Raw genomic sequence first — 72,089 nt, 5'->3', positions numbered from 1 at the left:
ACCGACCCCCTTTCAAAATCGGAGTTTTATCACCTCATTATCTCCATATACAATGTATTTATTAAATATGATTGAAAACTTTGCTGGGAAAGAGAGAGAAAGATGGAGAGAGAAGCTAATTTCTTATAGGGAAAAAAATTAAGTCGCCCCCCCCCCCCAAATTATTTTCTGGTTATGGCATAATGTGTCTCAGCTCCCCCTACTTCCACTAAGTTCCTACGCCTCTGATCAGAATTGAACACACGCAACAATGTTATTGTGTGATCATGATTTTGATTTAAATGCTTAAAATCCTCGTAATTTAAATTAAACTATTAAATTTAGATCGTTGATATTGAAAACAATTTAAAAAAAATAAATAATTTTTTTTTTAAATGAAAATATAAAAACATGTTGGTTATGTTAGTTTTAAAAACTACACAACTGAAACAAATACGAAAATACTTTATTTCTATACATAACACAATACACTTTTGTTTTTGACATTTTGAAGACAAAAAGAAATAAGGACAATTTTTTCACAAAAAATAGAGCAGAAAATATATCACAGCGACTAAAACATCTAAGTAAATTTATTTCCCGAAAAAATAAAACTCTCAAGGGTATAGTATAGCAGCAAAACTGTGCGATATGAAATAAATTAATAATTTTGCAGTGCAATATTATGATGATGCAATATCCATTGATTAACACACCCACAGCATTCAAATTCATAATGGTGGAAAAAGAGTAAAGGGGCGATTCTCGAAAAAATGTCCCGAGCGTAACAATAAGTTTTTAATTTTTTCCAGCTAATCAAAGCCTTCAAAAAAGAACGCTGTTGGGGAATAATACATGCTTTCAAAGCATAACAGTTAATCCAATCTTTAATTAATAGTTACTTGAATAAAACAAAAAACTTAGCGTTACGCAAGGGACATTTTTTCGATAACCGCCCAAGGACATGCATAAACAGTTATAATGACCGAAACAAATGCAGATATATTATCTAATTTAGAATGTTGAAAGGATTTCATTTCTAAAGGGCTTGTGCTTCCTAAAATTCACTCTTCAACTACATCTTATTTAACCTCAGTATCAAACCTCTCCCCCTTTGCAATCTCATCACTACTTCCACTCTAAGTTTGTCTTTTCAAGCATCCACACAAATGTCAAAGCATATTTCGGACAGTACAATAAATCACTTAAGGAGAAAACATATCCACTATTCTGCATCTATTAATCTGAAATGTACACTAAATTTTAATGATGGAATTAATATAAACTGACCTGAAAATACATAAAACTTATTGACCCCGAAAATAATTAGTAAGTTCATGGGCATCAATGGCTACAGGTTCGGCTGGTGCTAGAAAAAGGTTTTAAATATTTACTAATACAGTCGACGCTCGATATAACGACCATCTCCGTCCCAGAGAAAAAGGTCTTTATAACGAGTGGTCCTTATAAGAGGTATAAATTGAAAAAATGTACACCGTCATCATGCATGCCCAAGTAAATGCGCAAATGTTTTTTATCATAGGAATTTTTAGAAAAGTAGTGTGCAAAATATTATGATATAATATTAAACAAGTTTTAAAGTAGAAAATATAGGGAGGAAAATGTTACACACTTTCAAATCTGCTACTACTACTACTTCCACCACAATTTCTGAAGATAAAACCAGAAACAGAGGTCTGCCTTTTTAGCAGACGTGATTTTTGCAAAACATTATTTTCTGTTTCAGATATAGGTGATAAATTGTGTTTCTCTTGCTTTTCAAAGAAACATTTAAAAGTCCCTCGAGAACCCCAAATCTTTAAAAAATACTAGATTCAAACACCAAACTACCAATACATCTGTCAACTCCCTTTTCTTAGGAATCTGGAATTTTCTCGATTTTTCCTCCCATTATTTTTTTTTGTGCTAGCTGTGGTGAATGGTAATTCCCCCCCCCCCCTCTTAAAGTTGGATTTGACACTGAAAACTTCAGACAGGTGTCCGTAAACAATAATCAATGTCATTTTAAGCTACAAATTTGTTTTATTGGAAAGAACACAAGAAATAGCGTCCACTGATTCGGTCGCTGTATTGGATTAGACGATACAGAAGGGTCGTTATAACGAAAGCAAATAAACAGAGTTTATAGGAATAAAGTTGGGACTTCTACCACTGGTCGTTATAATGGGACGGTCTTTATAATGTGTGGTCGTTATAATGAGCGTCGACTGTAATAGAGCTGAAAGTCCGTATGTCTGGATCTCTGTTACACGCATAGCGCCTAGACCGTTCGGCCGATTTTCGTGAAATTTGGCACAAAATTAGTTCGTAGCATAGGGGTGAGCATTTTTCGAAAATTTGATTTTGTTCTTTTTCTATTCCAATTTTAACCCCATTTTACCGAGCGAATTACCATAACATGGACGAGCAAATTAACATAACATATTGGCGAGAACTGCATCATCCATTATTTATAAATATACAGGCGAACTAAATGACCTTTTAATTTTCTACTAGGGGCAAAGCCGTGCGGATACTTCTAGTATGCAATACATAAAAAACCATATTGCGAGAAATATTGTCAAACAATGAGTAGAATATTGCTATTGATGTTTAAAGGGTTTTTGTTGTGCTGAGTAAAATAAATAATAAACAGTCGATTAAAAAAATATTTATTACATTACAAGAATGGTATTAAAGTTCAATTAAAATCTGTGTATAGAGGAGCCGCATGTGAGCTCAGCCCAGACTCTTGAAAAGTTAGGTCACAGGGATACAAACATTTTCCTGAGGCAAAGTCAACAAATTTTAGAATATTTATTCAATAACAGTTGCTAAGGAATAAAAACATTTTTTTTAGCAAATTAAATGCAAAATGCATACTAACCTAGTTTTTTTATAAGGTATGGGAAAAATCCCTGTAGCTCAGCTAAAAATCCAGTCTTAACAGATTGGTTTGGCAGATGTACATTGCTGTGGCAAGTTGCTTACATTAGCTGAATTCATATATTCTCCGATATATGTACAATTTTAATTTAATGCACGAAGAGCAATAGAGCAATAAAACATTCCCCGAGTCATGTTGATAGTTGTTAAAGGCAAAATGTCCTCAGAGACTTTATTTTTCTGGAGACCCACGATAAGCCATTTTATGGAAAAATGAAAACTGAACCTTCTGGGAGCAAATAAGAAAATAAAAAGGATTTTGAGGGGCGGGGGGTGTGAGAGCAACTGTTAATAAGATTACTTTAAAAAAAAATATGTTTAAGGAGACTGAGATTTTAGAGTTACAAATACAAAATTAGGAGAAAGCGATTCATCAGAATGATGATACAAATTTAGCTGCATAACTGTTAAGCACAGTTAGTGTACCAGTGAAGAGTTAAATTTCAAATTATGAAAAAAAATTACATTACAGATATAAATGTGATTTGACTGAAAAAAAGAGAAGATGTCAGCACAGAACAGAGTTCAAAGACTTCTTAAAAAATACTTCCAAATAAGATCTGAAGCAGTTGAAAGAAATTTTAATTTTTTGAAATGATATAAAATGACAAAGGTATTGCGTAGCTGGAGAAAACCATAAAGAATCTATTTTGATTTATTGCGATATGGTGATTACTGAGCATACTAATTTTGGTGTGGATAGTTGCTTTAATTTCTATTTATTGCCTTAAAAACAAAATTAAAAAAAAAGACTAATCATTTTTATTCAGATACTAGCAGTACCCACACAGCGATGCCCATGCTAAGAAGTTAAACAAAGTCCGTTGAGCAAAAGAAATACATGCCCCCCCCCTTTCTGATATGAAATGATCATTTTTCTTCAACTAAAATACATACACTCCTTTTCAAATGACCTATTAAAGGCTCTCCTGGAATTCAAAACTATACGCCAAAATACATAAAAATATTAACAGTAGCTTTAAAACTCAAAGTAATCCTTCAACTACATAGTTCATCGCTTAATGCGCCAAGCAACCATGCTACCGTAACCCTGCTCTTTGGCGAGTGAAGCGTTTTTTTCCTCCTGCAAATTAAAGTGTTTCTCCAAATAAACAATGCTGTAATATAACTGTTGTAGCAAACAATCACAATTGAATAATAGGACAAATCAAATTATTTGCTTAGATAAGTAACTATCTTCAACTATAAGAACAGAAAGAAATGTTGAAGAAATAAAGAAAACAAAACCCAATAGAAAAATCCTACAAAATCAAATTATGTACCTGAACATCGCAAAAAAACACATTCAAAAACATATTCGCTGATCACAACAGCATAGCATGGGCATGGTTCCTCGCAGCTATCGACACTGTCGGCCAGTGTCCTGTCGAAGAGGTCACTTACCCTGCCATCTATTAGGAATTCATAGAACTTAACTTACCCCATCTCTATTAGGAATTCCTAGAACTAAACAATTAATTAAACATTTAATTTGCAATTAGAAATATTTCGGTCAATCTGATTTTAAAAAAAATAGCCTATGGTCTTCCTCAGTAAATGGACTATTCAACACAAAAAGAAATTTTCAATTTGAACATGCAGTTCCTGAGATTAGCATGTTCAAACAAACACTGTTCAGCTTCATAATATTAGTATAGATATAAATTTTGCTGTTTTTAAACATTTTTTATTGCTGCTGCACTCAGATTAGTCATAGCGTGATGTTATATAGCCTATAGCCTTTGCCAATGAATGGGCTATTCAACACAAGAAGAATTTTTCAATTCGAACCAGTTATTTCTGAGATTAGCACATTCAAACAAACTCTTCATCTTTATGTTATTAGTTAATTATATTATTAGTTAATTAATAAGAAAAATAAAACAATGATACGTGTGTGTATATATATATCTTTACTAATATTATAAAGAGAGAGGGCGGATTTTTGTGTGTTTATATGTTCGAGGTAATCTCCGGAACCACTGCACCTATTTGAAAAATTCTTTCACTATATGAAAGGTGCTTTCTTACTGAGTAACATAGGCTATAATTCAAAAAAAAATCCGATGAATAGTTCTTTTTTTATTCACATTTAGGCCCAAATTTCACGTAAAATGCCTATTATTGGCTATTAAAGGGGTGAAAAATTACTTGCACATATTAATATTATACATCGTTAAAAAGAGTAGAATTTTCTGCGTTCTAAACAATTTATTTCAGTGCTTTAACTTAATTACGGCGGGAGTAATTTGCGTTTTTAGTTCGAACTTTTTTAGGTTTAGCTGAAATTTATTCACTACTTTCTTCACTAAATCTATCAATGAAAAGTGAAGGAATCGTCCCACAGTTTTCTTTTTGACACCATTGGAAAAAGCGACATTTTTTACTCCAGATCTCTCTCGACCTTTGGTCGAAAAAATTAGCTTCTATCTTCAAAGGAAACAAAGTTATAAGCGCTTTAAAATCAATTTCGAAATACGTCATTTTGATTCAGGTTTTCAACCATTTTATTTTCGTGTTTCCATAGTTAGGTTTTTTGAATCAATTTTATTTTGCATCTGATATCTAAAACTTATTTTATTTCATGTTTCCATGGTTACGCTTTTAAAATCCATCTTTCGCATTTTAATTTGGGCCGAGATTCCTTAAAAGTATTTTAATATCTGTCGTCATTGGAAGGGTAATTTTGCATGGTGTCTTTTTTTCTTTTATTTAAGTTATTCTTTAAGTTATTAAGTTATTCTTTTAATTAATTGTTGAATATATGTCACTTGACACAATTTTTGTTCTCAAGGTAGATCGGGCAAAGCCGGGCTAAGCAGCTCTTAATATGTAAAGATTTGAAAGCTACTGTTAATGTGATTTTATACCTTTTTGTTTGTTTGGCGAAACATTTATTATTGCCAAAGAAAAAACATCCGCTTCACTCGCAAAAGGACTGGGTTCCGGTAGCGTGGTCGCTTGGCAAGTTAGGCGCTGAGCAGCTCAATCTAGGATTATTGTTTTAAGGCAACCGTTAATGTAATTCATTGTTTTGGCGATTTGTTTTGAAAGAAAAGAAACTTTTGATTTGTTTTTATCCGAGTGAAAAGTACGACATTTTCTTCTTTTTTTCTGACGATGATTTTAAAATGTTCAACGGGATGTTTTTTTTTTTTTTGACGGATGGATTATGATAGGTGATTGCTGGGCAAGTTTGGCGATAAACAATAGAGCTGCGGAATTATTTTTACATTTGAAAGATATTATTTGATGTCTTTTTTTGTTTATTAGGCGAAATATTTTAAGTTGCAGTAAAAACCGCTTCACTCGCTAAATAGAGTTTTAAAGCAACTGTAAATTTAATTTATGATTTGACGAAAAGTTTTAAATTCCAAAGAAACTTAAATAGTGTTTTTTTTTTAATGTGTACTCATTTTATACAAAGAAAAATGATCATTTCACATCAGAGTGGGAGGGGGCGTCGGTTTTTTTATTCAACGAACTTCCATTAAATTTTTAGCACGGGCATCGCTGTGCGGGTACTGCTAGTATATATATATATATATATATATATATATATATATATATATATATATATATATATATTTTTTACAAATCATTTTTAGTATCGTTTAGGATTTTCTTTGAAAAGTACCGTTGAGATTTGCCTCATGGCTGACTACGCCCGCTGGATGGCGAAGCCAGAACGTTTAGGTCGAGCCCTCAAGGCTACGCATTCTTCGTTCCAAGTACTTTATATTATAACTAGGGTCCCGTCCCGAACTTGTTCGGGTTAAAAAATTGTCTATCTGAAATAAATATTATGCAGATTTTTTTTTGTTTTAAAATATCAGGTTATACAACTGTATACATGGTACCATGGCATATGTATGCTTTTTGTTTTGTTTTCATGAGGTTTTGAAAGAAATTGATTCATTTCATTTCCTAATCAAAAGAGACCAACTTTTACTTTCTCACAAACAATATAATCCTTCCATATATAACGTGGTACATTTGATCTTCAGTTTTGATGATGGTGATGGCTTAAGAAATTTTCATTGGAAATTGCAATTACTAATATTAGAAATAGAAATGAGCAAGGACCATGGGATTTTGAGAAATATTCTTGACTGACTTGCTGCTGCTCTAGTAAGAATAATACGGCAAATCATATTAATCCATATTGATTTTACTTGAGTTCCAAAAAACTATACACACATCTTCAGTCTGCTTGTTGATTTTGGTTAAATTTATTTAACTTTTTTCACTTCCACCCAGCATGCCAATGAACATTAATTTGCGTTCTGGTATCATAGGCGAATCGCTGATCGGTTAATAATTTGCTTGCGTGATTGGAAACGTAATCATTCAGTAGATTTCAATCATGTATCAATCTTGTCCGGAACATATAAACACATACAAAAACCGCTCCCTCTCTCTTTATAATATTAGTATAGATGTCACTGTGCAAGTTTGTGAATTTCATACAAAGAAAAAATTTTTTGATTAGGTGCAATGGTTCCGGAGATTACCAGGAACATATAAACATACAAAATCACCCCCCCTCTTTATGATATTAGTATAGATAAAAACCCTAAAAGGGTATCCCGAAATGCATCCCAAATTACAACTTTTAGAATAACGGATTAATGTCATCCATCTGCACTACTTGAATTCAAAAATTAATTTGCTCAAAGCTAATCCCAGTTATAATTCATTTGAATAAATTTTGATGCATTAATTAACATTCTGCAATTTTAAATGGTTCGCAATGTCAAGGCTGTTAGAGTGCTGTATACCTTATCCTCAACAGCCTCAAATACATGTACTGGTTTTGGCAATTTGTAAGCTGCCATCCTGATTTTTGTTTTACTTGTTTCTATTCTTTAGCATTCAGTTCATAGGAACCATTCAACTATTTTGCCATTGCATGTGCAGGACAATCAGCACTTGTGTTTACGTATATAAGAATAGATCAGTATGAAAAATAAAATGGTAGCAAAGACAAACTATTGGTTTAAAAAGTTAGTATTAGTACATATATGCATAATTTATAGCCTATGTCACTCAGTAAGAATGCACCTTTCATGTAGTGAAAGAATTTTTCAAATAGCTGCAATGGTTCCAGAGATTACCTTGAACATATAAACATGCAAAAATCCGCCCTCTGTCTTTATAATATTAGTATAGATATAAATTTTCCTGTTTTCATAACAATTTTTTATTGCTGCTCCACTCCTATTAGTCATAGGGTGATGCTATATAGCCTATAGCCTTCCTCGATGAATGGACTATTCAACACAAAAAGAATTTTTCATTTCGAAACAGTAGTTCTTGAGATTAGCGCGTTCAAACAAACAAACTCTTCAGCTTTATATTATTAGTATAGATGAAAGATTTTTTCTATGTAAGGAAAAAAAAAAGCTATTGGTGCATAGTTTAAAAATTTTAGTGTAACGTTTTAGGTGTCTTTAGAGCCTATTATAATGACTTCTTCCTGCATTAAAGTCGGGCTCTATTCACAAGAACTATTTCAGTTTAAAAAAGATTTTGAACCAACTAAGGAAAGAAGTTGTTCTTTTTTGATATAAAAATGATGTGAAACAATGTTTAATATAATATTCTCTTTGCATTCCTTATTTATAAAATGAGTATATGAGATTCTTAGTTATCACTTGATATTTCTCAATTCAGAGCACATTTTAGTAGTGAATTTATAGATCTATGTCCTTTACCCTTTTCCACCACTATGTAAATAAAAAATACACATAAAGGCGATTCCACAATAACAGATGTCCCAACTGTTGCGTAAAACACCCTACACAGATTCTAAATAGGTTGACTTCTTGTTTCATTTATGAAGAACATGGACTCTACTTTTGTATAATGCAATTCAATTTTGAGGATTTCCAGAAACAATATTTAAGTATTTGCTTCTGCTCAGTAACAGACGTATTTCAGAAAATATGTCCGTCAGTGTAACATTTTTGGACTCCTTCTGGGGTGTTTTGTGCAAAAAATGATAAATTTATTAAAATGGAATTGCCCATAATCAGTAACAAAAGCATGCATTTCATTCACAGGTACTTGTTTGTTTCACTAGACCAGAACCTAGAGGCTCTAGAACAGGGGTTCCCAACCTGTGGGTCGCAATCCCCAAGGGACTCACAAATTATTTCTTTTATTTCTCATGGGTTCCAACATTATCTCTATATTTCAAAATATATCATTGCATAGTTTAAAAATTAAAATACATAGGGATAAGAAGCATCATTTTAGAGTAACATCGATGCTTGAGCGCAGTGGTGAATTCAGGAAAGGGGCTATGAGGCTTCAGCACCCCCACTCACATTATAGTACCTGATCCCCCCAACGCACTCTAAAATTATCTTAAATTGTGGTTAGGGACTTCAATCTCAACAAATTTCCATTAAAGAGCTCCAAACTCCCTCTAAGATCATCTAATATTTCATTTTTGGAACTTCAATTCCAAATAATTTCTGTGAGAGATTCCCTAAACCCCAACCCTTATCTATATATGTGGGGAACACATAGGGGTTGTTTAGTTGGTGAAAGGGGGTTGGGATGTGAGAAAGGTTGGGAATCACTGCTCTAGAAGCTTTATTGCAACTAAATTTTCCCAATGGCAACATTTTAAAAGCATTTCCCCCTTAATATCAGTATTATTTTGTAAGGATGATGCATGATTTACTAGTACACAAGATTAGCTAGATATATTTACATTAACATTTAAATAATAAAATTTAAAAAGTAGCAAATTTGTAAAACAATGTTTGAAATAAATGCTATCAAAGCATGAAATTCGAATTGATGCAATGCACACATATTTTCTATTTGTTGACAAATAGCAATGTACAGATATGTTTCTAAAATATAAAATAGTTTTTGTTTTATGACCTTTTTACTAACTTCATTTTCTCATACCTGAAAAAACTTGTAGAAAAACAACAGAGAAAATAGAATGGGATTAACTATTTTCCTCAGTAATTGATAATTCCTGAGTGGCACAGGCATATATGAAAAAAGGAATCCAAAACATCAGTGGCGTAGCTAGACCCGACTTTCAAAGGGGGTTACTTCTTTTATATATATATATATATATATATATATATATATATATATATATATATATATATATATATATATATATATGTATAATCGCTTGAAATTTTTTCCTTTTCTTCTTTTTTTTTCTTTCACTTCTCTCTTCTTTTTTCTCTTTTTTTTGAGACTAACTTTTTTTTGGGGGGGGGGGGGTTTGTCCCCAAAACCCCCCCCTTAGCTACGCCCCTGCAAAACATGCCACAGAACACTACTTTTTTCATTTTCATTTTTAAAGTCTTGAATTAATTTTTAACAATCATTGATGACACCTATTATATTGTAAACATACATGCACACATACACAGAGGAAAAACCCACATTCACACAAATCAAACACAGCCTACAATCATATTTTTCATCAACTGTCATATGACTACTCACAAATCGGCACAAGTATTTCAAATAAATAGAGAAACATTGCGAGTTCTCAAAGTTTTTCTTTGTAAATTCAGCAATAATTCTTTTCAAAACAAACCAAATGATCTTATTTAACAACTAATAATGATGCAATAAATTTTTTATGAAAACACTAAGATTAAGGATTAGGATTATATTGTAACTAATCTTATTATTCACATAGATTTAACTAATACTTTCTCTTTTCTTGAAAGTATTATATTGAGTTCACAGATTAAACAATTTAACTAATTAATGTATAAAACTCCTGACAGCATGTAATGGCAAATATATACAATACACATTTATAAATTTTAAAGTATAATTTAGGAGCACCAACCTAGACTAGCAAACTACACTCTATGTAAGGGGGAAAAAAAGCAGAAAGCCCTATTTAGTTTCTCACGGTACATAAATTATCAAAACAAATTTGATTTTCAAAAAGTATTTGAGTTTAAGAAAAAAATTATGTAAGCTTCAAAACCTATCAAAAGTAAATGTTGTAAATTTGGTTTCCGTATACATTTTATTACAGTCGAGTTTATAGAGTTTCATATTGAGTACATCGTAGATGTGGTTATTGCAACCTTAAAACCAATAAAATCCACTTTATATTCCCATTATTAAACTTGAAGCAGCTAATAAGTGTTTTAGTTCCAGAACTGATATAAACTTTTTAATTTTGAAGTAACTCTTAAAATAATGTAGCTATTTGAAAATACAAAAGAGGTTATTTACCGAAATGCATTAAACATTTCTGCGAAACTGGTCAAATTTTGAAAGTTCTTTCAACAGAGTTTAAAGAATTTTTTGAAAATTATTTTTAACTCCTTAAACTTTAAATTGTTTGAGTGTTTGTTCTTTTTTTTCTGTAAGCATTTATGAAGTACCTTGAGTGTGTTTTTAAGCTTAATAAAATAATAATAAAAAATATTATAGTAAGAATTTACAAGGATGTAATTAATAGTGTTTCCCCCGAGCTTTTTTAGGAGATCACTGCCATACCCCTTTTAAGCTAACCTTAAAAGCACTTTTCTTGCTTCTTGGAAGTTAAAACAAAACTTTATCACAAAAGCAAACCTTTTTTTAAAAGGTAAATACTCACACAAGCCTGGCCTATAACATCACTAACTCGTTTCAATCACTAATCCACTAAAATCTGATTAGAATATAAATCTGAATGATTTTAGCATCATTTTTAAAACTAAACATTAAAAAGCTTTTTACTATTTAAAAAAATTGTTACTGTCGAAAAATACTTAGATTTTCAATGCCTCTAGTGCACCAAAAAGTAAAAAAAAAAACCCCTTTTTCTATTACAAAACTTCTATCATGAACTAAAGTGCCCTTTTATCTGAAAATGCACTGCCCCTTTTTTGTTCGGGGCAACAGTGAGTAATCCGAGTGGCATCTTAAAAAAGCATAGCAAGAATATCAATGAAATATTGTTGGTGTATATATAATACAATGGGGGTTAATTTGTAAATTTTCCAGTACCAGAACTCCAATGAGAAATCTGATGTGTGTGAAAAGATAATTTATTTTCCCCTAAAAGCAGTATCAGAATGGCAATCCATAATGCACTCCAAATGTTATAGATTTCACAAAAACATTTGAATTGGTTTCAGACTCAAATGTCACAAATGGTAATAAATGAAAATAAATAATTAAAAAGAAAAAAATGCACAACATTGAATGTCAGAGTTTATAAGAAAGTGGGAAAAAAGAGGGAGAGAGAGAGTCAGATACAAATAAGGAAAAACATACCTCCAGGTCCATCTAAATATCTAATCATCGTTTGAAAATCTAAGTATCGTTTCACACATTTCATGAATACAAAATATATACTCAATAAAAACTACTCCAAATAAATATTTTATAGATGCATAATAGCAATTTACAATTGCACATTTATAATAATAAACCCTTTTTGCGGAGTAAAAAATAAAATCAAAAACGTAAATAGAAAAAAAAAGTCAGGATAGTTTTAAGTAGCTATGATTAAACACTTCTAAACGAAATTCTTGCATGTATATAATATATATATATATATATATATATATATATATATATATATATATATATATATTAATAATAAAAGTGAAAAATATTGAAAAGACCACACCAAGAGCCCATAGATGCGCAACGCAGCAAAACTAAAAAGCCAAGTACATATAAAATTAAGCAATCGGAATTTCAAATATTAAACAAATTATAAATAATAAATGGTGATAAAAAGGAAAAATGCAATAAGCTATTAAGTAGGAATAGATAAAGAGTGAATCTAGAGCTCATCAGCCGTGGTCAAATAATTCATTAATTATGGTCAAAAGACCAAAATTTTAACTATGAACTAGAAGAGAATGTTTAAGCTCCAGTACATGCAATATACAGGGTGTCCCAAAAGGTCGTTTACAAACTTAACATGCTGGTCTGTCATATCATGATGAACAAGATTTACATAGGAACATGTGTTCCCAAACGCAATGCTGGCGCAATACATGCACACAAAGTCAGACACTAACAGATGCACAACATGTCACATATCTATTACAAAAAGACAGTTTTGCACAACATTTTAATTTTTAAGAAAAGCTTAAAGTAGTTGAGAAAATTTCTGTCCTGTCAGCTCTCATAATCACGTTACAACGACAACGCAGCGATCGGTGAAATCTTGTCCGAATGGATCGTTATTACAACGGTCGGTACTTTGTCGTTGCGATGCGTGTATGACAGCTAAAGGCAGCAAATTTCAACAACAGCTATAAGCCTTCCTTGAAAACTAAAATGTTGTGTAACATCGTCTTTGTGTAATAAATCGAGACCCATGTGATAACAGGCCAGACAACTCCCCCCCCCCCCCCGCTTCGTTACACCACCAGTCGTCGATCTTTGAACTTGGCGCGAAACTTTGAAAGCAGTGCGTTTTACCAGTAAACAGTAGTGCTCTGGCTGAAATAGATGAAATGGGAAATATGTAACTTCGGATATATATAAGTTTTGTAAGTGTGCTGAGTGAAAGTGAGTCAGCGATTTCCGCTTTTGAACGACCTGCATGCGAAGAAAAAAGTTGGACTCCTTATGGAATAAATTTTAAAGTTCGGAGGTAAGTATTTTTCTCAGATAAACAAATTGCGTTTGAGTTCAACAATGCTTTTGAGTTCATGCAGTTAAGGTTACTTAACTTTTCCTCTATTACACAAACAATTGTCAGTTTCCTTTCTGATATCTTTGTCTGTAATTTGTAATTTCAGCGTACTGCTTTAATATTTGAAATGGTTGACTTGCAACTTCTTATTTCTTTATTTTTTCAACCTTGTACACGCATTTATTCGAAATGGATTTTCCAAGCTGACAATATACATATGTCAAAATTTTCTGCAAATATACTTGTTGCTATCAGAAGCAACATAACTTGGTGTTGATATTCAGTTAATATGTATGTAAACAAGTTTATTGAAACAGGCTTTTAACTGAACTAATCTTATATTTTCGGTTTCGATTAAATTGTTTCATACGCTAGCATGTGTTTATTTTGATCAAAAAACATTCCTTGATATGCTTCCGTAGTTCTGAGGTAGAAGGTAGAAGATTGGCTTTGAACGCCGGAGGTCGTGGGTTCGATACTCAAACATTTCCCCCCAACTATGCCCCTGCAATGTTATTCAAACAAGCTGGTTCTGTGCGTAAATTAAAAAAAAATATATGTTTTTTTCCACTGTTGTCTTTAAGTTATATGATATTTATGCACAAATTGTGGTTGAGTTAAAGGTATTCATAATTTCTGGGCTTACAAAAGATTACTTTTGAGCAGTGGATACGCAACGTGTTTTTGCCAAATGCTCTATCCTTGTTTGTTTATGCTTAAAAAGGGAAAATGTCTTGAACTACATATTTTTTGAACTCCTTGGGTTTTCTGTTAATAAGCTTTCAGGAACTCTGAAACTGTAACATAAATTGAATTAAGGGGCTGTCCATAAAGCATGTTGCGAAATTTTGAACAAATGCCCCCCCCCCCTCCTTGTTACATGTAACGCTGTTCAACATGAGCATATTGTTATAAACAACGCGTGATGCCACACTTCTTGTTATCCCCTCCCTTCCCCCTGTCACAAAACTGTCACACTAAATTCCTAAAAGAGCATACTCAGCAAAATGTTGATCTAAATTTAACATATATGAGGTTTTAAGTATTGAAGAAAGTTGCTAAAATGGTCATTCTATGAAAAGTTTTTTGAAAAAGGTTACTTTGTCATCAATTAATGCTTTTTAAAATAATTTTTCAAAGCCTAAAATGATGAACTATTGAAGCCCCCCCCCACAAGAATCATTAGCAGCAGAAAAAGCTAAAAATGGAAAAGTAGCCAAATTCCAAAAAAAAAAAAAAAAAAAGGCTGCTTAGATATTGAATACATTTTTTTGATGTACAACATACAGTATTCATGGTGTTGCATAATTCCTTCTTTGAATAACGTTTTTCAAGTTGAATTCCTGTGTAATTTTTCGAGAGTGCCCACTAAAGGGGGGGGGGGGTCGGAATCATAGTCTCACAGTAATGGTAGCTTTTCGACGGCTATAGTTAAATAATTGTGCCCTTGAAATTTTAAGGGAGATGGGGGAGATGTTTTTGGAGTATTTTTCTTGAAGGTTTCATAATTGAAGGGGGTAGGGCAGTGTTTACTTTGGGGGGTGGCACCCATGCATTCATGTCTTTTTAAAAGCATAAATTTGCTCAGCTAAGTTAACATTAATAATCTGGTATTATGTACTTTAATTTGATGTTATGTCTTTGAAACATATTGCAGTCATGTTTCCCATTTACTTAAGTAAAAATGTTTATTTATTTTTGAAAATTTCATTTAATTCTTATTCAAATACAATGATAAAATTATTTTTTGTTTTGATGTAATTGTAAAATGAAAGTTCATTTATTTATTAGAATACTTCTTAAGAGTTAATGTTTCAATACAATATACAAGTAGTTAAAATGCGATTAGTTTAAAAAAAAATTCACATGAAAAATAAAACTGTGTTTATTTATCACTTCGTTTTAACATGATTGTAAAATAAAATCGTGTTTAGTTATTTGAATACTTTGTAAGACTTCTAAATGTTTTTATGTAAAATACTATGAATTAAGCTCAATGTATTTTTTAGTGTATGATTATCGGTTCCTTTTTATGTTTTCAAATGAAAAAGTAGAACTTTTAATGCTATTAAAATAATAGAAGACAATAATAAATAAACCAAATAGTTTAATTAAACCAAAATACTAATCGAAGTGCTCATTTCCCAATATCATTGTGGATCGACGAACGATGGCGTCATTTGCTAGTTGGATGGCCTTTCTATCTCGAAGGCCTTGCCAAGATCAGAGTTGAAGAAGATGGAATTAGAGAAATTAGCACAATTACAATCAAAGTTCAAATATTTATCAAAATTTTTTGCAACTTCTTGATAGTTTAGAATTTTTTTCGAGAAAGGAGGATTGAATTTGTAGCTGAAGACAATTTGTAGATCCTTGATGGGAAAAAAATCCAAGAGTTTACTGTGTAGTTTTGAAAAGTTTAAATAGTCGAAGGATTTTTGCAAAGAACTAAAAGTACAGTAGTAGGTTTGATGTTGTTGAGTAGAACCAACTTTGTAGATCAGAAGATCATAACAAAGAAATTCAAAGTGTGAATTTTTAAAAAGGTAGTTTGGAAGGAAATTTTGGAGTTTTTTTAGAAATTTAAGTTTTAGACTAAAAAGAAATTTCCTAACATATTCTGTGTCATAAGAATGACAAAATGAATTTTCAAGCTTATCAAGAATTTCAATGGGCGAAAAAATGCAGAAACGAGGAGGGGATTTTCCTGATCCTCTATTAAAACGAGAAGTACTTGTATTATTTCCAAATCTAAACAGTGAATAAATACAAAGATTTTTAGATGTGTTATGGTATGCTGTATATAATTTATTATCAAGGGAAGAATTTAACCCATAAGGGAAAATAGATTTGAATTGCAATTCAAATCTACTGCACTTTTAGTTTTTTGCAAAAATCCTTCAACTATTTAAACTTTTCAAGACTACACAGTAAACTCTTGGATTTTTTTTCCCATCAAGGATCTACAAATTGTCTTCAGCTACAAATTCAATCCTCCTTTCTCGAAAAAAATTCTTAACTATCAAGAAGTGGCAAAAAATTTTGATAAATATTTGAACTTTGATTGTAATTGTACTAATTTCTCTAATTCCATCTTCTTCAACTCTGATCTTGGTCATATTCTGACCGGTGATTTGAATTTTTTACAAAACAAAAAACTCATTAAACTTTTTTGTTTGGGTACTAAATATCGGCCTAATTTTCGTATTAATTTCCTAAAAGCTTTTAATAAGCTCACATTTGAACTTGAATATTTTTCAAGAAAAATCTCCTATTGTTTTAATGTTCCACTTAATGCATTTCTTGAATATAGACACCACTTTTTAATTGAACTGAAATCACGTTTACGTGATATTGTTAACACAGAATCTTCATACTTCCATCTCTCTGCTGATGAAAATAATGCCATTAATGAGTTTAAAAAAGCCTTTGTCTTTACAGTTGTTGATAAAGCCAGTTCTAATTACTCTATCTGCTGCAAAAAATTATATGCTAATATTTTGAAAAATGAACTAGAAAAAACCACCGCTTATGTTTCCTCCAAACTTAATGAATCCTCCATCATCAAAAAATTTGCTGCTGCTTACAAACTTTTTAAATTGCCACATCCTGATTCTGTTAACTTACCTTACTTATATGCAATTCCAAAATTTCATAAAACACCTGTTGGATTTCGCTTTATTTGCTCTGCCACCAACACCATCGGAAAAAATCTGAGTGTAAAGCTCGAACAGCTTCTCAAAAAAAATTCTTGAACAACTTAAACTTCAACAAATGAATTGGTTCTGGATTGTTAATAATAGTGTTGAAGTGATCAATTTACTTAATATGCTTGATATAAATTACTTAGAAACTTTTGATTTTGAAAACCTCTTCACCAATATCCCACTCATTGAACTTTTTTCCTCTGTTTCAGAACTTTTTAATTCGGTCAAGGATTCCCTTGATTTTAATGAATTGTTTTTTCTTGGTTTTTTTTAAATTTTGTATTTTCAATAATTTTTTCAAAAATGGTAATTCATGTTTTCTACAAATTAATGGCATAGCAATGGGAGCTAATTTTAGCTCTACATTAGCCAACCTTTTTCTTTTATATTATGAGAGAAAATATTTAATTGACAATCCTTCCCCTACACCTCATTGTTGCAGATACATCGATGACCTTTTGTGTATAAATTTTCCTAATTTTTCTGAACTTAGTAAAACTATTTATCATAGTTCATTAATGCTCAAAAAGACCAGTTCTAATCAAAATAGCTTTAATTTCCTGGATATCAACATACAAATTGACTCAAATTGTTCCACTACAATCTATGATAAAAGACGCGAATTCAATTTCACAGTTAACAGCTTACAAGATTTTTCCTCCTGCTTAAATAAAAAGGTTTTTATTGGCATTATTGTTTCGCAAGCTATCAGAATAAAAAGAATTTGCAATACCGTTTCTGCATTTAAGCAAGAAATTTCAGTACTCAAAAACTTACTTTTTAATAATAACTTCCCTAAAAATCTAGTTGAAAACATTTGCTTAAGTATAGCCTTCGATGAGCATTTCGCTTCTTTTGAAACTGTTTAACTGTGTAAATGTATGATACAACCGTGACAAACCATTTTTTATGAATCACCGGGGTGGATGAATTTTTTACACGTGCGAAACAGGCGACTCGGTATGACTATGGACTGATTTCTGGAAATGTTTTTATGTTTTTAATGTTTTGTTGACAACTGGAATGTATTTTTATCAGGTTGAACAATGGATTGGGTTGTGTTTACGTGGATTTCAAGGTAAGACAATTTTGTTATAGGCAGGTACTGTCCCGTGGAAGGCTAATTATCGGAACTTGTTTTCCTAATTAGTCGAGGCAAAACCCCCTGCTTTTAGTTTTAGGTTTGAGCTCTAGTTTATTGTTTTTAGCTTAGCAAGTGGTGCTTTTGCCCATTGTTACTCTATATTGCATGTACTGGAGCTTAAACCTTCTCTTCTAGTTCATAGTTAAAATTTTGGTCTTTTGACCATAATTAATGAATCCTCCACGGCTGATGAGCTCTGGATTCACTCTTTATCTATTCCTACTTAATAGCTTATTGCATTTTTCCTTTTTATCATCATTTATTATTTATAATTTGTTTAATATTTGAAATTCTGATTGCTTAATTATATATATATATATTAGGGTGGTCCTTATTTTTGAAGTTGCAGATATTTTACGCGACGCCCCCTCAATTTGTTCCATTATACAAATAAATGATCCTTGCAAAATTTTAAGTCAATCCATAAATATTAACACGTGCCCCTAGGGTCCCCTCTTTTGAATATCGAAGAAAAAATTGCAGATTTTCTCATTTTTATGTAAAAATATTCTAACGTTTTATATTTAAAGTAATTTTGAACCTCAACAGGTGCTGCTACTTCCAAACTGACCATTCTCTCACTTTCATTCTGTAAAATTTAACATGTTACAGAGGGTACATGTACACCAATGGCCACTTGGGTCAAGCGTACCGCTTTTCTGCGCTTGTTCCAACCAAGCGGCAGGGGAACGTTTCTTCCCACCAAGATAAACACATGGCCATTAATGAATGATCTTTGACAACAACAAATTGCCTCCTCGAGGCTTTGCGGGTGTTGATTTACAAAATTACCTCGATTACCCCTAACATAAAAATAAACTGTATTTTACATAGTTAAAATAGAAATTAAAAAAAAAATATCCAGATCGGAACAATGTAGAAATCTATAAATTAATTTTCTTCTATTTCAGTACATAGTTCTATATTATCATCAAATTATTGCGATTCACAAGATTTAGATACCGAAATGTGTATCTATCCTAACCTGTTGAACTTTTGTTTTCTACAGCTGGTCTACCACAATGCAAAAAAGCTTGCCAGCTATTGATATCACCTCGCCTTTCATCACTGTTAGACAAATGCCACATTAGGGATAAAGATGTTGTTCATTTATTTACAGCCTATGTAGATGCAGTAAATTTAAATCCAAATGACCTAGTGATCAATCGTAAATTCCTTAAGAGATCAAGAGAAAATCTTCGAGAGGTAAAATTAAATTTCATGAATTTAAATTTATATTTTGCAGTTATTTACAGGGATACAAAGCTACATTCAGATGTAACTGGAAAAAGAACGCCGACAGGATTACCGTGATTGCTTCAGGTCCTAATTTGAAGAGCTACTCGGAATTCCTTAGATATTTCTTCAGTTGTATATGATATCTTAGATGATAGCTCTTTATTGCTAACTACTCTAGCTGTCGTGTTTGATACAACGACTTGCAATACCAACCGTATAAATTGTGCATGCAATTTTTTGGAGCAAAAACTGAACGGTGATATATTACATTTGGACTGCCATTATCATGCACTTGAAATCGTACTGCACAGTGTGTCCTTAAAGTAGTTCTTGCCTTTCTTAGTTCTAGATCAGATATTCAATTATTTAAGCACTTCAAAACTTAGTGGAAAGATCTCCATCATTCAGAACTTATAACATTTCAATCAAGTACACATACCACTTAAATTCTAAAAGACGAAGTTGATGACATATTATTGTTCGTAAAAAGCGGAATTGAGAAAGATTACAGAGAATTCTCGTAACTTGTAATAATATTTCCTGCTGAATTTCCTCCTACAGGGATATGTTTTCGGCAACCTGGAGCTTATCCCGGGTGGCAAAAGGAATTTTTGTTTGAAAATTTTTATATTTAGGAAACAATTTTAATTGGCCTTACATGAAAAGAAAGCCCTTCAAAGCTGTTTTACAATTAAATGCTGTATGAAGATATGGTTTTTCGCAGCAACCCAATCGAAGCTCCTTTGAATAATATAATATGTCTGAAAAACTAGCAGCGTAAAAAATGATGACAAACATGCAGCAGAAGCAGTGATTGGAAAATTCATATATCACTTATGGTATTTAGGGGATAAACTAGTAGCTTTGTCGGTAATAGATGAAGGAATTAACTTTGAAGAGAGGAAATGACTAGTCTAAAAAATGCTTGTGATAAGGAAGAGGTGCCTGATGACTGTTTAACAAATTTCAGATAACAGTAGATGATTTGGAATACTTTTTTAGTAAAGATCTTCCTCTTAATAGAATCAATTACGAGTCAATAAAACTGTTTGATAAGTTACAAATACTAAAAGATTTTTTCCTATTTGATCCTGATTCACGGAAAATGAAGGAAGGTATTTAAAGGGAAGAGATATTGTTAAAATACTGAAAATTGTGAATGATGCAATTGAAAGAGGAGCACAATATTAATCGAAGAATTTCATAACTAATTTACCAAATTATGAATCACAGAAACAATTGATTTTACAGACCGTCCAAGACTATCGGAAACAAATACACACTATCCAGATACATTGAGAAAAGCGTATGATTAAGGAACGTTTCTCAAAGCATTATTTCATTCTTATTCAACGTAAAATCTTTAGATGATATAAAGTAATTAAAAAGATTAATTTTAGTGCTACCTCACTGTAAAAATATTTTGCAAACCTAGGAGAAACGATGTACTGGGTCTGAAGTAAAAACTCGAAGATTTGTGGGAGAATTATCAAAAGCGTTAAAGTTCAACGGCCTAGGGGCATGTGTTATTATTGACCGATCGAGTTCAAATTTTGCACACGTTACTTTTTATTATAGTGTCACAAAACTAGGGGGCGTCACTTGTTGAATTCCGAAATTTTTTTTTTCCCATATAAATAAGGACCACCCTAATATATATATATATATATATATATATATATATATATATATATATATATAATATAAACCCTCAACAGTCAAAACGTTATAATTGCACAGTAAAAGTAGAAAACAGGGAAAAATGCAGAATGTTAGATAAGAAAAGAGATTATACACATAATTGTCCCATTAACTACACATAAAGAAATAAATGAAATGAAAAAAAAAATGAAGGAAGAGAGAGAAAACTGTATTGATTTATTCTGTTTTGTTTCCATTCATTTGAAGTAAAAAATATGCTTGATTAAAAAATGGGATTGTGATTGGTAAAAATGGCAACATTGCTGGCCACTTGAACAATGCACATAGATTACATAAAGTTGAAACTAATCACGACAAATAATTTTTACTTTAAAATTGGTTAATAAATAATTTTTTTCCAAGATTTAAAAATTTCAGTTTACAGCTAAGCAAACCAGTTCAATTTTTAAAAATATATTAAAATTTAAAAATATAAAAAATTTATTGAAAAATATAATTTTTGCTTTTGGCTGTTCAAATTCCTCATAATACACCTTTCAGCCATAGCTTATAAAATTTTAATTTTCTGATTATAAAATGTCTAAATTTCTAATCTCAGGGTTTTTTTTTGCTAAGAAATGAAAATGTCAAATGTTTAGCTAGCAAGAGCTAGTAAAAATTCAAGCTCTCATTAACTACATTAGACATTTCATACACAAGAAATTTCAAACATTATAATTTTAAAACGATTTTGAATGAGAGTTAAATATCAACTTAATTTAACCACTTTGGTAATTTAGCATTTATAATCATGCATAAACAAAAGTATAAAATTTCATTAAAACAAATTCAGCTTTAAAAGCAATTCAGTTAGAAGATATATGGATATACAATAATTACAATCATAGTTAATTTAAAAATAAATAACTTCTAAATATTTTAGTTTTATCACATTATAGCTTTAAATATTTCTTTGGAATGTAAAGGAAATATCAAAGTACAAACATTTTGGTTTGGACTTTCACAACACATTTTAAAATGAATCAATATGTTTGGCACAACATCAATTTGACTAAGAACACCGATCATCTTCTGACTAAAGTTACATTTACACATGACACACATTGATCTAAATGCATTTTTTAATGGATGTGTTATTCTTTTTTCTTTTTGGCTCTGAAAATTGATTTCACTTTAAGAACTTAAGAAAATGTATAGAAGCATGTTGAAAAAAAAAACAAATATATATATATATAAAAAAAATAAAATAAAGTAAAGACCGTAAGAAAAAGTAAACATGTAAAGGCAAGGGTTAGTAGTATTTCGTTTGACAACAATAAAATGATGTTATTTTAATGCCACAGTAAGTTGAAAATAGTTATATAGCATGAAGTGTAAGTATCAAATTACGTACCTAAGTTAGTAATTTTACAAGCCTTCATTTGCAGTAAAAGCAAAATTGAACAACATCATTGCAAATCTACATTGAAAAATTCATAATGTACATCACTAATTTCAATACTTAAATTGAATGGTTCACAAATTACAAATCACAGTGCAGAATTGGCATAAATTCAACAAAAATATTGATTTTTATAAAAGCTTCTTAATGTGTGTCTCTTTTTAAAAACATTTGAATAACTACTGTTTCCAGCTAGTAAAGTTATAAAAAAACTTACATAAATAATTATATTTATAAATATATTAATCAATAATGAATATATTTTTCTGCTTACAGAATTGATCTTGATTTTCATACTCATGGCTAAAACATGCTTATATTCTGGAGCAGAAGGGTATGACTACTCGATCTTATGACTTTTCCGGTTGCAAAGACTATTAGATCTGGCAACTGGTGGAACACAACAAGGTAAGAAGAAAATTGCAGCTAATGCTAAAAAGTGGCCCATAAAATTCAGTTTCCTGAAAGGAAAAAAAAAAATCATTTTGGAAATATAATGGATGATTAAGGGGGGAAACCAGTTTAGACGGGTTAAACAATTCACTTTTTTTAAGTCATAAAATGTGTTGCCAAAATTTAAGTGAAAAATTCCAATTAGTTCCAATGCTATGAACATTTAAAATGACTGTAGAGATTTGAGAACGTTGACAGCATTTTTTTTTCAAATGCGTTTTTCTCAAAACAACTTTTTCAACTGGTGGGCATTCTAGCTCAAAGAGTTGTTGACCAATTGTTCTGAAAATTTGTGTGAATATTCTTTATTCAATTTTCTCTATATGAAACTAACTCTTTGACAATACAGTCGATTCCGGATAATAGGACCACATCGGGACGGGGGCATTTTTGTCCTAATAACCGGCTGGTCCGATTAAGCGAAGTTACCTCAGTGGTAAAACTAAACATGCTACACATTATATTTTAAAATTGTAATATGCATACTGGTTTAAAATAGCATTCAAACAGGTAATAACACTGTGTATAAAATTTATTCCTTGAAAAAAAAATTAAAACAAGTTAACCTAACATTCATCAGTATATGAACAATACATAATACACATGAATTATACATTTTTCAAAATCCTACCAAATGTGTCAATCAGCGGTGTAAAATTTTATCCAATGTAATTTGTCGCATTCTTATGACGCACTGCACTTGAACAAAATCAGCACAAATGCTTAACGCATTCATGGGACTGCCTTCATTTTCATCTTGCATGAAATAGTGACACAAAGTTTCAACACATCTCCTTGCATCTTGGTTTGTTACTTTCTCCAGCGTGTTAAACACATCATTGTTGCTTTCCTGGTTTTCCATTTCTGTTATGTGTTTTGATGCTATTCGATCAACAGTTACAGGGGTAGAAGTGATCAACTTTTAATACATAGGACATTTTCCACCAAAAATATAGGACAAACATAGGACACCTTTTATGAATAATACTGATATGAAAAAATAAACAATACATAGTATATATAATCTAGATATTCTTGCATAAATTATTATCATTGACTTCAATTAATCATATTGCATACAGTTAAAAAACCCAAATAAAAGTTATAACTTTTACTTAGAATGAGTATGCAGTTCTTGAATGAATAGCTTCAGAAAAAAAAGTTTATACATATATATGTATTTACGTTTAAGGCCTTTTTTCTATGCCTTGACTGCCTACATTTATCAGCCTACAAAATAATTTTTTTCCCTAAGTTTCACTAAAGTTTTTTTTTTTGGAAGGTACATGAACCTTTTCTTTTGCCTCTGATTGTTATGCATCTCTACAAGAATTTCCCATTTCTTTATGTCTTCTTTGTATTTAGTACTATGATAAATCATGATAAAACGGAACACTTACCTTGGTAATGCATGCATAATTTATTGGTTCCCAATTGCAGTACCTTAATGAACCTTAAAAAACTCTTATTATAGAGTCAAAGCTTTAAGATGATCTTTCTTATGTCAGTATCTTGTTGTTTGCGAGAAAACCTCTTTCAACTGATGCTACATCTTATGAAAGCTGTTTAAGACTTTCACTACTAAAAAACCTATTATTTACATCTAGAAAGCTGATCAATTTTTATCATTACAAAGTATTTTTCCAAAATGAATTAATTTACATCCAAGTAACATCCAATCCGCATTCCTCAAAATTTTTAACAAGATGGTGACGTATCAATGGAAGGATCCTGTAAAAATTTTATTTATTTTTTAAATTTTATGAAAAGCCTTTTTTTCAATAACCAATTCTGCTAAAAATATAGTGTTCAAATAATGTAAAATTCTGATTTTAGTAAGAAGTTCAAATTTTGAATCCAGGCAGGGTTAATTTATCTTTTTTTTTGCATAATTACCTACATTTAAATATTTCAAATAGACCTTTTTTTTTAACATTAACAGCGGCTGAATCTTCCCACATTTTGTTGTTAGTGAAAATTCATTGGCAAAGTGCTTCATCAATAGTTTGGAGAGCTTGTCATAAAATATAGATCATTGAAGCTTTCTCTTAAAACAAATTGAAATTTTGGCAAAAATACTCTACAAAATTTAAAGAAACAGGTGCTGGCAAAGATTCCCAAAAAAAATAAATAAATAAATAAATAAACAAGCATCTTGCTTTTAAGCAGTCTTGAATTGGCAAGTCGTGAAAGAAAGTGCGAATCAAGTGACTAAAAAGCTTTTCAATGGTAAATTTCTACAATTTTGTATAACAAACTAAAAGAATATAGGAAATATAGGACAATTTCAAAAATATAGGAAATATAGGATATATAGGACTACTTCTACCCATGCAATTACTGCTTCGTAATCTTCACTCTCATCGAAGCATTGAAGTTCGCTGTCGATGTTTAAAAACTCTTTGCAATTTTCGACATGTTGAAGTCCCAAATTTTCTGCAATGTTTTCACATTCAATGTCAACCCTTATCCCCAAACTCTTAAAACCACAGTGAGAAAAAGTTTTGAATGGTCTCAGGCTTCACTTTTTTTCAGGTATCAGCCACAAATGTGATAGCTTGTAGAATGTTGACCTTAGTACAGATTTCTCTGGCTGTTAACGATGAGCTCAGTAAACCGTCTTTAATAGCTACAAGGATGTGATTAACTAATTTTGCAAGATAGAAGGTCTCCAAATTTTTGATGATTCCCATGTCCATAGGCTGAAGTAAAGCTGTGGTCCTAGGAGAAAGAAATTCTGGTTCGATGTTCTTCAAGCAATCCAAATGGGAATGTGCTGAACAGTTGTCAAGAAGGAGTAATTTTTCTTGACTGATGTTGCAAATCTCCATCCCAATCTTTCAGCCATTCTTGAAAAAGGGCAGATGTCATCCATGCATTTCTGTTTACCCGATATACAACGGGCAAATTGTCATATCTGATTCCCTTAAAGCAGCGAGGGTTGGAGCTTTTCCTATAACCAACAGCTTCTTCTTGTCCGTTACTGACATGTTTGAACAGCACAAGACAGTTACGCGATCCATTGCTGTTTTAGACCCAGACAGTGCTGCATAAATGAAAAATTATGATTAAGTTGAAAAAACAACGTAAATAAAGCACAAATATTGGAGAAAAATATTGGAGTGCTACATATTTGTAAGTTAAGGAGCCATCCGGTGATGCACGATAATACAGCCCGGTTTCGTCGGGATTGTAGAGGTCATTTGCTGAAAATTTTTCAAGAAACTTGGGTAGTTTTGTAGATTTCCATTCTTCAGCTCCAACACTGTCAGCACTTTCTTTCTCACCATGTGCTCTCTTGAATTTTATGTCACGTTTAACTTTCCATCAAGATAGCCAACCGTCCGTAGCTTTGAAATCATTGTGACCCAGCTTTTTGGCGAGTTCTTCTGCTTTGCACTTTAACATTGTGCCACTTACTCACACACCGCGTCCAGTAACAACGGCAAACCATTCATTAAGGGCTTCTTTGACATCTGGATTCTTGCCTTCACACTTCCGTTTTCGAGAAGATCCTTGTTGTTCTTCACGTAGTGTCCATTCTTCTCGCAGCTCTTTCTCCTGTTTCATTAATCGTACAATTGTTGTCTTACCTAAGCCGGTGATTTTCGCCAACTGACGCTGACTACTATTTGGCGGATTTTTCTTAATCTGATCTAAGAACTCAATTTTCTCAGCTAATGTTAAATCCCTATGTGACATTTTCACTACGTAAACAAACCTTTTTCTCCCCTTTAACAACGTGTTGAGAGCGATACGGTTTCAGTTACGTAATTTTCGATTGATATCAATTCAAGTCAATAAGCAGAAGGAAATAAAAAACAAAAGTGAAAAATTCTAAACAGCACTTAACAGTTACTAAATATTCCAAAATAATAAAATTACATGTTTTATAATTATAGCATTTCATCGAAATAATTTTCTTTATTATGCGTGTTAACTAAAATGAAGAAATGAAAAATTTCACTGAACTTTAAACTTTGCTGAAATAGTGCCGCCATCTGGCTGAAATTTGATAAAACAAATCTATTTGATAAATTGCTGGACTTTATTGAAATTTACAAAAACTATTAATTTTAATGAAATATTTACTAAGTTTGCTGACCAAATTCGCTCTAAACGCACAATTTCTAGTCTTTTCTCTCATTTCTTCTCATGTTTTTTGGTCCGATTAAGCGGATTTTTGGTCCCAATAAGCGAATTATTTCAGGTTTATGTAATGGGAAATGATTTGGTTCTTTAGTATTTGGTCCGAATAAGCGGCTAGTCTTATTAACCGGTGGTCCCATAAAGCGGATTCCACTGTATTATTAATAAAAATACTTTTTTTTAATCGCAAGAAATGTAAAAAACAAATGGTAGAAAAACATAACATTGTAATCAAACACCTCAAAAACATGCAATTTTCAACTTTTTTGATCACAATCAGGTTCATATTCTTAGGAGATATATTGTTAACCAGAAAAAAAATATAATGATTACAGACAAAAATTGTAGCTTCAGTAATGCCTACGAGCAACAATCTCTGATGCTGGACCGCCTATGGACAGCAGCTTCTAACTCCACTAGTTCTGGTTGAAAGGACATTAAAATATTACAAGGTGTGCTTCTAAAAATGAATAAAATATCCTCCAAGTTTAAAGAAGTTCTGATCATTTCTTTCCAGTTAAAAAAAATCACGAAAAAAATTAAAATTTTGGTATGCGAAACTGGTTTCCTCCCTTTAAATGAACTTTGATTAAACAACTTTTTAACTAAATGCATTAAAAAAAGTTTTTGAACACTTTCAAAAATGTAGTTACACAGCTTTTTAAAATAAAAAATTTGCACATTGAGAGAAATTACTTAATTCAAAATAAAACATTTACTACTATTACAACTAATAATAATACTCACGCATAAACAGCAATTGAAGCATTGCATTCAAGAAGTATGAATGGAAAGACAATGTAAGCTAAAGCAAATCTGGTTGTGATACAGGTAAGAATATCATACAGTCTGGACATATACTTGCTTCCTTGGAAAAGTGGTCGAATACTACGACGAATCTTAAGGCAGAAAAAAATCCATGTAAGATTACAAAATATGTTTAACAAAACATGGCTTGAAATCAAGAAAGTTCGAACACATCATGCTTTCAAAAGTATATTTAAATTTAGTTTTAGCCATTTAGGAAAAGAAATGTGCAGGTGTCACATAGCAATAGTCACATACATATTTTTTTTAACAGCCTACATAAGTTGAAAAAAAATGATTGAAATTAATGTAAAAAATTAGTTGATGTATCAAACACACAATAAAAGTAAACTAGCAGGCCTGCGCAAAGCGTTTGTACTGGACAGAAAGAATTCAAAAACATTTTAAGTTTTTTTTGAATAAAAGCAAAAAAGTGAATTGTTTCATAGTTTTTTCCACTCTAAAATAAAAATAAAAATAAAGCACTTTAAAGCACCCTTTTTCTTCCCTTCTGGGGCATTTCCCAGTATCTAGCTGTTACACACTACAGGGTCTGTATAAAAAATAATGAGACTGAGCAGGGTTCTAAGAATTTATTTCAGATATTAATAGTCATCCTAAAAAAATAAGCCCCTTAGCCTTGCACACACTTATCCCAGCGAGTACTCTAAGCTTTGAAGGTTGCTTTGTAGTCTGCTTCCAGAATGTCCTTTAAAAGTCTTGCACTGTCTACCACGGATTGTATGGAAAGTCAAACATCCGTTTTACAGCCGGAAATGGACGAATCTAAGATTTTTTACCGATGTCAGCTTTTGCAGAAGCTAAGTCTCATTCAAATGAACGGAATACGCGCATCAAATTTTTACTTTTCCCCCTTATTCACATAGATTCGTCTTATCTGGATGTTTTAAAATTCCATGCAATCCGTGGTTGGACAGTACTAGTGCTATCACCGCATCCAGAGTTCCATGGTATGCCCTTTTGTGATGTTTTCATCATCAGGAATAGAAAGAAGTTTGCTGGGGCTAAATAGTGGTTGTTGGCCCGCTGGGAAGGCATAGAAATACCATTATGACCAGGGAATCTTGGAGGATGAAGCAGGTGTTTACAGCATTTCTCAAGTTTTAGTGATGATGCTGTAAACTCTCATTTTATCAAGTCCAAATTCATTTGCAATCATTCCCAAATTTAACTGGTGGTACGAATTCAGCACAACACGCATACGATTCACATTTACGTCAGTTCTGCTGGTTGACGGACACCCTATTTGACATTCATCCTCGACCCTCTCCCGGCCATCTTTGAAACACTTGTGCCACCGAAACACATGCCCCTTTAACAGACAATTATCTCCAAACACTTGCTTACACATCTCTAAAGTCTCTGAAGCCAATTTACCAAGTTCCACACACAAATTAATTGTGTAACGCTGCTCAAATGTTCTCTGCATTTTGGAGCTGGAACCCACGTTAGCAACAGAGGTACACTATAACGACAATGCTGTCTGAACAAAGACTCCTAGGCGACTGCGAACCGGAGTGAGTCCCACCAAATCCCCACCACGGACCTAAATAATTTGTGCGCCCTTGGAAGGTATAGTCGTATCAAGAAAAATGAGTCTCATTACTTTTTATACAGACCCTGTATACACTTCACAGAAATACAAAAACCTCTCATTCTCCATTATTGAAAATATTTAGGATAAACTTTACATAACTTTATAATTCATATAATTCATAATGTATATTTATGAGTGTGTGTATGTATGTTCCTTATACAAATCCACAGTTTGTGTTGGATCTCGACCAAATTTTGCAGAAAGTACTTGAGCATACGAGAAAGAACATAGAGAGGTTTTTCAAATGCCAAAATAAGTACCCAACCATTCGAATTTTAATTTGAGGACCCGAAAATGGCATTAAATGGCTTTTTCTGCTCGAAATAATTATCCCATTTTCTGGATTTAGATCTCATTCGAAAGACCGCAAAAAATACCCCTGAAATTGATTTACTTCTTTTGAATTAAAAAAAAAAAAGTTGTAAAACCACCAGGAAAAAAGTTAAAAGCATTTTTAAGCCTAATGGAACTTCATTATCAAATCTGAAATTTATCATTTGTCTACTAGCTCAATTTAAGTTAGTGTGAATAAAATCATTTTCGATCTGTTGCGATTTTTTTCTTGAATGTGAACAAATAAAATTCTTGCTTTTTGCTTTGAAGTAAAACTTTTCTTTTTGATTATTTTTTCGCCATTTATCTTTTTTTTGAACTGCCAGCAGATGATAATCAAAGGTTTTAATTGTATTAATATAGCGTTGCATTTAATTTGTTCGGGACTTTTAGATTTGAGGCAGTGAGAAGCAAAGTGATGTAAGTGGACATCTTCAAGTTTTGAGTAAAGTGCATTTAAAGATAATATCATAGGTAGGCTTTCATTGAAATTTTTTTCTAAATAATGCTGTATAAGCAGCAATTACCGACAGTGGTGGCGCTAGGAAATGCGCGACGGGGAGGCAAGCTTACCCGATGGGGGGCATAGATATATATTTTTTAAGTTTATAATCCCCCCACCCACCTTTCAGTTTTTTATGATAAATAAAAATTAATCATACTTACCATTAACAAAACGAATAAAGATTTTGCATTTGTAGCCTATTTTCATGTAAAAGTAAACAATATTTATTGAAACTACTAGATTAAATGATAAAAATGTACCTACTTAAGTTTTATTTTCTATAACAACGGTAGAGACACACAAAACAAAAATAGTAAATTATAAATGAACTTAAAAATGCAAAAATGGACTTTTGCGATAAAGGCGGTCTTTGTGAGGTCACGAAACTGCAAAACAGAGGAGTGTGTGTGTGGGGGGGGGGAGAGCTGTACTATTTTTTACAGAAAACAAGAAACAGCAGCAAAATGAACCTAATCAACGGATCTGGGGCCTCTAACTTTTAATTTTTCGAAATTGTTGTTTTGGTGGTATTAGGGTAAGGGAACATTCGAGGGAACTTCTCTCGAAATTTCTCAAAATTAAAGACGTAAACATGCGACTATTGGTCATCTTTGGTAACTTTTAGAAAAAAGAATGGGTTTCAAAACACTCTTCTCCAGTAAGTTTTTTAAAATTGAAGTTCCAAGAATGCAATTTTAATCAATTTCAATGGTGCAAGGGGATTTGGGGAATCTCCCCTGCTTTTTTTTTTTTTGAAATTTGGGACCTGAAACTGGAGTTTAGAAAATCTTAAATTATATTTATGGGGAAATAGACCAGTGCCAATAGCTTTGAAAATGGTAAAAAGTCGAAAAAATTTAGAACAGGATAAAACCAGTTAGAAAGGTAAGAAAAATCTAATAACATAAATAGGAAAAATAAATTACGGGCGAGCTGATTTCGGGAAGGGGGGTGTAGGGGGGTTTAAAGGGGGGAAAACGGTTTATCACGATTTCCGGAAAAACTAAGAGTCCTATCGAAAAAAACTAAATTGCAAAGTTGTTGGTAATAAAAAGATCTACAACTTTTGCATTTGCACTTTTTTTCTATAACCTCAAAATATATGCGAAAAATTCAAAAAAACGACTTTTTGGTTTTTTTATTTTTATCTTCCACAAAAAAATTTTTTTTTTCACTAAATTTAATGAAAAGTTACCTTATTATGTCCCAAATACACTGTAATTTTTTTAGATTTAAAATATTTATTTTTTCTCCTTATTTTGATTCAGTAGTAAAAAATCATCAGAATTTTCAATCAAAAAATCTCACGTCAAAATACCTGATTTTTTTAAAAAATCGTAGCAAGTTTTTTTTGTTGGAATCTCTACTTTTTGATGGTATAAAAAACAATATACAATACTACAGAAATTTTTCGCAAAAAATGAAGAAAAATCAAAAAACTCGTATTTGAAAAAAAAAAAAAAAAAAAAGTCATAACTATGTAAAAATTTTAAGCTCCTTAGCAAAATGTACACTTTAATTACTCGAAAAATGAAATTTTTCATGTTACATTGACACAAACTGAAAATAAAAATATATTAAAATAATTAAAAATCAAGCTACAGCATGCATTTGTTTTTATACCCTTCTCATCCACCATTAGACGGTGACTGCAGTGTCCCCTATAGTTTTTTGGAGTTAAGAATAGCAAGCTACACTGTAGGATGGGATAAATGAGTAATTTCCTCAATTTCGAACTGTGTAACCTTGAATATTATGAAAAATAATCAGTTTTCCAATTGTGTTTGCTGTTAATTATTGTGTTTGCTGTTTATTTAAAAAATAGCTTAAAATTTTACATAGTGATGATTTTTTTTTTTTTTCAAATTCGAGTTTTTTTGATTTTCTTCATTTTTTGCGAAAAGTTTCCATAGTATTGTATATTGTTTTTTATACCATCAAAAAGTAGAGATTCCAACGAAAAAAACTTGCTCCGATTTTTTAAAAAAATCAGATATTTTGACGTGAGAATTTTTGATTGAAAATTCTGATGCTTTTTTACTACTGAACCAAAATAAGGAGAAAAAATAAATATTTTAAATCCAAAAAATTACAGTGTATTTGGGACATAATAAGGTAACTTTTCATTAAATTTAGTGAAAAAAATTTTTTTTGTGGGAGATAAAAATAAAAAACCAAAAAGTCGGTTTTTTGAATTTTTCGCATATATTTTGAGGTTATAGAAAAAAAGTGCAAATGCAAAAGTTGTAGATCTTTTTATTACCAACAACTTTGCAATTTAGTTTTTTTCGATAGGACTCTTAGTTTTTCCGGAAATCGTGATAAACCGTTTCCCCCCCCCTTAAACCCCCCTACACCCCCCCCTTCCCGAACTCAGCTTGCCCGTAATTTATTTTTCCTATTAATGTTATTAGATTTTCTTACCTTTCGAACTGGTTTTATCCTGTTCTAAATTTTTTTGGTCTCAAACATTATTGGCACTGGCCTAAAAGGCAATCCACTTTGTTGGAAGTATTTTGAAATTTAAATAAAACTTAAGTGCAATTCTAAGCGATCATCGATGTTGTTAAGGAAGGGAAATTGGTGGAGGTTTTTCACAATTTTTTCAAAACTGAAGTCTTAACGTGGTTTTAGGTTGTCTTTGTGAATCTTAGAGGTTAAGGAAGTAGTTCAGGGACTCTGTCTTTTTCTCAACAACTTTCTATCTATTAGCAGGAAGCCTTTTAGATTTCCTTGTTTGCACGAGAGAAGTGGTAAGTTTTTCTGATGACCCATGCGAGGAATGGAGCCTGGGTCGTCTGGGAAAGCCGGGGAAAGGCAGCAGTTAAAACCACTTTTAGATCACCAGGGAATAGGACTATCCTCTGACAAATTTTCGAAACTGAATCCTAAAATCTAAATTTTAGACAATTTGGATGATATTTGAGAATGTAGGGTTCAGGCCCGAATCTGCGTACCCACAGACCCACAGTGCGGGGCCCACGTCCTTAAAGGGCTCAGTGACCCAAGGAATTGAAAAAAAAAAACTACCACTAAAACTTATTAATGTTGCAAGTATACACTGATATCACACTGTTGCAAGTATACACTGAATGGGCCCATCAGATGAGGCCCATTAGATTTTCTTGCAGGGGACCCAAAATTTATAGATCTGGGCCTGGTAGGGTTCGGGGTAGTACCCCGGAAATTTTTTCGAAATTAAAGTCTTTTAAACGTAACAGTAGGTCACCTTGAGTGATGCTTAGGGAAGAAATAGGGTTCGAGACTCTTCCTCAGATCATTTTAGGAAAATGAAGTTTTAAATACTCAATTGTGGGCCATCTTTGATGGCATTCGGGGAAGAGATGTTGTTTGGTAACTTTCCTTCAGATGTCTTCCGAAATTAACGTTCTAAAAAACATAATTTTCACTTACCTTTGGTTGCCTAAAAGTATTAGGTTAGGGGATCCTTTCCTCCTTATCTTTCATTTATTTTAATTTTAAAATGCTGTGGGAAAGCCTCAGCCAGCTTTTATCTTTTTGGATATTTTCTTTGTTAACTAAACAGTCGACTGTTTATTATTAGAAATATTCAATTTCCATGATAATAACTCAACTTGATTGAAATTGAAATTCTGAGAACTGAGTAAAAATGTTTTTTTCACTATTTGGATCAAGTTGATAACTTGAAGTATTATTAGTCCCTTTTTCCATTTTATTTAATTTTACACATCATGCCACATGATTTCATAATCAAGTTTTGTTCCATTACCGTTTTTTTTACCTTCAAACATTTAGAACTGCTACTGTAACTATTCTAACCTTCTATTTCAACTATTCTTTTATTGTAAACTTATTTCTGTGTGGTGTGTGTGTGTGGCCTATGTATTTTTCTCTTCTTTTTTGAGATTTTCATGATATTTAGATTTTTTTTTCTTTTAAATTGGAAACATACATGTTTTCGGCCCCTCTTTGTGCGTGCATGTGTGTGTATTTTCACTTGTAAAACTTAGGCACATATATTAGGTTTCTTTATTGTTCTGACTTTTTTTTCATTAAAAAAAAAGGTTTAAATTTAAACGTTCACTTCTTTAGTTCACATTTATCGATGCAAATCATAGTACTTTTTAAATTTTATTTCCACGTCTGAAATTGAATTTACCCATCATTTTTCATAACAAAACACCAGATTACATTCTACAACTATCTTTTAAGGTTAATAACAAATGTGTCAGATAACGGTACTGCATAATTCAACTATGGATGCCCTGATTTATCGGCAGTAATCCGTAAGGGGCCATAATCTGCCAAATTTTGCCAATTCATCGACAAGAAAATATTTTTCAAATACTTTTTAATGATTTTTTAAGTTTTTAAGAATTTTTGAACAAGAAACCAATATGAAATAAATTTATTAACAATAAAAAAATGACAAAAAATGCAAAATTTGTGCATAACTGAATGAAATATGTAAATAAATCTTCACAACTGACGTTCACATAACACTATTATGAAGAATTCAGTCTAGAACTACGGAAACATTAGTATTCCAGCATTGCCAGGCCATGAACTTTTTTTTTTTGTTAATCCATATATATTTCCTCTTACACTAAATAAACCTTCACTTTATTTCTTTATTTCACTTATTATTTGATTTTTTAAAATTTCATGTAGTACATATTTCAAGGGTTTTTTTTTTTTTTTTGGAACAAAAATTGATGGTTGAAGTAATATTAATTTTGTTATTTAATTTTTCTGTTTTGAATAAATATGAGCATTTACGATGTGGTAACATGCTTCATATGTCAATACTTTTCTCTATGTCCTACCTTTAGCTTAGTGCTTTAAGATTACCTTACAATTCTCATAATAGTAGGGTATTTTTAATACATTATTTATATAAGGCCAGAATTTTTTTAAATATTAGATTAGTTTACTTAAAAGAAGAAAACGCGAGTCTACCAAAAAGTTATCGTTGCAATAATTAATAAAAAATTTTGCAATATGTTGCAAAAACTTGTGAAATTGTCTTATATATATAAGGCTGAAACTCGGTAATATTATTGATTACGTATAAACATAACGAAAAATATATGTCTACCGCGTCCGAAGCGTTGCCGTGCCATGTCTACCACCCACGCAAGGTGCGAAAAAATCAGTCAATTTTGACTTAAATATATAAGCCAAAAAATTTTTTTAGTAACTGTTTACAATGTATAAAATATAAAAACAAAAGTCTACCAGTTATGTTATGTTGCAAAGGCATGATAGACGTCACGGAATGTCGACCTCGTACCTCTATGTACCGTTTATCGCGCCGCTAGCGCTCGCTCGAAAAAGTTTGCTTGTCGTCGCGAAATTTCAATAAATAAAGCTGATTTATTTTTTAATAAATAGTTTAAATCCTGTTTTTATTAAAATTTTTAGTCTACCGTGACTAAGAGGTTGCTTAGTCTTTGGTAGACGTTGCTTAAATTATAAAGTAGTTGGAAAAGTATGAATGATTTAAGCATATTAAAAAAAATAATTTTAACATTGAAACGAAATTAAAAAATATTTTATTAAAATTAAAATTATGTACAAAATTATAGTGAAGTTCATTTTTCATTAATAATGTCTTGACCTTTTAAATTATGCCTCTTTTATTTATTTATTTTTTACGATCAAGTACTTATGAAATAAAATTTTTCGCATCGATCTTACATAACAATAAATAATTAAAAATAATCAAATAAACAGTTCTTTACATATTAATTAATCTTTACTAATAATAAAGCTGAAAGTCTCTTTGTCTGGATGTCCGGAGGATGTCTGTAGGATGTCTGGATCTCTGTGGCGCGCATAGTGCCTAGACCGTTCGGCCGATTTTCATGAAATTTGGCACAAAGTTAGTTCGTAGCATGGGAGAGTGCACCTCGAAGCGATGTTTCGAAAATTCGACGTGGTGAGGCAGAAGGCTATGCTTCGAATATAACATCTTTTATTGCTTGCGGAAATTGTTTTCAGTAAACCATTTAAAAACTTTTGAGTTGTCCTCAATTTTCCACCAACAATCAAGAGGTGATAAGCTTGTCAGATTTTTTAAATGAAAATTTGTCCAAATTTGCGAAATGCAAGCTGTTCTGAGGAAATGTTCACGAAGTTCAGACTAACATAGGGTTAAGGATGACGGATCAAAACTCTTCACGTTTTCGAGAATTACTTTATCTTTTTTCAAAATTTTTATAAACTTCTAAAAACGTCATGGTTCTTGCATCATTAATTCTTTCCTTTTTATTTTGTCTGTACATTCGGCGCACAACTCTTCCGAAAATTCGAGTTGTATTCGAATTTGCGACATGCATTTTACATTGTGCGATGGCTTACTCAAATTTGTTAACGCTCCTGTGTATTCTTCCGACTTTGTAAATAGAACGTAAGGTCGAACTTTTCCTTTTCGGAAAAAAGCCGGATTTTGATCGCAACCAGTCATTGCGCGTAAAGCAACCAAGGCGGAACAAACGGTTTCTCCTAAGTTCTTGTAAAGTTCATAGACATTGATACCTCTTAATGATTTTCCAACACCAACTTCCATCCAGACCTTTATTTAAGAATTCAAAAACTTCATGTTAGCCAATATTATAACTAATACATCAGTATCGGAACATCGTAGGTGGATGTCATATGGAGGCTGCAGCTCTTCAAAAATTACAAAGATGGTAAATCATTTTTGTGTCGGATTCTTCGCGGTCTGGGGCACGATTGAGTATGATCGACTATTTTTACAACTTTTCTGTTGATGGTTTCAAATCTATAACACTGTTTGTAGTTAATATACACAAATTTATCTTCAAAATAAATCGCTTTGTTATCTCGTTCCCAGTTCGTTAGTAAATATTCTAGCAAATCTTCTTTAAAAGTAATATTTTTTAATTGATTAAAAAAGTCAGAGGGACGTGTTGCAGAGTCTCCTATCTGAATTTTTTGACCTCTTGAGTTCCGCTTAATATATCGTCGCCGCAGAACAACAGTAAGATATCTTAGTGTTATTTCTGGGATTAGATATTTTTACTGTTGCTCTGAGGCGACGATATGTTCGTTATCTTTTATGGAAGGAAACGGGGTACGTGTCGAAAACAATTACTACGAATACTGCTGAACATACTTAATAATTTTCTCAATATCATTAGATGATGGAATTTTTTTCATTAGATATAATAAAAAGAATCCATCATAGATGAGAAATTTTGGTTGTTCAGAATTGATGTTTTTTAAGCACTTTTATTACACTTGGCCTGATTGTCATGGAGTAATCTGAGGCGTACTTTTGCTTATACTTCAGCAACTAGATTACTAAGAGACTTCTGGATTTTACTAAATGATTTGCTTAATCTTAAGGTACAACTTAAGGCTGAAAATTTAAAATTCTGAAGTAACATCATTATTTCGGTTAGGATGGAAAAAAGCAAATTTGATGTTATTTCCCCATTAAATGTTTAAATATAAAATCCATTGTTACGAATTTTGTTGCCTTGCAAATGTAATGTTAATAGTAATCATAATGAAAATTTTGAATCAAGTCCTCTCTGGAGCAAGAATGAAATTTATTCACTGACGTTGCTTTCTTAGGGTTTTTATCCTCATCTATGCATCTATGCCCATAATCGATAACGGGGCTAAGTAAAAAGACGTATTAGGATCTTTATCCCAAGTTACTTATATGTTGTGAACCATTCTTTTGCGTATACTCAGCTACTAGACCACTTACAGACTTCAGATTTTTTTAAATGATTTGTTTAACCTTAAGGTACAACCTAATGCTAAAAAATCAAATTCTAAAATTTTGTTTGAAAACGAAAAACTTTAAAACAACAGATTTTTTTAAAAAAAATAACAAGCACTTTTCATAATGCACTCAAAAGGACAAAATAACTTTTCTGGGTCAGAAAGGACAATTTAAGTGTTCCTGTAGTTTTTAATTCTTTGAAGAAAAAGATTTCACAAACGAAGAAAAGTGCGCTCAAGTCATTTTAAACCAAACTTTCCCATTAAGGAAAAAAAATGCGTGTTTCAACACTCAAATTTATGATTGAAAGCTAGATAATGGTAAAACATTCTTTACATGACTAGAACCGCACTTTTCTTCGTTTGTGGTGTCATTTTCTTGGAAATTTTTGAGAACTACAGGAATTCTTAAATTGTCCTTTCTGACCCAGAAAAGTTATTTTGTACTTTTGAGTGCATTATGAAAAGTGCTTATTATTTTTAAAAAAATCTGTTATTTTCCAGTAAATGCAGTAAGACAGATTTTTCAGTTCTGCAGATGGCTATTATCTGTTGACCCAATTTAACATATGCTAAAGAAATATAAACATCAGCAGCAATGCTATCGCCGCGAAGCACTGGATCGAGTTTGCTCCCAAATGGCGGATGCGTCAGGTCCTCCACTATAGGGGCCTTACTCAGGCCCCAGACCCAAGGTTATTAAAGGAGTGTCCTTCCCTTCTCCTTTCTTCGCAGTAGATGAATAAACAGCTTTACTTCCCCATTTACGAAATGTATTTGAAAAGGTGGTGATTCAAAATATTTTTGAAGAAGTCAATATATATATATATATGAATAATGTAACAAAAATATGAATATCAATTTAAATATGACAGAAAATCGTAATCATGAAAAAAAAAAAATAATAATTGAAAAATTTCCATTTATAAAGAATGAAAAGATAAAATAATCATACTTTTCCAACTACTTTATAATTTAAGCAACGTCTACAAAGACTAAGCAACCTCTTAGTCACGGTAGACTAAAAATTTTAATAAAAACAGGATTTAAACTATTTATTAAAAAATAAATCAGTTTTATTTATTGAAATTTCGCGACGACAAGCAAACTTTTTCGAGCTAGCGCTAGCGGCCCGATAAACGGTACATAGAGGTACGAGGTCGGACATTCCGTGACGTCTATCATGCCTTTGCAACATAACACAACTGGTAGACTTTTGTTTTTATATTTCATACATTGTAAACAGTTACTAAAAAAAATTTTAGGCTTATATATTTAAGTCAAAATTGACTGATTTTTTCGCACCTTGCGTGGGTGGTAGACATGGCACGGCAACGCTTCGGACGCGGTAGACATATATTTTTCGTTATGTTTATACGTAATCAATAATATTACCGAGTTTCAGCCTTATATATATAAGACAATTTCACAAGTTTTTGCAACACATTGCAAAATTTTTTATTAATTATTGCAACCATAACTTTTTGGTAGACTCGCGTTTTCTTCTTTTAAGTAAACTAATCTAATATTTAAAAAAATTCTGGCCTTATATATATTGTCGTAAAATTTCGGTCGCTATCTCCCCTACTATAAGGAATAAGTCTTGGATTAAGTAGTTACTAATAACAAAAGAGTAGCTACTATGTTAAAGCGTCCGCTGAATATAGGCAACTGTAAACTAAATATTTTAATTTCCATATTTAGTTAACATAAATAGGAAACTTTACTCACAGAGATTGGATGAAATTTTGATGCATTATTTTGAAAGAAAAAAAATGTGATGGAGGAATTGTAGTATCAAAAATTATCCTCATCAATAATCGGCCGATTATGAACAGTTGATTAATCGTTAATCGGCCAATTTGCTTATCGATTAAACGTTATCACGAGTGTTTTTTTTTTTTTGTTATGCACATGGCATTCAAAAAAGAATAATACACAAATTTAAAAACAAAACAAATCATTCCTTTCAATGGAAAGTAACTTTTTTACTTCTTACTCTTTTGATGGAAGAAGCAATTTTTATCTAGTATCTCCAACAGGATCTTCTTTTCAAAGAAAATGTCTTCCGGATCCTTACGACGAAAAATATAACACAAACTGCACTTTCTTTTATGCCCAGTAAACTCACCAGACCAAATTTTAGAACACCGCTAACCAAAATCATCTGTTGTACTCAGATGAGTCAAACTCCAAAGGCTGCATTACTGCAACTCTCTTGTGACAAAACTCTTTTCATGTAATTGATGCCATCTGGGTCCACTAAGTGTCCAAGGTTCCTTGGTGTACTTGCCGAATAGCTCTCCGAGTCCCTCCTTTTTATTACTCGACCGATGGATTAACCATTACTCATTCTCTTTTAAAAATTCCTGTTAGAATGTCGCCTATGGCTTTTTTTACACCCCTCTGTTTGTATCACACCTGTTTTTTGTTGCATAGACAGACCAGTTCAGTCTGTCTGTCTCTCCATTTCTTCATGACGCAACAACACTCTAAGGCTGACGACGAGAGGATGTCATTAGTAGACCATTGCCTGGGAAGTTGTTGTGGAAACTTTCCTTTTTTTGGAAGTGGCAAGTAACGAATAACGAATTTTATTAGCAGCACTGAACAAAGATGTGATTAAAAGAGACATTTTTTAGCAATTTATCAATCTTTTGCATTGAAATTTTTTGGAATTCCCCGACGGAAGTAGGAGTTTTCCCCGATTGGGGGGGGGGGGGGGGGGAGAGGTTTCTGACAGGATGGCAATTTCCCCCCTGCCCCCACCTTAGAGCTGTCACTGACTATCAGGGCTACTAGTACCATCTCTTGCCCCAAGACAGAGGAGAGGTTCACTCCTACCATGTGTACTGGTTATCTCCAAATTTTTCATTTTGCCACTTACATCTCTTTGCTTCTCACTGCCTCATTTGTCGTTAAACAAATTTAAGAATCATTATTTTGATGGGAAATTTTAGTTTTTTTTTCTGTTATTTAATCTTGATTGTTGGACATGCCTTACTTGACATAACTTTTATTTTCGAGGTAGACCATGCAAAGCCGGGCATTTGCAGCTAATTCAACATATAATTAGGTTTTAACACTAAAAATTTTTCAAATGTGCTTAAAATTAACAGAAAGTATAGGGATATATAATGCATGTTACAGACTCTACATAAAAAAGACTTGGTTTCTTAGCTAGAAGTTGACATTTTCTGGGAAATCAGCAACTATTCCAATGTATTGAGCATTCAGTTCTAAAATATTATGTCTATGCATTTAAGTGATAGTTTTAAAGGGCAAAAATATTTTTAAATATTTTTTTTATTTAATAACTGCTTGTTTCCAAGCATGTTACAAACTTGAAATATTTGTCATGTCTCTTCTGTGAATAGTGTAGTTGAAGAAACAGAAAATATGTAATTTCAAAACTACCTTATTTCTCAATGGTCTTTAAGTCAGGTTCAGTTTTCTGATTATGTCTTTACCATATGCAGATAAAAAAATGCGAATGAACCTTCAAAAAGTGTAGAGAAATACAGGACTTCAAATTTGCTTGTGGAAATGGATTTTAGTCAGTGTCAGCCAAGTGTTTAATTTGCTTTAAGGGTACTATGGGACTAAACTTACCATTTTTTATGCCCAGATTTCCAATTCTATGCCAAATATCATATCAAAATTTTGGATCAAATCAAACCTTTTCTACCGTACAGTATTGTCAGTGGATTCATACCTGTTTGTACCAGAATTTTAAAGCTTTAAAGCAGGCAATTAGAAAATAAAGATACATTGAAATTCAAAAGAGAAAACTTACAGATCTGGCTGCTAATGTGAAAATGGCTCCTCCAAGGAAAGTAAAATAATAGCCTGGATAAAATCCATGCCACAATGCTGATAATACATAGGTCCAAAATGTTTTGTGAGTTGGAGCTCTATCATAGGCAATAGTACGTAGCCACATTTGAGTTGATTTGTTCCAAGTTTCTAATGTTTCTCGAAAATTAAGTGAAAGCTGCAGGATACAAGAATTTTGAACAAATGAAATAAAACTGAAATTTTGATTTGAAAAAATAAAACTCATTGACATAATAATCGATACAATTTTTTTTTTCAATTTTTTAAGTGCAATACACTTGATATGCATTTAACAAGAAAACTATTGAAAAGATTTCAAAATCACTCAATTTGCATTAGAAATCTATTACAGCTGCATATATTGTGAGGTATAAAAATATTCAAATACAAACTACAAAATTTTAGTTGGTATATATTACAAATATTTGATAGGAAAAAAAATCAATATTTTCTGAGCTTATAAATTGAAATAATAACTATATTACCTCGAATCTTATGATATCAACATTAGACATAAGATCCCATTTTGATCTTCCATCTCCAGAACACCCATTAAATCCCATGCCTGATGCATTACAAACAGCTTCACCTGAAACACATTTTAAAACAAGATTTTATTGTTACTACTAGTTCATAAAATGATTACACAGTTTAAGCCATAGAGAAAAGTTGTGAAAAAAAAGTCTAGCACCAAACATTACTTTAGAAAGATGGCATTAAAATGTGAAAGTCAAATCATTAAAATCAAATTTTATAGGAAAGTCATTAATGACTTTTGTTTGACTGGTGGGCTGGGATTAATTTGTATGGGAGTTTATAGACGGTCAGGTTCTGTACTTCTTTTTAAAAAGAGTACTCATAAGTTAGACCATATGCAGCAGAATCCATCAATAGAGCCAACCAGTGCATCAATTGTTATTTTCTTTTCACACAATTCTTTATGTTCTTTCCCCAGAGAAATGTTAATATATTTGACGTGCACAATTGGAAGATCCTTTTGATTACAAAACGTTATACAGTGGCTGCCATTTATATGAATCACGTTTGTTTCCTACAGTTTTGATTCCATAAAGCGGCTGGTTCAAAAAAATGGCTAATAAAATAAAGCTGGCGCTTGTTCTATTTTTGATGATTTGATACATTAAAACAGTTGATTAAACTAATCATTCATTCAATTAACTGGCGTCCACTGTAAACCTCATAGTTTTCTTTCTGGTGCAACTTTCCAAAATGGATAAGTCTGGTAAATATATCTTTAAGTTTATCAGAATTGCAAGACACATGCAAATGAAATTCTTCAGTTGCTAAATTAGCTAAGCCGACTTAATATTGACAACGAATTCCTCCAAGATCATTCAGTTGACATTACTTGTGATGGGCATGGGTGTCACTTTTCAGTCGTGAGAACGGAATTTCCCGTCTTTAAAAAAAGTTTTTGAAGTTAAACAACTGTTGGATATGATTCACAACGCTAATTTTTTTTGGCATTGTGTGAGTTATCTTTTTGAGATTGAAGTTGCGGGGAAGTAAAACTATTTCCTTGAATAAATAACTTCAAAAATTTCATGGATAAATTAAGGAACATATACATTTTGTAACATATCAACTATAATGCTATTAGTATAGCACATTAGTTATTGACGGTTTGGCATATCTAAGATGTTTGCTGGGTGCATCTAGTCTTTATTTACGTTTTAAACAGAAATCCTCAGAAAAAAAAAAAAAAAAAAGCCACATCTTGAATATTGCTGAATTAGTAACAAATACAAACATATTCATATTAAACTCTAATTTTAAGAACAATGTTGTAGAAGAGTTATTGAAACTATCACTAAAACTGCAAACCAGGAATTAAAAATTTGGTTCACATCATAATTTTTAAAATAATTTAAAAAATTTAAATTCTTAACCAAAATATAAGTAAGGTTCATTTGAAAATCAGATGTCCAAATTCAAATTAAATTAGATAAAAGTTTAGAACTTCGAAAAACATATTTTGTGAACAGAATAATAAGGGAACAGTGAAGTATCTTGAAATGAACATAATAGAAAAAAATGAATTTTAATTTTAAGCAAAGAGGACAATTAGAAGGAAATTTCATGGTTGCAAAAGTGGAACTGATCTTTTCAAGTATTTTTATACAGAACAAAAAAGATTTTGGCAGACATCAAAAGAATCAACATTTTATTATTGTTTATAAAAAAACTTAAAAACGCAGCATAAAATTTTTCATTGTTCAAAAAATTAAATGACCGAAAAATAAAATGTTCATAACTTCAGACTACATCACAATTTCAATCACAAGGGCAGAGTAGGAAATCAAGATCATCTGCAGAAGCCATTTGTCATCTAAATCTGTTCTAACATTTCACAAAGGGAATCTTTAGTATTAAATAAATAAATAAATAAAATAAATACAAAAATAATTTCTTTTTGTTTACTTTCTTGGCATTTGAAATCTTATTGGAAGCAATTGATGACCAGTATAAGTGCAAATTTGATTAAAATAAAAGAATTTAAGAAAAACATAATTACAGGAGAGGAGAGAAAATTTATGAAAGTAAAAATTCAAAACAATTACGAGACCTTCGTTAAATATTTCATGAGCAATATGCAATACTCAAAAACATGTAAAATTTGACATTTACATCCTTTTACATCAAATTTTATTTTGTGTAAGATATACAAATAAAAAATAACCAAGAAAGAATAAAATATTTTTAAACATTATAAATGAAACTGTTGAATGTTTTTTAGGCTTTAAAATTCAGTTGAAAAAAAAGGGAGAGAAAAAGAGCACTGGGGGTGAGAACACGTACAAACAAACTAATAAACTTACCGAGAAGCCATGCATGGTAATATTTTGATCTCACTACAGATGTAGCTAATACCAAATATATTAGCTTGGAATACCAAGGGGTATTGTTTAGGAACTTGGGATCTAAGTGAAAATATAAGTTAAATAATCAGCTACATAAAAATCAGAAAACGATTTTTGACAACTTTAATACAAAATAAATAAATAAACGAATAATAATGAATATATAACAAAAAGAATAACTCGTTTTGAATATTTTTTTCTAATTTTACATTTATTTATTTGTTAACGAATATCTTTTTTCAATACATTTAATGAAAGAAACTATAATAAAAAGTCATAAATACAAGAATTTCTTTCTGAAATTTATATTAAATTGGAAGTATTTTAAATTTTTTATCACAAAATATTTTATTAATTTTATCTGTTAAATGAAACAATCAAAAATGTTAAAAAGATATGAAAATTAAACAGGAAACAAATAGAATGGCATTGTGCGACATAGTTAAAACCTTGCATGATCCCATACATTACTTGAAGCTTACTAAAGTTTAAGAGGAATATAACACAATTTATATAGCATAACTATGACAAATGTTTAACTAATGTAGAGACAAAATTTAACAAAGGAACAAAATACTAATTTCAATGAATTACTTGTGTATTTAAGCACAAATACTACTCACCTTTCAAATATGTGATGGGAAAATAAGGTGCTATTGTCACCAAAAACAGTGCACAAAAAGAACTGACAACTACTTTACGAAAAACAATAATCTAAAATAAAGAATGAAACGAATGACATTCCAATTTTTTTTATGAACATAAGTTATAACATAAAAAATGTACAAAAAAAATATTTACAAGGTGTTTTATACATGCGATGAACTTCTTTAGATATAAGACTTCAAAAATCTGTGAATAATGGAAATTTAAATGGAGGTCACCAGAAATACAGAACCACTATCATATTGAAAAAAAAAAAAAAAAAGAAGACGTAAAGGGTGCGCAGAAACACGTCACAATGCTTTACTAGAAAATATATATTGGCAGTAGTGATAAAGCTTTTAATCACTCCTTGCATTTGTGTTTCTGTGTGAGAAACAAACATAGAGGAATATCATTCTCACCTTCCAAGAGTAATTTAAACCCAGGATTTGTACTTAATTTCAGAATTAATGAGCTGATATGTGCATCACAGGACTTTCTTTTACTCCAATTTAATGATAATAATGCCTTGGAGTAAGCAAAGAAACACAAAATATTTTCACCCCCAGTTTATTGCGAACCGAAGCAAAGAAAACGTTTTGTACAGAATTTTTTTTCCAATATTGGCAGTTTTAATGCAATTCAATGGTAAACTCTCTAAATATAGCCAAATTGAAACGAGATTAAACAAAAAAAAAGCCAAATTTGTCGCCAAGTTGGTGACCAAAATCTTGGCGATATATTGCCAAGTGTTTGCCAAATTATAACACCAACTGAGTTTCCATTGAAATTAACAATGATTTAACCCCAAAAAGGTGCGAAAGACCCCCTTTGGAACATCCAAATGCAATCAAAAAGGGGAGTGCACAACTAGACCCCACTAGGAGTCAACGTACCAAATTTTAAATTTCTAGGACATACCGTTTTTGAGTTATGAGAGATACATACGCACATACACATATACATACGTACATGCCGAGAAAACTTGTTTTTGAGAGAACATTTTTTTGCGAATACAATACTTGTTTTTTTGTAAAAGGAAGTAAAAATGAAGGAGTTAAGGAAGAATTTTGAACAACTACTTTTATTATGTCAAAATCAATATCTCCTACTTAATTTTTTTTAAACAAGACCACTTATCAATCTAGAATCATTGATCTGGTTGTTGGTTTCACTTCTGGTATATTTTAAAATAAAGTTAGTAGACATGTTTTAGACAAAAAAAAAAAAAAACTGCATTGAATGTCTGAATCATCAGTTTTTAGAGATAACTAAGGAAAGCTATACTGCCATGCTAAGCGCAAAGTAGCATCTGCAAACTAAGATATTGCTTTTTAAAGTTTTGCACCTCCACATATTTGATTCAGATGCCACTTTTTCAGTAATATTTTAAAAATATTTCCTATTCTCAAATGACCATAAAACATTGTATTCAGGTAAAATACGTTACATAAAACCACTTGGTGTCAAGAAGTCAAATTTGTTAAAAAGTGCAGATACAACTTCTGTGCTTAGTATGGCAGTATCTATAGCTATCAGGCTGTGGAGCTTTTGTAAGCTAATGTAGGATTATTGTATGTACCAAGAAAAATTCTCCTTGTTTTTCTATTCACACAATGTAAGTATTTCATCCAAAAAAAATAAATCTTTTTCCTCATACTATTTTATTGTACTACTGAATATTACAAAACTTGAAAATTTACAGATAAAATATTGTCACCTCAGAGCAACAGTAAGATATCTCACTGTAATACATGCGTAAGGTTATTTCTATGTCTTACTGTTTTTCCAAAGCGACGATGTGTAAGAGCAGAAACCTTTGCTAATAGTACAATGAATATCTCCTGATGTATTGAAAAGGTTAAAAACCATCCAGGTTTTACAAATACATCAGTCAGAACATGTTTCTGGTACAATGCAAGTTTGCTACCCAACATATAGAGAAGCTCAGAAAATTATTGCAAATTACTTACATTTGGACTAGCATTTTTTTCGTAGTTTCTGCCTTCCACAAAATCAACATAATCATTATAGAAGATAAGAGGGCCACACATAAGTGCTTGAAAGTGGAAGATATAGCTGAAAAATTCCAACACTGATGGTACATGCCTAAAAATTGAATATAAAAACTTTAACAAGTAATAATAAAAGGTACAAGTATTTTTAAAATTAAAACACATAATATCAGGGCCATACAATTGGAGGTTTATAAAGTTCAAATCCCCTACAAAATATTTTGAAAGTATTTAAAAAAAAAGCTTTTTTTTTGGCTAAAAAATTATTATTCTTCTATTTTATTTGAAAAATTGAAATTACTAGCACTGAAGAATTATACAAATTTTGCGCTGTACCTTCAGTATAAATTTTTATTGTTGTTATTAGGTGTGCCCAGCCGGAAATCAATAGTAAATAATACACACACACACACACACTCAGATAGATAAAATTTAACTATCACCTAACAGCATGTCTTCTCTGCTCAGGAGTCATCTTTTCTTCATTTTGGCAAAGGCCATCATGCAGACTGAAAGCTAAGCTGCTAACTTTTTGAGTTGTTATCATCATTGGGCTGTGCAAAAAAAAAAATATTAAAATAAGATGCAAGTGAATTTAGTTGACTTTGTACAAAATTAATTCATAAATGAAATTTCCTCTTTTATTAAAGTGATAAAGACAAAGACTCTTAAACAAATACAGACACAAAAATGATGACCAGCAACAGACTCTGGGCCCAGGAAAGCTTGCCCTATTCAAGTTATAAATCCCTAGTGAATTTATCAATCCCCAAATAGCCCTCTTAAAGCCATCTAACTCTTTATCTAAGCTATAGTTGGAAAAATCTAACCTGGCAGCGTTGTGAAGGGTACACATATCCTAATCGCAGCATTAAAGCACTTTCAGGATAGGTTTGCCCCAACTATAGTTACCTCTAATCTAATAATCAGGCCCGTGCGAACCCACCGGGACGAATCCCAGTGCGCCCGTTTTTACGGAGTCTTTTACCTCAGTAAATGAAAAATATTATCAAAACCAGAAAAAAATAGTTTGAAAAAAAATGTGTCGCACAAACCACTCATGTAGAATTTAGCCAAAGGGGAATAACAATCTCTTCCATAAAGTAAATGCCCAGAAAAAGATACTGGTTTTCTAGTTAAGATGCATGACAGCTTCAATAAAAGATCTCTAAAAGAGTTGTCAACTTCTAAACTGTAGACTACCCTCTGTCATTCATCTTTGTTTGCACCGGATGACCCTCCCCCTCTTCTCTCGGAACTGTTAAAGAAGATTGTTCTCTGGTGTAAACAGATGCTTTCTATTTATGGGAAAAATACACTGGTCACTCAGTTTAAAACGATTTCGAGGTAGCAGTGGACTAGCTGTAATAAAGCTACCAATAGCCTACAGAGGTTACGGCGCCCTGGTGTTACGGGCCATCTGACATCCAAAGCATCCGAAAAAATAAATGCAAATACATTACATTTAATTCTGGTCTTTTATGGTACACATCGATTTTTGATTATAAGTTCAATTATCTAATAATTAATATAAAAATGTTCGTACTCTTTGCCCCATTCTGTGTGGAGAGGAGAGAGAAAATTTTCACCCCCGATGACGTCATTTCTTATAGTGATCCTGAATAGAACCGTCCGGGAGAATGGGGTGTATATCTCATATCTCGGCGCCCCGAGCACGGAGATATGAGAGGGCGCCTTAAAAAGTTTTTGCTGCATTACTATTCATTGATTTATTTTTTAATTTCATTCTTCTTAACAAAGGGTTTTCAGAATGCAAATATCTGTACTGCAGAGACAGAGTAACATACAAGCCACATAATGAAACAAAATTAATATTTTGCTTACCCTGTAACATCAACCGTCCAACCTCCATAATCATATGTTAGCCTCATGAGATGCATGGATGATAAATACATAAGGGAAACAAATATGACCAGTCTGAAAGCAAAAACAGTTCAGTAACAATACAAGTAAATAATAGAAACAAGAATCAAGTTTCAGTTTCAAATCTATACTAATAAATGTAAAGCTGTCGAGTTTGTTTGTTTGAACACGCTAATCTCCGGAACTACTGGTTCGAATTGGAAAATTATTTTTGTGTTGAATAGTACATTCATTGAGGAAGGCTATAGGCTATATATCACGCTATGACTAATAGGAGTGGGGTAGCAAATAAAAAATGTTATGAAAAAAGGAAAATTTATATTATAATACAAAATGCTTGGAATACAGGACATGCATAGCCATGGTGGCTAGACTTGAAAATGAGTGCTTCGCAATCAGTGGGTGTAGGTTCGAGTCAGTCATGAGGCAATTTTCGAGGGTACTTTTTAGAGAACATCCTAAACGATGCTAAAAATGATTTGTAAAAAACGAAAGTTTCAAGGCGATTCCGTCACAATAAATTTTTTTGTCAGTCCTTTGGAGTTTGTTGCAACAGGATTTCACTGCATGTTATTTCAATAAAAACAAAATAAAATATTCTATAATAAGAGGGTTTGCTAGTGCCCCCCCCCCCCCAAAAAAAATAACAACTGTTACTGGAAAACTTCCTATCAATGCAATCAAATAATAAAATTTCTTTTACTGTTTTTAATACAATTAACAGTTTACCTTTTGCAACTCACTTTGAAGATTTTAACTTTTTTATCTGATAAACATTCTATTTTCTTCCTTTTCCTTAAATATTGATGCCCATGCTTTAATTTTTTCTAAACAAAAAAGGAAATTATAGCATTAGATCTCACACTTGATTAATGCTTCTCTACCCTTTACCTTTCAGTGTAGAGCCATAAGATTGTCTCATTTTTAAAAAGAAAAAGTTACAGAAAAAGTGGTTATCCAATTAAAATTATCTACTAGCCACTGATTGCAAACTAAAAAATTGAATTTTCAGGTTCGGTTTCAATATTTTTTATGTTTATATAAGGCTTAAAACCACTGAATTTAAACTTTCAACCTATTTATAATTTAAAAAAAGGAGGGGGGTGAGTTTGATTTTAAGAGCCCTTTTAAATTGCAACATCCATTTTATCTGTACATTGAGTACCCCAGGTATATTACACTATTGTTACGAGTCTGGTGCAACTTCAAACTTTCTTGAATCTTGATAAAAACACAATAAATTTATTCACAAATATTTACAATAGAGCAGGCAACAATTGCAAACAGCCAGTTATTAATCGAATATCATTAAACACTGCACATTACTCAGTACACCATGCATTTAAATCCAAAATACGTGAAAATAACAGCAATTCTGAAACCACAGTGCAATCACAGACAGCAGTGAAAGACAAGACTAAGAATTGATCATGCCGTCCATGGCTATTTTATAATCCATTCAGAAAATTTCCACAAAATTCCACGTCCTTCAATTTCTTTGTCAAATCTTATCAGAGGACCATATACTTCATTCAAGTATTAGGGGGTTGTATATTCATTATTAGAATTTATTAACAGGTTAAGTTACTAAGATAATTTTAGATGAAAATTAATGGAACAAACTCCAAATTTAGCCCGATTATAACAAATTAATCATAAAAATAATTACCATTTACAAAATTTGTATCAATGTTAATCTTGCACAGTACTATACTGCCATGCTTAGCGCAAAAGTGGTATCTGCAGCGGAGCTCAAAATGAGAAATTCATGATTAAAGTTTTGCAACTCGTTTCTTAGATTTGTGTCTTAATTTAATGTTAGCTCGTGGTAATGGTTTTGTAAATAACCTACATAAGAGCGTAGTTTTGTAAAAATCTTAATTTAAAATTAATGATTGCAGTTACGACAAATTTTCTCTTCAAAACCTTTTCATAAACGAGGTTAATTTCACCGTAAGTGACTATTACTAGGCAATAGGCATTTTTTAAAGTATCCGCACAGACACGACAAGAATAGCTTCAAAACGCGCTTGATGTTTCATTAAATAATGCTCTGCTTTATTTGGACTTAGCTGCTTCTTTTTTTTGTTAATACAAATCTAACAGAATATACCTTCTGAAAAATACCATTTTCAAAATTTCGGACATTTAAACTGTATAAACCATACTTTTCTGTTCTTTATATTCAAAGGATGTGTTAATGCATGGCCCCACTTAATTAAATGTGATCATTTATAATGTTTTATTTTCTAGATTCATTTTTACCCAGCATGAAGATTGAAGATAATTTTGACAGCAGACCATACGTAAATAAAAATATAATTGGTCATAGAATGAAATGCGTGTCTTTTTTGCATGAAAGAATTAGATATGAATATTTTACATGCATTTCATTTTTAAAAAATTGCATTTTAGATAAAAATTTAAATAAAAAAACTGAATACTTACTTGAATATTTATGCAAAGTTGTAGTATTAGTTTTTAATATTGACCTATATCAAATATTCAATGGAAAACTTATTTTAGTACTCTGTTACAAAAAACTGCTACATTATTAAATATGCTGCTTTGCATATTTAATAATGTAGTTGGAAAAAAGTTGTATCTACATATTCTAAGGAAAAAAGTGGTAACTGCACTGATACCACTTTAAAGGCTTAGGATTTGTCACTTAAGTTCAAATTACCTTAGCAAACTATGCAGAATGTGCAGTTACGACTTTTCTCTTAAAGCTTTTTTTAATACTTCACAGCCACAAATCGCCAAAAAACTTGAGATTTAGGTAAATTGAATTACTAACTACCACATGGTGGTAGTTAGTAATTCAATTTACCTAAATCTCATGGTGACAATTATTCACTTTTGATAAAATATGCAGATACCACATCTGTGCTTAGCACGGCAGTATACATTATAGAAAAATAAATGTTGTTCAATTTTTCAGCAACCTAAAATTATAAAGACAAAAACTTACCTATGCATAATTTGAGGATTTGAATTATTCATAATTATATAGCTAAGTGTGGCTTGAACGACTAGGTGTGAAATTTGACTGGAAAAGAATGAATACACTAATGAGACACAAATTAAAATTAAAAGCAGTAAAACTTAGTCAAAGCTAAAAACTCAAGCCATAGATCTTGTTACCAGAGCTGCAAAAAAGCAGGCCTTTTCTTAAATAGGCCAGGTCGGCCGGCTTTTATCAAAAAAAACCGGTCTTTTTTGGAAGAAAGCCGGTCTTTTTCGACTTTTATAAATCGTGTACCATATTCTTCATAATAATAATCTCTATACATTTTAATATGCTAACAAATATCAATTTAAGTAATACGTTTGGTGAAAGTAAAATGATAAAAGTAATATATACACAAAAGCTGCAAATCATTTCTGATGAAACCTTTACGCTTTTGTTGGATAAACCTCAACCTAAGCTGATGTCTTTAACACTGAAAATAGCTTCCTTGTAACCTAAAACACTAGCATGCAATAATTTGTCACTTTTCATGCCTGTTAACTTTTTTTTAAAAATCAATCTTGAAGTGTATTTGTAAAACAGAACTAAATTCTGCATTCATTAAACATCATATTTTAGATTTCTGCCGCTTTAGATTAGCACCTTTACTATATGTGAAAATGAAAACTAAATGGCATAATAAGTGGTTTAAACCAATAAAATCTGTCTTGTTTTTTATTTTCTACAGGTTAAAATCAGACAGACTTGTTTCAAGTACTTCCTTCTTCAGGGCCCGATCGAGACAAAACTGATGCCCAGGTCCTGAAAAGAAGATGGTGCCCCCCCCTCCCATGAGAAAATCATCCCAGTTGTCAATGTTTTATACTAGAAACCTAATATATTAGAATCCTACACATTACTACAGAAACCTGGGATTTGAATACCAAACACTTGATAGTCACATAGTTAAAATTGCCTTACCTTGAGGTGAAAATGAGTTAAAAAAAACAATTTAAAACTGCAAAAATAGCAAAAAAAAAAAAAAAAAAAAATCTAACTGATTCGGACATCTAGCTTTAAAAAGGCTTCTTTCTGTCTTTAACAGAGGCAAATGTGTCAATCACATCATAGAAATCTAATTTTGATGTCACAGAATTTTCAATGGTCAATAAGGGGGAAAACGCCTGTAAATTATCCTGAGAAACGCAGCTTCTCAAACGATTTTTGATTCTTTTCAATGCTGAAAAGGAACGTTCACGGGAACAGAAAAAAACTAAGTAAGTTAATTTAGGCTATTTTAGTGCCCCTAAATTTGTGGTGCCCAGGTCCGTGGACCCGCCGGACCGTGCGTTAATCAGACCCTGTCCTTCTTCCCATAAACAAGTACTTCCAAAACCCCAAAAATATTAAACAACAAGTTCCCGCTACTATACTGCCCAAAGTAAAAAATATTAAACTTATTGCAGTGATCAGTTGGCTGAGTTTTTAGCACAGAGATAACTATTTATGTTATGCATCTATTAACAATTGTAGATCTATATCATTCCGGCAGAATTTAAATTCATTCACCAATATGGTTTTGTTGGTTTCTTATATATTCTTAAAAAGAATAAAAAAATTTTGAAAAATATTTTTTACTTTTCTTCAGAAAATGAGAAACAGTTGGTGATTAGACGAAAAGTTATAAGTGCATTGTTATTATATGTTATTTAAAGTCTAAGCCAAATGACTGGTATGACAGCAGCAGTGTCCAGGGTTGGCAAGGTTTTGGACCCTACGGTAAAAACCACGGTAAAAACCCTGGTTTTTACCATCCTGTCCAAAACCCTTGTGTACAAAACTGTCCGAAAATATCCAAAACTATATTTTTATAAAAATTGTATTCTGGAGAAAACACCAAAAACAAAATAAAATGTATAAATGTAATGTTTTATATTGAACATTTATTCAATGGAGAACATTCAACTTATTTATGCAGTTGATTTTAATCTAGTTACATAGAAGTTGGATTCTTGATTAAATTTTTAATTAGTATGCATTAGTTTATTATTATTACTATTCATTATTATCTTTATTTTTTTTGATAATAGTAACCGAATTTCCCTTTGTTTATGCATATGTGCAAATGAAAGCAGGGTTAGAAAGTTTTTTACCATTTTATTCAAAACCCTTGTGTTCAAAAGTTGTCCAAAACTGTTTTTTGAGAAACTATATTTTGTGAGAAAATATCAAAAAAGAAAAAATGTATCAAAATTATTTTTTTTACTATTCAATTTAATATATTTATTCAATGTGAACATTCAAGTATAAGTACATATGTAACTTAGTTATGCAGCTGATTTTAATCTAGAAACATAGATATTAAATTCTTCATTTGTATGCAGGAATGTTTAATCATCAATTTATTGTTCTTAAATCTATGATTTACAAAGTAATTTTTGTCAAAAAATCATGTAAAACTTATTTTTGAAAAAACATTACAAATATTATTTTTTTTAAACCACCTAAATATTGCACATTTAACAACATTCCTTTGAGTTATAAATGGATTTGAAATTAATTGTTTTGGTAGTGCTGTGAGTATCCTTTCATAATTCTACCAACTGCTACATAAGGAAGTTTTTATGTAATAGTTATTGGCAATTTTTTTAAGTAAAATATTTTTTAAATGAACATTTGAGAAAAATATTATCAAATACTCATAAATTAAACCTCATTAATAAATATAATTTTGCATCACGAATATTGCAGTAAATACTAATTGATTAGATTATGCTTTGAAAGCTTTAGCATTGTTTTGGACAGTTTAAGACAGTTTCAGACAGTTTTGGACAGTAAAAACCATCTATCCTGTCCTAAACCAGTTTTGGACAGTCCAAAACCCAATCCTGGAGTGTCATGCGATCTTTTGAATTTTTAAAGCTTATTTATAATCATTTAAATTCCATTGAACTAGACTGATTTCTTATTATAAAGCAAGTTTTTTTTTTTTTTTTTGTACTGAACAGCGTTATTTAACAACTACCAAATTTTTATTCTTGTTTCATGGAATTTGATTTAATACAGTAGTTATTGCATAAAGGATACAAAGATAATTTTTATTCTGATTAAATTATAATGAAAATACCCCAAAAATATTTTTTTCTTTAAAAAAAACTGGCTTTTTTTAAGCAGTTTAAATCAAAAAAAGCTGGCTGGCCTTTTTTGGCCCGGGGAAAATCGAACAGCCCTGTTTGTTACATATTCATATTGTTTAAAACTTACATAAAAATGATTATAAATTTTTCAAAAATAAGAATAAAGTTAAAAGAAATAATTTGAACCATGTAAAGTTGAAATCATAATTGATCGTTTGAGCAACTTTTCGGAGTTTAATTTGCCATTCACTGTAGTGACAACATAGTTGAATTTGGTGGCTTGCAAATAAAGAAAATTGAGCCCTGCATTCATATGATGATTGAAGCCACTGCTTGAGCAAGCTCTTTAACCTTAAAAAACAAAAAGTTTAATAATTCAAAATTATAAATTCCTTAAAAAACTTATTTCAAATTTACCAAGGGACCAGGAAGCAAATCAGAGGTGGCCACAAGGGGGTTCATGGAGCAGACTGCAAGAGTAAAATTCTTAAGGGGAGAGTGGATGACTTAAGAAAAGTTTTGACCTCACTTCAAGGATCTTACTCCTGGGCAATTCTACCATCATTTTTTGGGCAAAATGTGCTCCCTTCAGAAAATTGTTCGTATGCATTCCATTCTTCCTGTATTACAACACACATGTAGCAGAACATTGAGTCAAAACCATTTCCGCTTTATTAAAATCAAATAGATCTTTCATATCCATAGTTGAATTTTTGCATATAATAACTTTGCACAATGTTTAAAGCAGGAAAATAGCCAGTATTTTAGTTTAGCTGAAAAAGAGGCAATATACTTACTGTCCGAAGCAAAAATATCCTAATCCAATGCCTATTACAAGAGCAACTCCATGACGAATTTCTGTAGAGACTCTCAATGGACAAAATGCTTTTCGGTACAACACAGCAAATGCCAAAGCAGTAAATTGGCACACTAAAAAGTTCACCTGAAAATACAACAAACCCATAAAACAATCTTAAAACATACTCATGGGTCTTAGTAGACTTTTTCAAAATTTTAGGAACTCTTCAGCAAAATTTTAGGAACATTTTCGGGGTAATTAAAAATTTTGTTTGATTACAAACAGGTAGCCAGACCATAGTTAATTACATAACAACTGACTAATCAAACTGAAAATACATTTTATCCCTTATAGTACTTCCACAAAGAAAGAGTCGAAACAAAAGAGAAATAATAATTTTTAAAACTAATTTATGTTAAGAAGCCAGAAAGCACTTCAATTTGTAATTATCTTTTCAAAATTTGCTCTTTTCACTTTCAAAGATGTGCAATTTCAAGTTTTTATAATTGATCAGCTCCTACAGGTATTAAATTCTGTTCAAAAATCAGAGTGTTTGTTAATATTTTTTTTTTAACTTCTTCAAATCTCCAAAAAACTTTCATATGCATGAAGTTCTTTATACTCACAACAATTATATTTGATTAGAAATTTATATTGTACTAAAAATATCTATTTATTTATTATCAAAGTTCACTACACTTGCTTTTCAACTCCGTCATCCCACCCCCCAAGAATATTGTGGTTTTTAAAGTAGTAGAAACATTTTTAAATGTTAAATAAAGAGAAAGCTGCAATTTTATACGTACCAGCTAAAAAATATCAAGAAATAAGGTGTGATCAGTCAATGCATTTTTAAAGCAGAAATAGTATGCAAATGGCAATGAAAAACTGGTGAGCAGAAATTTTTAAGAACTGTTGGATCAATTAATATCACAGTTTGACAAGCAAAAATAAAATTTTGAATGGGCAACAAAAATAAAGGAAAGAAATCCTTGACTTATGCTACTCATAACATTTTGCCTAAGACCTGCTGAATTCCCTGAAGGATTCATAGAAGAAAAATTTTGTATGTTAGACTACGTTCTTGAGCATGACTCCTCTAAAATGAAATCCTGTATCCGCCTTTGGGCGTGTAAGAAAGTTAAAATGCTAAAAATTTCTGGCATTGTATGTTTTGTTCAGATAGAGTTATAAAACATCTGTTTTAAACATATAATGCTTTGTTTTTTCAGAGGAAGAATTTTGTAAACGGTCTGTTATGAAAGGTAAAATATTGTGAAGGGTCTGATTTTCAACAAAATATTTTGTGAACTGTCTATTCATTAGATTAAATATCTAGGGAAAAGTTTGTAAAGTTTGTTTTGCGATAAAATATTTCGTGAAAAGTCTCCGCCTCCTAAAGGATGCTTCTAAAGAGATCACTGAAATTTTTTTTAGACTGCAATATATAAAATGGTAATTGGCTAGCCGCCTGTCTGCTGAACCAATAGAACCAAAATTTGTGTTACAGTTATTTGAACAGATGCTGTCTTAATTGCGAAAATTTTAAACAATGTAGTACTAACACAGATTTTGTTATAGTAAACTAATTTTGGAAATTTCGAATTGCAACATCCACATTTTTCTTGCACAAATTGATCCACATATTGAAAAACCTCAAATTGCCTTGTAACAAGTAGCGTGTGAAAAAAACTGCAAAGATGAAAATTGTTTATCTTAGTGGGGTCATTCCATGTCAAATCAACCAAAAAAAAAAAAAAATTATTTTCAAATTTACCATCTCAGATTTTCATGAAAATTTCAGGGATTATACTGTTTGACATTTTAAATTCAGATGTACTTTTTAAAAAAAATTAATCTCTTTTGGTTAATGAGTTATTAATCTTTTAAATCTGTAAAAAAAATACGTTTTTTTACTCATCTGTTGCGCTTAAAAATGCTACAATTTTAGTTGTATATGGTCAATACAGTTGGTTAATAGCTCATTTTAAAGAGAATTGCATGAGCTTTAATTTGACATGCAACTTGCATATATTCTTGCATTTTTAATTTTTTTTAAATTTTAAATTAAAATTTTTTTTAAGTTAGTGTCCTTTAAAAATTTAAAAAAAATGTTTTTAATATGTTTTAATTGATTTATCCTAAAAATTTCAGAGTGGTGATATGATGGGATCAGCAGTTATAGCAAATAATGCAATGGAGCTACTTAGCATTTTTGTTTAAAAATGAAAAAAAAAAAAAAACAATAAATAAATAATACTTTTTTAAATGCACAAAACTATTTTTAACAATTTAAATTTATTTCAAAATATACATGTTTTAGTTTTTTTTTACTAATATTATAAACATTTTGTAGTAAAACTATGAATAGTTCAATTAATTAAAAAACCTTTAAATTTCAAAAAAATCTTAAATTTTGGTTATCTTTTATTCCTTTGAAGTTCAGGTAAACAGAACTAGCACAGAAACTTCGAGGATGTAATTTTGAAATGTATAAACACAAAGTAGAATTCGATACATAAAAATACCTTGTGGCAGATAAGTCTTTCATCTCCTCAGTTTGGAAAGTAGCTTTTTACTCGCCTTTGAACTTTCAGATTCTGAGAGTTTATAAACCCTTCCAGTTTGTGTTGTAGGGTCAACTTTGGTTAGTATTTCCGTTTTATTTACAACCAATACATCAGGAATATGAGGGTACTTAAAGGATGGAGAAGGTCCGTGAGGTTATAAAAAACTTACTTTAACCTCCTCATTTTCAATTCCTAAAACACAACCTAGCCACCATTCATTATTATATACACATGTTACAAAACCAACTATATCATTCAAGTCCAAATCATCAGCATCATCATGTTTGCTTACTATCTTTTCTTTTGTGTGGTGTGAAAAGGAGTAATATTTAACAAAAATTGTGTTTTTGTTTTTTGGTCTTTAATTGTTGAACTGTTGAGTTCCTTTCACTGTTATGGCTTCTTCAAACCTTGTTTTCAGAAATGCTAATTCTTTTTCATAATCTTTTTCTGTTGAATATGAAATCGATATTTTTAATATTGTCTTTAGACCATTCATATAATTGATGGGGGGAAGAAAATTTAAAATAAAAGTAATTTTAAAAAGTAAGAGATTAATTAAAAAAAATATGATTTTAAAAAAAGTAAAAGAAAATAATCTAAAAAAATGTCTAATAAAAAAACATATATATATATATATATATATATATATATATATATTTTACAAAAAAAGTGTCATTGCATTATTTGCTGTAACTGCTGATCCCATCATGTCCCCACTCTGAAATTTTTAGGATGTATTTATTAAAACATATTAAAAAAATATATATTTTTTAAAAATTTTTAAAAGACACTAACTTTAAAAAAATTTAAAATTTAAATTTTAAAATAAAAAAAATAATAAAAATTCAAGAGAAATATGCAATTTCATGTCAAATTAAAGGCTCATGCAATTCTCTTTAAAATGAGCTGTTAATTAACTGTATTGACCCCATAGAACTAAAATTGTAGCATTTTAAAGCACAACAGATGAGTAAAAAAACGTGAGTTTTTACACATTTAAAAAATTAATAACTCATTAACCAAAAAAAAGATAGATTTTTTTTAAAAAGTAGATCTGAATTTATTATGTCAAACAGTATAATCCCTGAAAGTTTCATGAAAATCTGAGATGGTCATTTTGAGTGATTGGTTGATTTGACATGGAATGACCCAGTGACAGTATCAAAGACAAGCATTTTGCATAACTTATAGGGTAAGACAGTAGTAGAAGCACCAACCACTAAACACCATTTGCAAAATTTAAGGAAAAAATCTGTAAAATGCAGAATGGAAAGTGTTTCTTCAGTCGGTGCTTAAATTTTCAAACAAGCAATTTTCGTCACACGTCGATCGATCGAATGCCATTTCTGGCTCATCAGATCAATTTGCACAAGGAAAAAGTGGGTGTTGTCTTTTGAAAATTTTGAGATTCTATCACTGTAACCGTGGCCATGAGATCACTGCTTTGTTTAAAATCATCAATCTCAAATGCATTCCTTCAAATAACCGTTCTAAAATTTTGGATCGAAAGGTTCAGCGAATAAGCTGCTAGGACTCCGTATATGAGGAAATTTACTTTTCGACACCCCTATAAACAATTAAACATTTTTTATTTAAGTGTTACTTAACAGTAATGTTATAATGTTTAGTCATTATTCTGGTAGCTATGCTGACTAGATTCGGGTCAACGGTAACGTTCGGGTCCTGCGGTGACTTACGTGATGGGGACTTCTTATCTGCTTTGAGTGGCTGCTATGGACTTAGAGAGAAAATAAAGAGGTATCTCTAAGTTGGCATCATTTTTAGCAACATAATTTTGGTGCCAAATTTGGCGAAATTTTTAAAATTTAATAGTTCATAATTTAAAAGTATGTGCGGGTGTTGATTTTTTTAGCTAACGGTTTTAATTTATTTTGCGGATTATCCGAGAAATTCACTTATCGACGGTTACCATTTCACCCTATGCTGCAGATAATTGGGAGTTTACTGTAGCACTGATCACTCATAATATCAATTCATAGTTTCTAGTAAATATTTAAGCATTATACGAGTAGTTTAGGATGGCTAGATTCTCCGCCTGAGGTGCCTTCGGCGTCTCACATATCAATGACGTCATATGCGTTTGTAGTCTATAGACTTGGCAAGAAATTGAAGATATAATATAAAGTTGGAACCATTTTTTGGTGACTTAGTTTTAGCACCAAATGTCACAAAATTTTCACAACATTTTAACCTATTTGGCATCACTGTCATGTAACCATCATCAAAGTAACGTGACATCTGTGACGACATCATCCACCCAACAACCGATAAGGGGCGACCTTTAAGGGAGCATAAGTACATACAGGCATGCATCAGGTTCAATTTTAAAATAGTAGATTTCAGATTTTACATTGTTTAAAAAGTAGTCAACTACTGGCAAAATCTCCCTCTTTAACTTCTATTCGAAATAACTTGAAAAATAGTAAGTTAAACAGAAAAATGATTAGTAACAGTTGATCCTAATAGTTTTATAATAAAATTTTAAAATTCATTAGAACATTTATTTCCAAGCTATAGCCATTTTTTTGACGTATGACCACTTTACCCCATTGACTACTTCCCCCACTAGACCCTATTTATTGGTAAATCATTACAATTTCTTTTTATTTGAAACCATGACTAATCAAGTCAAAATATATGACTATTGTAATGCACTTCCTCATAAACGATGTAAACTGTTTCAAGTCAAGTCCTTACACAATTCCAGTAAACCCCAGTGCTATGAAATCGCTCTGAAATCAACTAAAAACCAGCATTTTTACTGTAAATTTTCAAAGATTTCTGAAGGAAAGCCCCCCTGAACCCACTGTTCGTCCTGGGGAATACCCCCCCCCCCCCCCGGGCTGCCACTGAGTTCCGCTACTATAAATAGTTGCTTTAGTAGCCTATGAAAAATAATCTCTAAAATAGTTACCAGATGCAGAAAATAGTTTCTAAAGTAGTCTCCCAATTAAAAAAAAAACATTTATATTATATTTATGTAATGAAACTTCAATGAATAGACACTACTCACAGCAGTAGGATAGATCTATACGTGGGAAGAATTTTTCCTAAACAATCCTGTAAAAAAACTTTTAAAGACATTTTCCAAACTTTAGCCCAACTCTTTTGAATAAACACTAGAGAAATCAGTATTGAAACATTTTGGTGTAATTCCTAAGACAATGAGGAATTGTCTGACTGTTAAGTAAATGCAACAGTAAAAGACTGACTGTATAAAAAGAGCTAGAAGCACTGCATTCGTGATATTTCCGATCGAGAGAAAATATAGCTTTCATTTTCAAAAAATGAATGTATAACACGGATACAAGAAATTAAAAACCAAAAAACACTTAGAAAAAAAGTAGTAGTGGAAAGAAACTTTTTTCAGAAATCGCGTTTGCAAAAACTTATCCTTTATAAAAATTGCACTCGTAAAAACGATACCTTTAAAAAAATCACGATTGCAAAAACGAAACTTTTTGTATAAAAGTATGAACATGACATTTCTGGTTGTGAATATTTATTACATTTCATTTTCCCTCATTTTAAAAGGATTATTTTCAAAAATTAATCGCTGTAAAATTTCCCTTTTCCCTGGTAACCAGGGGGTAAATTCAAACGCGACTTTTAATTTTTTTTCAATATTTGTTTTCTCCTAGGAGGAAAAAGAAAGTTACATTCACTAAAATATTCGCCGTTTTTTACAAGAGATTGCAAAATACTCATTTATGCCCATGTTTTGACAAGAATAGCCAACCTAATAGCCTTTGCCATAAAAATAAAAGCTTTAGTCGCCATCGGCAGCACTGTACCCCCCTTTCGATATTGTTGCACCCCCAGAATGCACAGCCTAAATCCGCCAATGCAAATAGCTCCATCAGTTAGTGGCATCTCGAATACTTTTTATGCAAATATTTTGTCATATTTTGCTCATTCATCCCTATGGCCCATTCATTATCACTCTCCCCTAAATGTTTTCAACACTAGAATTTCAATTAAAAAAAACCATTGTGTATAATTCATGTTTTAATTGCTTTTTTTAAATTAAAGCTAAACATTAAGAGAAAAATGAATTTCAAAATATCACCAAACAATTGATCTGTAAAGTTACACATTTAATGCAAAAACAAACATTTATTTTTTGCACTGCAACATCAGATCCCTGAATTAAATACTATGTTTCCAGTCATAAAAGAAATGAAACAAAGAAAAATGATATTGATTTTTTAGGTTTCAGTTAAATTATTGATATAACCTGATCATAGTTTATACAATTTAGTTCATATACCTAGTTAATAATAAATTACGCTCACTAACTTAATTAATACTGAAGCTAAAAATGGAGAAAAAATAATGGATGCGAATTAATAAATATATAATACCTGATCAATGGGTAGATGTATTAGTTCTGCCAACCATGAAAATGATCTAGTACCAGCATAAAACCCTCTTTCAGTCGATGCCATGATTTTATTTCAATTAAATTGTTGCATAAATTAGACTGCAACTGATTTAGTACATGTGTATGAATTTCTTCACATGCTGATTTTAAAATACGGATATCTAAGTTTAATCATTTGTTTACTGTTCGATATAACCTGTCACCAATTGAAAATCTCAGCTCTTTTGCGTTATCAACAATCTTCACCCCACAAGAAGTTGTCAGACACATTTATGCTCTGATTCTTATCACAAACAATTTTAGTAATCCGCTCCGCTGACCGACTGACATTTTTGTTAATAAAAACAAAAACAATATTCTGCTCTGCTAATATCGGGTGATGTTTTAGGCAGAAAAGATTCAGGATTCAACGGTTAAGATAAATTTCTATTTTTATTTGTTCGAGGCTTAACAGTAGATCAAAATCTTGCTTTAAAAAAAAACATAAGAAGTTATGTTTGGCTCCATTTTATGATTTAAGTTAATTTAAAACAATCATTGAATTAAAGAAATGGAATAATAACACATCCTATTTAACTTCAAGTGGTGGGTTAGAGTGTGACGTCATGAGAGAGGCGTGGCTTTGTGTGGTTGGCAAAGCCAAGGCAAAACATTCGAGTGGAGCCATTGGAGCCCAACCTATAGGGCCTGCGGGACACATGTGGTCCGCGAAACTGGTCCATGTGGCCCGTTTTTACTGTCAATGTTACGAATCGAAAACTAAGCTCTGGATACATCCAAAGCAACCGATCGTCTTCGTTTGGTAACTGATTGTTGCAAGTTGCAAGTTTGAACGAGTCAAATAATCAGAAATTGCCTTCTAAAAAACTGGTGGAATCTTTGTATTTATAACACAGGCATGTAATAATGCAAAAAAAAAAAAAAAAAAAAGGAAAGATAAAAAATAAAAATAAAAAATAATTTGAATTTTTACATCTGGAATTCAAATTATGTTTTTCGCAATCACGAGTGTGTGTATGTAGGCGTGTGTGTTTGTCTGTGGCGGGTATAAGTTTTTGTGTAGGGGGTATGTATGTGTGTGTGTGTAGGCATGTGTGTTTGTGTCTGTTACAGGCATGAATGTGTGGGTAGTTGTGTGTATGTATTTGTGTATGTGTAGGTGTCTGTATGTGTGCGTGTGTGTGTAGTTGTGTTATGTGTGCGTGTGTGTAGTTGTGTATGTGTGCGTGTGTGTAGTTGTGTTATGTGTGCGTGTGTGTAGTTGTGTATGTGTGCGTGTGTAGTTTTGTATATAAGCGCGTGTGTGTAGGACATGGATGCAACCTGGAGACGGCTTTCGCTATTGGAGCAGCATCGTGAGGAGCCGGTCGACGATGATGGTGCGGAGGGTGGCGGTGGGAAAATAAAATGATAATAGCACGCCAAAAACAGTCAAATGAAAGCAATAGGCAATCGTGATTGCTCAAAAAAAAAAAAAAAAAAAAAAATGCTGTCAGCAGGCTGCCACAATATTGACTGACAAAGTGACAGCATAATATCAGGAAAATATCAAGGTAGGCTGCTTTTGTAATATTGCATACGTATTGATACGGCAGGATAATATCAAGATGTTGTCATGACAGCATGAAATCAAGGTCTAGGCAAGATGATCTTGATTTTGTAATATTGCATACGTATTGATATGACAGGAAAATGTCAGGATACATTGACATGACAGTATGAAATCAGCACGTTTGCAAGGTGTATTTATTTGTATTATTTTCACTTTAAACACGAGAATTAAATTCATTCTTTAATTATTTCTGTTATTCTTCAAGACAGTTTTCTAGCCTAAGAATATTTTCTTAAAGCTGACATCTGAGCGGAAATTCATATTGAGGTATTAATAGTACTCGCAATTTAATTTAAAAAATGAAAGTTTCTTCGTTTTGCGTAATACTTGACTTATTTTTTTAAATTCATGCTTCTAATTGTATTATAAAACATAAAATGCCTAGTTAGGAATAAGTGCGGAAGTTTTTATAGCACATTTAAGAGTAAAGACAGCAAAATAATAAATAAATACAATAAAGTACATTTTCAAATGGATGTCAGCATTGAAAATATCCCATTAACAAAATATATAAATTTATCTTAAAGAATAACATAAATAACCATTGAATAAAATTAATCTTACTCGTGAGATTGAAGTGATAATACGAAAATCTGGGCTTAGTTTCCTTTGTTTCAAAATCTAGGGACGAAAAAAGTTATTTTTGGCCATTTCTAATATTGATCGCACATCGTCTGCGATATGACTTGTTTAGTAAAATATTAATAAACAAATGCAGTTGTCAGTCATTCATAAGCTGTTCCTAAAACAATCCCAGTAAGCAAAATATCTTGCCTCAGTATTGCATAAAGGTTGACATGCAAGAAAAATCATCTTGCATTAATACTGCCTCAATGTTGTTATGTTACTCCCTTTATGCTGTCAGCAGGCTGCCACAATATTGACTGACAAGGTGTATGCAGCATAATATCAGGAAAATATCAAGGTAGGTTGCTTTTGTAACATTGCATACGTATTGATATGACAGGATAATATCAAGATGTTGTCATGACAGCATGAAATCAAGGTCTAGGCAAGATGATCTTGCTTTTGTAATATTGTATACGTATTGATATGACAGGAAAATGTCAGGATACATTGACATGACAGTATGAAATCAGCACGTTTGCAAGGTGTTTTATCTATTTTTTTCTTAGTATTATTTTCACTTGAAACTCGAGAATTAAATTTCATTCTATAATTATTTCTCTTATTCTTCAAGATAGTTTTCTAGCCTAAGAATATTTCCATTAAGCTGACATCTGATCGGAAATTCATATAAAGGTATAAATAGTACTCGCAATTTAATTTAAAAAATGAAAGTTTCTTCGTTTTGCGTAATACTTGACTTATTTTTTAAATTCATGCTTCTAATTGTATTATAAAGACATAAAATGCCTATTGCGGAAGTTTTTATAACACATTTAAGAGTAAAGAAAGCAAAATAATAAATAAGTAAATAAATACAATAAAGTACATTTCCAAATGGATGTCAGCATTGAAAATATCCCATGGACAAAACACATGAATTTATCTTAAAGAATAACATAAATAACCATTGAATAAAATGAATCTTACTCATGAGATTGAAGTGATAATACGAAATTCTGGGCTTCATGTCCTTCGTTTCAAAATCTAGGGACGAAAAAAGTTATTTTCGGCCATTTCTAACATTGATCGCACATCGTCTGCGATATGACTTGTTTAGTACTATATTAATAAACAAATGCAGTTATCAGTCATTCATAAGTTATTCCTAAAACAATACTATTCCACACTAATAACTAAGCAACCAACTTAACGAAGCCTAAAGAACGCAACGACAACGCCACGTGCAGCTCCTCTGAACCTGTCGAAGGAGGAAGATGTGCCAGCAATTCGAGGGACGCTGGGTAGAAAGAACTGTGCGCATGCGCAAGTATCAACGAAGGTCCACCTGTTCTATTGTGTACTAATTACCTTGACGGCGACAGCATGAAATCAATACATCTTGACGGCGTCAATATGTATGCAATGTTGTTATTGTAAGGTAATATCAATATTGATATTTTAAGATGAATGCAATGTTGCATACGTGTTGTTATTGTAATATTGCTTTTTAATCTTTATGCAAGCTTTATGCAGTATGAAACACGTCAATATTGACGCCGTCAGTATAATATCAAGATCTGTCAAGATTGATGCAAGAAATTTTGTTATTAGGGATACTATTTCACCTAATAACTAAGCAACCAACTTAGCGAAGCCTAAGAATGCAACGCCACGTGCAACTCCTCTGAACCGACAGAATCGAAGGTAGAAGCAGGAAGATGTGCCAGCAATGCGAGGGACAATGTTGCATACGTGTTGTTATTGTAATATTGCTTTTTAATCTTTATGCAAGCTTTATGCAGTATGAAACACGTCAATATTGACTTCGTCAGTATAATATCAAGATCTGTCAAGGTTGATGCAAGAAATTTTGCTAGTAGGGAAGGTGTTTTATCTATTATTTATTTGTATTATTTTCACTTTAAACTCGAGAATTAAATTTCATTCTTTAATTATTTCTGTTGTTCTTCAAGATAGTTTTCTAGCCTAAGAATATTTCCTTAAAGCTGACATCTGATCGGAAATTCATATAAAGGATTAATAGTACTCGCAATTTAATTTAAAAAATGAAAGTTTCTTCGTTTTGCGTAATACTTGACTTATTTTTTTAAATTCATGCTTCTAATTGTATTATAAAGACATAAAATGCCTAGTTAGGAATAATTGCGGAAGTTTTTATAGCACATTTAAGAGTAAATATAGCAAAATAATAAATAAATACAACAAAGTACATTTTCAAATGGATGTCAGCATTGAAAATATCCTTTGCACAAAATATACGAATTTATCTTAAAGAATAACATAAATAACCATTGAATAAAGTTAATCTTACTCGTGAGATTGAAGTGATAATACGAAAATCTGGGCTTAGTTTCCTTTGTTTCAAAGTCTAGGGACGAAAAAAGTTATTTTTGGCCATTTCTAATATTGATCGCACATCGTCTGCGATATGACTTGTTTAGTAAAATATTAATAAACAAATGCAGTTGTCAGTCATTCATAAGCTGTTCCTAAAACAATACTATTCCACACTAATAACTAAGCAACCAACTTAGCGAAGCCTAAGAATGCACGCCACGTGCAACTCCTCTGAACCGACAAAATCGAAGGTAGAAGCAGGAAGATGTGCCAGCAATGCGAGGGACGATGTTGCATACGTGTTGTTATTGTAATATTCCTTTTTAATCTTTATGCAAGCTTTATGCAGTATAAAACACGTCAATATTGACTTCGTCAGTATAATATCAAGATCTGTCAAGGTTGATGCAAGAAATTTTGCTAGTAGGGAAGGTGCTTTATCTATTATTTATTTGTATTATTTTCACTTTAAACTCGAGAATTAAATTTCATTCATTAATTATTTCTGTTGTTCTTCAAGATAGTTTTCTAGCCTAAGAATATTTCCTTAAAGCTGACATCTGATCGGAAATTCATATAAAGGATTAATAGTACTCGCAATTTAATTTAAAAAATGAAAGTTTCTTCGTTTTGCGTAATACTTGACTTATTTTTTTAAATTCATGCTTCTAATTGTATTATAAAGACATAAAATGCCTAGTTAGGAATAATTGCGGAAGTTTTTATAGCACATTTAAGAGTAAAGATAGCAAAATAATAAATAAATACAACAAAGTACATTTTCAAATGGATGTCAGCATTGAAAATATCCTTTGCACAAAATATATGAATTTATCTTAAAGAATAACATAAATAACCATTGAATAAAATTAATCTTACTCGTGAGATTGAAGTGATAATACGAAAATCTGGGCTTAGTTTCCTTTGTTTCAAAGTCTAGGGACGAAAAAAGTTATTTTTGGCCATTTCTAATATTGATCGCACATCGTCTGCGATATGACTTGTTTAGTAAAATATTAATAAACAAATGCAGTTGTCAGTCATTCATAAGCTGTTCCTAAAACAATACTATTCCACACTAATAACTAAGCAACCAACTTAGCGAAGCCTAAGAATGCAACGCCACGTGCAACTCCTCTGAACCGACAGAATCGAAGGTAGAAGCAGGAAGATGTGCCAGCAATGCGAGGGACGCTGGGTAGAAAGAACTGTGCGCATGCGCAAGTATCAACGAAGGTCCACTTGTTCTATTGTGTACTAATTACCTTGACGGCGACAGCATGAAATCAATATCATCTTGACGGCGTCAACATTATGCAATGTTGTTATTGTAAGGTAATATCAATATTGATATTTTAAACTGAATGCAATGTTGCATACGTGTTGTTATTGTAATATTGCTTTTTAATCTTTATGCAAGCTTTATGCAGTATGAAGCACGTCAATATTGACGTCGCCAGTATAATATCAAGATCTGTCAAGGTTGATGCAAGAAATTTTGCTAGTAGGGAAGGTGTTTTATCTATTTATTTATTTGTATTATTTTCACTTTAAACTCGAGAATTAAATTTCATTCTTTAATTATTTCTGTTGTTCTTCAAGATAGTTTTCTAGCCTAAGAATATTTCCTTAAAGCTGACATCTGATCGGAAATTCATATAAAGGATTAATAGTACTCGCAATTTAATTTAAAAAATGAAACTTTCTTCGTTTTGCGTAATACTTGACTTATTTTTTTAAATTCATGCTTCTAATTGTATTATAAAGACATAAAATGCCTAGTTAGGAATAAGTGCGGAAGTTTTTATAACACATTTAAGAGTAAAGAAAGCAAAATAATAAATATGTAAATAAATACAATAAAGTACATTTCCAAATGGATGTCAGCATTGAAAATATCCCATGGACAAAACACATGAATTTATCTTAAAGAATAACATAAATAACCATTGAATAAAATTAATCTTACTCGTGAGATTGAAGTGATAATACGAAAATCTGGGCTTAGTTTCCTTTGTTTCAAAATCTAGGGACGAAAAAAGTTATTTTTGGCCATTTCTAATATTGATCGCACATCGTCTGCGATATGACTTGTTTAGTAAAATATTAATAAACGAATGCAGTTGTCAGTCATTCATAAGCTGTTCCTAAAACAATACTATTCCACACTAATAACTAAGCAACCAACTTAGCGAAGCCTAAGCATGCAACGCCACGTGCAACTCCTCTGAACCGACAGAATCGAAGGTAGAAGCAGGAAGATGTGCCAGCAATGCGAGGGACGCTGGGTAGAAAGAACTGTGCGCATGCGCAAGTATCAACGAAGGTCCACTTGTTCTATTGTGTACTAATTACCTTGACGGCGACAGCATGAAATCAATATCATCTTGACGGCGTCAACATTATGCAATGTTGTTACTGTAAGGTAATATCAATATTGATATTTTAAACTGAATGCAATGTTGCATACGTGTTGTTATTGTAATATTGCTTTTTAATCTTTATGCAAGCTTTATGCAGTATGAAGCACGTCAATATTGACGTCGCCAGTATAATATCAAGATCTGTCAAGGTTGATGCAAGAAATTTTGCTAGTAGGGAAGGTGTTTTATCTATTTATTTATTTGTATTATTTTCACTTTAAACTCGAGAATTAAATTTCATTCTTTAATTATTTCTGTTGTTCTTCAAGATAGTTTTCTAGCCTAAGAATATTTCCTTAAAGCTGACATCTGATCGGAAATTCATATAAAGGATTAATAGTACTCGCAATTTAATTTAAAAATTGAAACTTTCTTCGTTTTGCGTAATACTTGACTTATTTTTTTAAATTCATGCTTCTAATTGTATTATAAAGACATAAAATGCCTAGTTAGGAATAAGTGCGGAAGTTTTTATAACACATTTAAGAGTAAAGAAAGCAAAATAATAAATATGTAAATAAATACAATAAAGTACATTTCCAAATGGATGTCAGCATTGAAAATATCCCATGGACAAAACACATGAATTTATCTTAAAGAATAACACAAATAACCATTGAATAAAATTAATCTTACTCATGAGATTGAAGTGATAATACGAAATTCTGGGCTTAGTTTCTTTTGTTTCAAAGTCTAGGTACGAAAAAAGTTATTTTCGGCCATTTCTAATATTGATCGCACATCGTCTGCGATATGACTTGTTTAGTATTATATTAATAAACGAATGCAGTTATTATTCATTCATAAGTTATTCCTAAAAGAATACTATTCCACACTAATAACTAAGCAACCAACTTAACGAAGCCTAAAGAACGCAACGCCAATGCCACGTGCAGCTCCTCTGAACCGACTGAATCGTAGGTCGAAGCAGGAAGATGAGCCAGCAATGCGAGGGACGCTGGGTAGAAAGAACTGTGCGCATGCGCAAGTATCAACGAAGGTCCACCTGTTCTATTGTGTACTAATTACCTTGACGGCGACAGCATGAAATCAATACATCTTGACGGCGTCAACATGTATGCAATATTGTTATTGTAAGGTAATATCAATATTGATATTTTAAAATGAATGCAATGTTGCATACGTGTTGTTTTTGTAATATTGCTTTTTAATCTGTATGCAAGCTTTATGCAGTATGAAACACGTCAATATTGACGCCGTCAGTATAATATCAAGATCTGTCAAGATTGATGCAAGAAATTTTGCTAATAGGGTAAACTTCAGCCCCGTAACATCTTTCATTTTAATAAATTTAAAGAACTAAATCATGTCCCCTCGGTCTCTTCTTTGCTCAAGACTGTACATTTTTAGGTTTCTAAGCCTGAAGTCATAATGCAGATGAGAAAATCTATTTATTAGCCTTGCAGCCCGCCGATAAGTATCTTTAAACATTATATGTGGCAGGGGTGCCCACCTACAAAGGGGGAGATGGCGCAGAAAAAAATATGCGCCATTGAAATTTTTAGCAGGAGGGGGGGGGGGGGGGTATGACTGTATTTTGAACTTGGGAAGCGCTTGCTTATGGGGGGGGGGGATGCGTTGCGATATTTAGGGAGGGG

The 72,089-nt window shown here is 31.5% G+C and overlaps 1 protein-coding gene across 1 annotated transcript; it reads right to left on the bottom strand.

The window, feature by feature from the left end:
• Positions 1 to 28,114: 28,114 nt before the first annotated feature.
• Positions 28,115 to 63,571, bottom strand: LOC129217074 (lysophospholipid acyltransferase 6-like). Its single transcript, XM_054851324.1, has 11 exons — positions 63,488 to 63,571; positions 56,528 to 56,673; positions 52,615 to 52,692; positions 49,602 to 49,694; positions 48,200 to 48,310; positions 47,715 to 47,850; positions 45,720 to 45,810; positions 45,055 to 45,156; positions 42,700 to 42,803; positions 42,174 to 42,371; positions 28,115 to 28,270 (listed from the first exon to the last, which is right to left on the bottom strand). Exons 1-11 carry the CDS (start codon positions 63,569 to 63,571, stop codon positions 28,115 to 28,117), a joined length of 1,299 nt encoding a protein of 432 aa, XP_054707299.1.
• Between the last annotated feature and the right edge of the window lie 8,518 nt (positions 63,572 to 72,089).

Source organism: Uloborus diversus, chromosome 1, assembly GCF_026930045.1.
Source record: "Uloborus diversus isolate 005 chromosome 1, Udiv.v.3.1, whole genome shotgun sequence".
Lineage (NCBI taxonomy): Eukaryota > Metazoa > Arthropoda > Arachnida > Araneae > Uloboridae > Uloborus > Uloborus diversus.
Note: the sequence above shows the minus strand (reverse complement) of the source record. Positions and strands in the feature narration are given on the sequence as shown.

What these genes read in the sequence shown, in the direction of transcription:
- LOC129217074 (XM_054851324.1), bottom strand. Translation starts at nt 63,571, where the DNA reads ATGGCATCGACTGAAAGAGGGTTTTATGCTGGTACTAGATCATTTTCA. An exon ending in AATCCTCAAATTATGCATAG is followed by an intron (nt 49,695 to 52,614) that starts GTAAGTTTTTGT and finishes TTTTGCTTTCAG; the next exon opens with ACTGGTCATATTTGTTTCCC. An exon ending in TCCCATCACATATTTGAAAG is followed by an intron (nt 45,157 to 45,719) that starts GTGAGTAGTATT and finishes ATTTTCACTTAG; the next exon opens with ATCCCAAGTTCCTAAACAAT.